General features: G+C 49.2%; 6 protein-coding genes and 1 pseudogene across 17 annotated transcripts; 3 read left to right on the top strand and 4 right to left on the bottom strand.

The window, feature by feature from the left end:
* The first annotated feature begins 21,915 nt into the window (after window positions 1–21,915).
* On the top strand, window positions 21,916–30,164 carry LOC136551969 (pentatricopeptide repeat-containing protein At5g15280, mitochondrial-like). 12 transcript variants are annotated; one of them, XM_066543577.1, is made up of 6 exons: window positions 21,916–22,119; window positions 22,199–23,070; window positions 23,155–26,555; window positions 28,371–28,542; window positions 28,638–28,797; window positions 29,364–30,164. In XM_066543577.1, exons 1-3 carry the CDS (start codon window positions 22,076–22,078, stop codon window positions 25,938–25,940), a joined length of 3,702 nt encoding a protein of 1,233 aa, XP_066399674.1. In that variant the 5' UTR covers window positions 21,916–22,075; the 3' UTR covers window positions 25,941–26,555; window positions 28,371–28,542; window positions 28,638–28,797; window positions 29,364–30,164. The 12 variants fall into 12 exon arrangements, with proteins under 12 accessions (XP_066399674.1, XP_066399635.1, XP_066399663.1 ...); XM_066543538.1 differs by having other exon boundaries at window positions 22,199–26,295; window positions 26,495–26,555; window positions 29,364–30,163; XM_066543566.1 differs by having other exon boundaries at window positions 22,199–26,295; window positions 26,495–26,555; window positions 28,357–28,542; window positions 29,364–30,163.
* On the bottom strand, window positions 27,153–29,784 carry LOC136468764 (thioredoxin-like 1-1, chloroplastic). Its single transcript, XM_066467218.1, has 7 exons — window positions 29,729–29,784; window positions 29,423–29,633; window positions 28,633–28,806; window positions 28,433–28,519; window positions 28,167–28,290; window positions 27,381–27,445; window positions 27,153–27,233 (listed from the first exon to the last, which is right to left on the bottom strand). The coding sequence occupies exons 1-7, from the start codon at window positions 29,782–29,784 to the stop codon at window positions 27,153–27,155; spliced, it is 798 nt and encodes a 265-aa protein (XP_066323315.1).
* A 112-nt stretch (window positions 30,165–30,276) lies between the features above and the next one.
* Window positions 30,277–32,201, bottom strand: LOC136552037 (pentatricopeptide repeat-containing protein At5g15300-like; annotated as a pseudogene).
* A 2,127-nt stretch (window positions 32,202–34,328) lies between these two features.
* Window positions 34,329–36,551, bottom strand: LOC136506669 (cytochrome P450 704B1-like). The gene is made up of 5 exons (XM_066501566.1): window positions 36,216–36,551; window positions 35,898–36,113; window positions 35,480–35,776; window positions 34,970–35,377; window positions 34,329–34,826 (listed from the first exon to the last, which is right to left on the bottom strand). The coding sequence occupies exons 1-5, from the start codon at window positions 36,546–36,548 to the stop codon at window positions 34,443–34,445; spliced, it is 1,638 nt and encodes a 545-aa protein (XP_066357663.1). The 5' UTR covers window positions 36,549–36,551; the 3' UTR covers window positions 34,329–34,442.
* A 624-nt stretch (window positions 36,552–37,175) lies between these two features.
* On the bottom strand, window positions 37,176–39,053 carry LOC136506661 (methyltransferase FGSG_00040). The gene has a single exon (XM_066501555.1). It carries the CDS (start codon window positions 39,022–39,024, stop codon window positions 37,393–37,395), a length of 1,632 nt encoding a protein of 543 aa, XP_066357652.1. The 5' UTR covers window positions 39,025–39,053; the 3' UTR covers window positions 37,176–37,392.
* Window positions 39,054–50,553: 11,500 nt separating this feature from the next.
* LOC136468750 (uncharacterized) lies at window positions 50,554–51,067 on the top strand. Its single transcript, XM_066467204.1, has 2 exons — window positions 50,554–50,731; window positions 50,877–51,067. The coding sequence occupies exons 1-2, from the start codon at window positions 50,554–50,556 to the stop codon at window positions 51,065–51,067; spliced, it is 369 nt and encodes a 122-aa protein (XP_066323301.1).
* A 9,978-nt stretch (window positions 51,068–61,045) lies between these two features.
* Window positions 61,046–67,554, top strand: LOC136551958 (ABC transporter C family member 3-like). The gene is made up of 10 exons (XM_066543487.1): window positions 61,046–63,655; window positions 63,759–63,845; window positions 63,931–64,578; window positions 64,677–64,841; window positions 64,928–65,222; window positions 65,339–65,553; window positions 65,674–65,979; window positions 66,087–66,150; window positions 66,319–66,558; window positions 66,659–67,554. The coding sequence occupies exons 1-10, from the start codon at window positions 61,046–61,048 to the stop codon at window positions 66,760–66,762; spliced, it is 4,734 nt and encodes a 1,577-aa protein (XP_066399584.1). The 3' UTR covers window positions 66,763–67,554.
* Window positions 67,555–68,733: the final 1,179 nt, after the last annotated feature.

Raw genomic sequence — 68,733 nt, 5'->3', positions numbered from 1 at the left:
CTAAGCGAATTTTTATTGAACAAAAATGCTATAGAACGTTTATGCGAACTTTAATAAAGTTTGTAGTATGAAGTTCATAGGCGATGATGAAATGCATATGGTCGAGGATGAGGTTCGCTAGCTAATATATCAAGAAGCTCGGAAAAGGAATTCGACGCGAAACCGTTCGAAGTTAAGTCAGTTCGCGTAAGTTTGAAAATGGGTCGACAAAGCCATGTTCGGCAATTTTTGTAGAGCGATCGGGTTAAGAAGTGGCGAGATGTTTTGGCACGGTTGGCTAGCCCTAGGTACCCTTTTGAGTGTGGAATAACGGGTTTGACTCTTGAATTGTTGGTTTTGAGTTTTTGAATGGCTTTAAAAAGCATGCACATCATAGGTTGGGCCATGCCAGCGTCTGGGGCGTGGTCACTACCCTGTTCGGCCTAGCACGGCTACGCTAGCCTGCCTGGCACGCTGCTGCACCGGCCGCGTTGCCAATGCTATGCTTGTGCAGGCACGCCACGCGTGGGGCGCCGCACTGGCCATCCCAGCCACTGTCCTCTCCCTACTGGTCACGTCGTGTTGTTGCCCTAGCATGCCACGTAAGCTCCCGCACCGGCCATCGTCGTACCTACGTGCGCACACACCGCGCGTTGGCCCTACGCTGCCAGCCAGGCTCCCCTGCTGCCTTGCTCTAGCACCCGGTGCACGCGCTAGGCCCAGCCAGGCCTGGCTGCTCTACCCTCCTCCAGCGCGTCCGCCCATGGCTACTGCTCGCGTCGTGTCACACGCGCTGCGTGCCGTCCGGCACTGCCGTCCAGTTAATGCTCCTATTGACATTAGATGTTCATGCGCGTGGGCTCGTCCTCACACTTGCGCTCGAGGCCACGCCAAAGGTGCTAGTCATGTCGCTAGAAGGTCATCGGCCGTCCAAGCCATGCCAAAGCCGAATCGATGCACTGGCCCTTTTCCTTTGTATCGTGCATGTGTGGTGGTCGAGTGGAAGGATGGTGTCGTGCCTAACCAGCCACTGTGGTGGTGGAACCAGGGAGGGGCGCCCAGTTGAAATTTTGCCATTGCTGGCCGCCATAAGTCCGTATGCGTCGCTCCTGCAATTAGCCTCACCCACTCCACCATTTTCCAATTAACTGTGCACACTAGGAGCTAGGATAGTTAGCTTTTGAGTGAAGTTGTCCCGGTGTTCGTTCGGCCTACAGGGAGGTGAGGCAGGGTGTTTCACTCATGATGGTTCGCCATGGCCGCTAGAGCGGGCGCATGGCTAGGGCGTTGTGTGGTGCTTCGCCATTTCAATTTGGTTGTGCCTTGCGTAATGGTTGACTTGGTGATCATGCTTGTGTAGTGGTTTCGTTGGTGGAGCCATGAGTCACCGGAGATGGTGTCGCCGTGCTCGCTGGGAAACAGAGTCACCCCATTTTTATGGCCGACCATCTTGCCGAGCCTCGTGCCTTCGCCCAGTCCATCCGTCACATCGCTGGTGGGGTCCTCTTGCTTCTAGAGTAGCTGGTGGATTCAATTAGGGCCAAGGCTCACCGAAGCGTGGGGGCGGCCACCGGTGAGCTGGCTTTGATGTTGCTCCTTTGGTCAGCTTACTTGGGTGCAGCAACTATTCCATTAGGGCTTCAAGGTGGTTACTTTTAGGCTGCTGATGGTCACCGAGTAGCAGTAGAGGTGTTTGGGTAGATGGTTTCGCCGACGTCGAGCTACCGTGGCTAGACCCCGCTGCGGCACGTGGCCACGCCTGTGTGGTGCACCGTTCTATGTATTTGTTACCTCAATCAGTCATGCATGGTACGTAGATGCTCATGGGGGTGTTGGTGTGTGCCAGAGGGGGGCTATGCCGCCGGCGTTTAGCCGGTGAGGCCATGGCCCTGTTTGTTTGGCTAGGGCCGCGAAAAATTTGAATTCAAAGAGGAGTAGGGGCCTTGATGCAAACTCTGTGACTCGGTGAAATAGTACTTGAGTGGGTTGTGCAAATAGGGTAAAGAACGGGGATGTTTTTGCTGAAAGGGCCAGCCACGTGACTCCACTGTGGGCCGGCGGAGTTGGGCCACGTCGCCCCCCGCGTGGGTCACGTTGCATGTGCGCATGTGTCGTGTCGTTGTGGGCCAAGCCAAAGCGCGTGGGCCGCGCGATAGAATTGCGTTTTCTAATTTCCAGTAAAATAGGAAGTGTTTATTCAATAAAGTTTTTAGCTAAACTTTGATAAATTGTAGTAAATTGTGTAGTTGTCCAAAAATAGTGAAACCAATTTTGTTAGGTTTACAAAAATACCATTTATTTGTTAGTATAGTTAGATTATAGTTAGCTACGATGATGGTAGGTTCATAAATTCAAACTAAAGAGCTTAGTATTATGTAGATTAATATTTGTAGGAATATTTATGGAAAATTGGTGATAGCTATAGATATAAAAAATTTACAGTAGACTCACTAGATTATTAGGTACTTGCTGTAAATTTCATAGCCCTAGAGTAAGTTGATAAGTAGAGTAGTTATTATCCTTGCTTTATCATATATAGCGTAAATAAGCACTTGGAGTAAGAATACATGTAGTTGCTATAATAATAAATGCCATACTTCGCACTATTATTGGTAACAATAGATAGCTTAGTATCATGGTTGGTAGCACTAGCTTAGTAGTTAAACAGATGTACTTTTATTTTAAGAGTTGCTGCTACTATATTACTAAGCATTGCATCATCATTTCATGCATGTAGATCACGAGCTGGTAGAATTCGTGCCCATCGACGAACAGGAGTACGACAAAGTCATTAAGGAGTATGAGGAAGAGATCCTCGTATAGGAGGGAGCCCTGGAGCCTTTTGGTACTGACCTTACTGACTCATCACCTACCCAAGGAAAGCCCTAGTGTATAACCTTATTTTTAATGATCACTGAATAGATATATGATGTGCATTTATGTTACAGACATTTTATGGAAACTACATGCATAAATATATCTACCTATGAGTCCTACTAGTTCAGGTCAAGTAGCTCCTATGCTCAGGATACCGGTAGCGTGAGTAACCTGTCGTTACTCGCAAATAGATGATAAATATGATCACTCATGATAAAATGGTGGAAAGGAAATGGTGATCGGGCAAGGATATGGTTGGGTACTGGTGGGTGTAAGGGGTTGTGTCCTACGGCCAATAGGGCATAGCACGGTTTCACTTTTTTCCTGTTTGTGTTGATTAAGGACCGGTCGTTGCAATGTACGCTAGGCAAGTCACAGATCTATTGTTATGAGCACATACTTGATATGGGCGCAGGGAAGACTTGTTGCTTTCTTGTCATGGATCTGGCTCTTTCCGGACCGATAGATTGGAGGCAGGGATGGCAGAGGTCCTTACACCGTACTAAGTCCGGAACTTAGGAGTGGGGGCTTGGAGTCCAAGTTTGGATGGAGACTTGGACACCCAGGACAGGAGGGTGATGGGTTAGTCCTGCTTATACCTAGGGTACAAGCGGGGCGTGTGTTTTCAAGACACCCAGCTAGGCATATTGGTTCGCGAATTACCGCTGAGTCGGTACGAATTGTCTTAACTCTAGCATTGTAGTAAGAACTGAAAGATGAGAGGTGATGAAAAGGAACTAATTTCTCAACTCTTGCTTGAAAGTAGAACATGTGCTTATATAGACTGGATAGCTAATAACTTAATGCAGCTAATAATAATAACATAAGGACTCACTATTAGTATTGCTTTCTGCCCAAAAGAAACCAGCAAACCATAAAGCTTATCATATTCCTTAGAGTCGAGAAATTCCCTCTAGTCGGATAAGTCTTGCGAGTATATTGTATACTTAGGGTTTATTTACCCCTGTTGCAGGTGATGCATGAGAAGTACCTTTATGTGGAGGATTCTTCTAGTGGGCACAGATAGATCCTTGTTCTTATCGCTAGATGTTATTTTAAATTTTGTTGTTCATTATTCTGCACTCTAACATTTGATAATGTAATAATGTACTATTTATGAAACTCTGATGTATGAAATGGACTAGTATTGTAACTCGTTCTCATTATTGGATCCTTGGGAAAAATGCGGATTTTTTGTATTCTCCCTTGGGGTGTGTCCGACGGATACCGCCTGTTGTAGCCTGCTTTCGGGGTGCTTAGTGTTTGGTGAAAGATGAGCATCTCCATAAGTGTGCTATTTCGGGTGGTTCTGCCACAGTTGGTACCAGAGCCAATAATGGTTATGAGTTTCATCACTCTTTTTCAAAAATTTAAAAATTTGACCAATAAAAGCTTTGTGAAAAGTAGGATGTGATTAAGTTAGTTAAATAAGTATAAGCCCTAACAATATGGTCTATCTAGGATAGCGGCACGGGTTTATCTAATTAGTTTTCTACAGGTACACTGACTTACGTTGCGTAAGAAATCGCTTAGGATTACGAAAAGTGAGTGTGCGATGTGCTAAAAATTTTATGAATGCTGCTATATTCTGGCTTGAATGAACGTATAGGCCGAAGCATGCATCATAATAATAGCATCTTACTTAAACCAAAATCCCCCTACACATATAATTGAATTAGTAAATTGATAGGACTAACTAAAGAAATGCTTTAATAAATGTGCTATCATTCCTCTAATTCCTCGCTTCTGATCATGAAGGTTATTCTAAATGGATGGTTCCTATCTCATACAGATGAATCTAAGGTCCAGACATGGGAGCACCAGTGCTAGGGCGGCTCATGGTCTTGGCGAGGGCCAAGGCGAGAGTGGCTAGGCCCATGAGCACAACGGGGAGAGCCATTTGGCTCCACTTTTGGCTCCTCCTCCTCCACCACCACCGCCTCCGATGACTCATGCTAAGATGATGGCAGAGCTATTGGCTGCTCACCGAGAGTCAGCTCGTGCCATGGAGAAATGGCACAAGCTGTCGTGGGTTTCGCCCGTGGAGGCCACGAGGGCAATGGTGGGAATGGGGGTGGTGCCCACCATCCTTAGGGACCCTCTTACTAGGACTTCCTCAAGACCCACCCACCCACCTTCACACTAATAGATGAGCCCCTGGATGTGGAGCACTGGCTACACATCCTGGAGCAGAAGTTTCTGTTGCTCAATGTGGCCGACAAGCAGAAAGTGCGCTTTGCAACACAACAACTATTAGGCTCCATAAGTGCATGGTGGGATACCTTCTATGCCATGCAGCAGCCTAATCATCCGGCAACCTAGCAGGAGTTTACCATAGCATTCAAAGAGTTCTATATCCCTGCTGGTGTCATCAACCGGAAGCTGACTGAGTTCCTGCAGCTACGTCAGGGGAGTATGACAGTGATGGATTATGTTAATAAGTTCAATTACCTATCCTAGTATGCTGGCATTCATGTGGACACTAATGACAAGAAGGACTGCTTCTTTCATGGCCTTTCTTCTATCCTTTAGGAGAAGCTATACATGGTGAACTATCAGACCTTCGAGGCACTAATGAACGCTGCCATCGCCATAGAGGGATTTCAGCGAGAGTCCTAGGTAGAGTGGAAGAGGAAGCGGGTGGCTATAGGGACTTCCAACCACCCTCACACTCAGAAGGTATAGGTTGTCTGATGGGGGCCCTATGAATCATCAGGCAGGCCTTCGTTTCGACAGCCCTAGCAAACTTCTTAGACTTCTTCCACACAGTACTATGCTCCCACCCAGCAGGTGCAACCCCAATAGCCTTAGGGATAGCAGGTCCCACCTCGCTAGGGATTTTGAAACAAGCTTGGTGCTTGCTTCAAGTGTGACAAAGATGGCCACTATGCCCAAGCTTGTAATCAGAACCAGGCAGCTTAGTCTACTCAACCATCGGTGAACTTCAATCTTGTTAGGAGGACCGTAATCAAGAAGAAAGTGCCTAGCAGATCTAGACAGGTGCATTTCACAGATGTGGAGCAGATATTGTAGCAGAAACCAGTGATGGCTGGTATATTTACCATCGATTCCCATCCAGCTTATGTGTTGTTCGATTCTGGTGCATCACATTCATTTATGAGCATGGGATTTGTAGACCGGCACAACTTACCACTTATGACTATATCGTATGCCTATAGAATCCATACTATGGGTTCACAAATATTCATCAATACCCGAACGAACACGGTAAGCTTCGTATTAGCCATCCTGTTGATGCAAAAGTGATCTGCAAACACAAAGGGCTAATACCCGAATCGATATCCAAAGCGTGCCAGTCGATTTGACCTGTTAATCGACAAGGATGAAGAAACGAACACTTTGGTCCTGACAACAGCGATACGCCCGGAAGCCATGGCCAAGAGGTGCTCACGCGGAACTCGAGAATCGCCGAAGATCGCGCTGAAGCGATGCAGCTCGCCGAATCAATGAGAACTCGTAAAAAGAAAAAATATGCAAATTGACGAAGTCGCCGAAAAGTAGATGCAAATAGGAGTAAAAGTTGGTTTTGATATTGATTGGTGTTTTATTACATTGCCCCTTACTCCATATTTATACCCTGATCTAAAGAGACACAACCAAACACAACTAGGACACCAATCCCATATCTAAGGAAATACGTGACTCTTACACGAATCATAACCTAACAAATACAGAAAAGGAAATCAACTCCTATCTATTTCCCTGTCCGCCTCAACCACGATGGAAATCTCACTGTCCTCCTTCCCATCGGCATACTCCCTATTTCATCGGCAGTAGGCTTCAAGTCTTCCTTCATCGGCATACTCCCTGTTTCATCGGCAGTAGTCTTCAAGACTTCCTTCATCGGCATACTCCCTGTTTCATCGGCAGTAGTCTTCAAGACTCCTTTCATCGGCATCGACAACAACTCCTCCAGCCTCATCGGCAACGCTCGAGTCCAAATCAACCTTTCCATCGATCATCACCAACTATCGGCAACCATTTTTACAAACTGGCTTTCATTGGCTATCAAAGTATTCAATAACTTTCCCCTTGCCGATTGGTCCACTCCGATTATTCTGACATGTGCAAAAAACGGTGTCAACACATCCACACTTACCGCCTATAGTTCATGGTAATGCCTGGGTAAGGCATTGATGCTATTCTTGAAATGAACTGGTTACGGGTTTTTGGGGTAGTCTTAGATTTGAAGTGGAGAAGTGTCGAGTTATGACTTCCTTCTTCTGAGGATAGGATGTCTCTTCTAGTACCCTTAGATCTAGTCTTATCTATTGTTGCCCATGCTGAAGCCTCTCCTGATCTTACCCCCATCCCTATGGTATGTGAGTTCCTAGATGTTTCTTGAAGATCTTCCTGGGTTGCCACCGAATAGAGAGGTAGAATTCTCCATTGAGCTAGAGCCTGGTACTACCCCTATCTCTAGATGCCCATACCGCATGGCTCTAAGGGAATTGGCTAAAATGAAGAAGCAGCTAGAAGAGTTGCTGAAAAAAGGTTTCATCCATCCTAGTTCTTCATTGTCGGGTTGCCCAACCATTTTTGTGAAGAAGAAGAATGGTACTCTATGGATGTGTGTGGATTACCACCCTGTTAATGTGGTAATACTTAAGAACAAGTATCCTTTGCCCCACATAGATACCTTGTTCGATCAGCTAGCGGGTGCCAAGGTGTTCTCAAAGATTGATCTCCGATTAGGCTATCATCAGATCAAGATCAGGCCACATGATATACCAAAGACAACTTTCTCTACTAGGTATGAGTTGTATGAGTACCTAGTGATGTCTTTTGGTCTCACCAATGCTCCTACCTTCTTCATGTACTTGATGAATTCAGTCTTTATGCCAGAGCTGGACAAGTTTATGGTAGTATTCATTGATGATATACTAATTTATTCTAAGAATGATGAAGAGCATGCCCAACACCTTTGGATAGTATTGTCTCGACCAAGGGAACACAAACTTTATGCCAAATTCAGCAAGTGTTAATTTTGGTTAGATTGAGTGCAGTTTTTGGGGCATGTGTTGACACCTGATGGTGTTTCAGTAGATCCCAGCAAGGTGCAAGATGTGTTGGATTGGAAGTCTCCCAAGTCTATGCACCAGATTTGTCAGTTCCTTGGTCTCACTGGGTACTATCAGCATTTCATTTTAGATTTCTCCAAGATAGCCCAGCTAATGACTAAGCTGCTCCAAAAAGAAGCTAAGTTTGATTGGAGTCTAGCCTGTGAAGAAGCATTTCAAGCTCTGAAGACATTTCTAACCACTGCTCCTGTGTTGGCCCAACTAGATATTGATCGACCCTTTGATGTATACTATGTGCCTCGAAGATAGGGCTGAGGTGTGTGCTAATGCAAGATGGGTGTGTGATAGCTTATGCTTCACGCCAACTGAAGAAGCACGAAGTAAATTACCCCACTCATGACTTAGAGCTGGCTACTGTGGTCCACGCTCTGAAGATTTGAAGGCACTATCTATTAGGCAACATAGTGTACATTTTTATAGATCATAAGAGTCTCAAGTATATTTTCACTCGGTCGGAGCTGAATATGAGGCAAATGAGATGGTTAAAATTGATAAAGGATTACAACTTGAAAGTCTATTATCATCCAAGAAAGGCTAATGTAGTAGCCTATGCTTTGAGCCAAAAATCACACCAGGTTGAGGAAACACCTTTGTCTCTCAACCATGCAGAGGTGTTGGCTCACATTGCATTGACCTCAGAATTACTGAAGTAGATTATTTGAGAGCAAAAGGAAGACCTCGAAGAAATTCTCCACATCAGAAAGTTGATTGCCAAAGGGCGTGGCCCTCACTTTAGTGTTGATGAGCATGGTGTAGTAAGATACAAGTATAGGCTGGTGGTTCCATTCCGTGAGGAGTTGAGAAGAAAGATTTTGAATGAAGCTCACCATTTGAAGCTATCTATTCATCCTGGCAGCAACAAGATGTATCATGATCTACGTCACTTGTACTGGTGGTCCAACATGAAGCAGAACATCACTTGGCATGTCGCGGAGTGCGACATTTGTGGTAGGGTTAAAGTAGATCATGCGCACCCCAGGATATTTGCAGACCTTGCCCATTTCCATTTAGAAGTGGGAAGATATTTTTATGGATTTCATTATGGGTTTATCCCGCACAACTAAGGGCTATAACTCTATCTGGGTCATTGTGGATCACCTCACCAAGTCCGCTCATTTTCTCCTAGTGAATTCTAAAAATTCTGCCAAACAGTATGCCGATTTGTACCTAGACCGAATTATGACTCTACACAGAGTTCCCCTCACTATCATCTCTGATAGGAGATCAGTTTTTGTCTCTCATTTCTAGGAGCAACTCTAGGAGTGTCTTGGAACTAGTCTCCTCCACAGTTTAGCCTATCACCCCCAGACTAATGGCCAAACCAAAAGGGTGAAAATCAAGTGCTTGAAGATATGTTGAGAGCTTGTGCCATTTCTTTTCCTAGGAAGTGGGATGGATGCCTGAAGTTAGCTGAATTTTCTTACAATAATAGCTACCAGGAAAGTATCCACATGGCACCATTTGAAGCTCTATATGGAAGAAAGTGTAGGACACCACTCAACTAGGTTGAAGTGGGAGACCATTGGTATTTTGGGCCAAAATTCATCAAGGAGGCTCATGAGCAAGTCATTCTTATTCAGAGTCATTTGAAGGTAGCCCAGAGTTGGTAGAAAGCCTATGCCGACAAGTGAAGAAGGCCTTTGGAGTTTAAAGTTGGGGATTATGTGTACCTTAAGGTGTCTCATATGAGAGGAGTGCATCAATTTGGTATCTATGGCAAGCTAGCTCCCCGATATACGGGCCCTTACAAAATCTTGAAGCAGTGTAGCCTAGTTGCTTACCGTCTATAGCTTTCGGATATTCTATCTACGGTACATGATGTGTTCCATGTATCACAACTGAAGAAATGTCTGTGGGTTCCTGATGAAGCTGTGGAAATTGAAGGACTTCCTCTCTAGCCAGATTTTGCTTATGTTGAGCACCCTATAAAAATCCTGGATGAAAAAGAAAGAGTAACTAGGAACAGTGTGGTAAAATTTTACAAAGTCCAGTGGCAAAACCATTCCGAGGATGAAGCCACCTAGGAACAAGAGAGTTACCTATTGTAGCATTACCCCCACCTCCTCGCCAGTTCTGATAGGTAGTTGCTGCACCAAAATGTATTTCCTATCTCTTTCTCACACTAGGCATATGAAATCTCGGGTCGAGATTTTATTTTAGGGGGTAGATTTGTAACACCCTCGGTGTTACATTTGTATAGTTTTTGCTAAAACACTGCATGAGTATCATACTTATGTGTAAATGTGTGTAACATAAAGTATAAATCAATGTACGACACTTGTAACGTTCATCCAAAACAAGAAACAAATGTTACGCTTCATGTCGCTTAATATCGTTTAGTATTCTAAGTGATTTTTTATCGAACAAAAATGCTATAGAACATTTATGTGAACTTTGATAAAGTTTGTAGTATGAACTTCATAGGCGACAATGAAATGTGTATGGTCGAGGACGAGGTTCGCTAGCAAATATATCAAGAAGCTCGGAAAAGGAATTCGACGCGAAACTATTCGAAGTTTAAGTCAGTTCGCGTAAGTTTGAAAATGGGTTGACAAAGCCATGTTCGGAAATTTTTGTGGAGCGATCGGGTTAAGAAGTGGCGAGATGTTTTGGCACAGTTGGCTAGCCCTAGGTACTCTTTTGAGTGTGGAATAGCGGGTTCGACTCTTGAATCGTTGGGTTTGAGTTTTTGAATGGCTTTAAAAAGCATGCACGTCATGGGTTGGGCCATGCCAGCGCCTGAGGCACGGTCATTGCCCTATTCGGCCTGGCATGGCTGTGCCAACCTGCCTAGCACGCTGCTACACCAGTCGCGTTGCCAATGCCACACTTGTGTGGGCACGCCATGCGTGGGCCGCCACACTAGTTGTCCCTGCCACTATCCTCGCCCTATTAGCCACACCATGTTGCTGCCCTAGCATGTCACGTACGCTCCCGCACCGGCCACCGTCGCACCTGCGTGCGCACACACCACATGTTGGCCCTATGCTACTGGCTAGGGTCCCCTGCTACCTTGCTCTAGCACCCGGTGCGTGTGCTGGGCCCAGCCAAGCCTAGCTGCTCTGCCCTCCTCCAGCGCGTCCGCCCATGGCTGCTGCTCGCGTCACGTCGCTCGCGCTGCATACCATCCAGTGCTGTCGTCTAGTTATTGCTCCCGTTGACATTGGCTATGCACGTGCATGGGCTCATCATGTTTGCCTCATCCTCATGCTTGCGCTCGAGGCCATGCCAAAGGTGCTAGTCATGTCACCTAGAAGGTCACCGGCTGGCCGAGCCATGCCAAAGCCGAATCGATGCGCTAGCCCTTTTCCTTTGTATTGTGCATGTGTGGTGGTCGGGTGGAAGGACGGTGTCATGCCTAATCAGCCACTATGGTGGTGGAACTAGGGAGGGGCGCCTAGTTGAAATTTTGCCATCGCCGGCCGCCATAAGTCCGTAGGCGTCACTCCTCAATTGGCCTCACCCACTCCACCGTTTTCCAATTAACTATGCACACTAGGAGCTAGGATAGTTAGCTTTCGAGTGAAGTCATCCCAGTGTTCGTTTGGCCTACAATGAGGTGAGGCGGGGTGTTTCCCTCACGGTGGTCTAGCATGGCCGCTAGAGTGGGCGCACGGCTAGGGCGTTGTGTGGTGCTTCACCATTTCAATTTGTCTATGCCTTGCGTAATGGTTGACTTGGTGATCATGCTCGTGCAGTGGTTTCACCAGTGGAGCCATGGGTCACCGGAGACACCGTCGCCGTGCTTGCTGGGAAATAGAGTCACCCCATTTTCAAGGCTGACCATCTTGCCGAGCCTTGTGCCTTCACCCAGTCTATCCATCACATCGCTGGTGAGGTCCTCTTGCTTCTAGAGTAGCTGGTGGACTCAATTAGGGCCAAGGCTCACTGGAGCATGGGGGCGACCGCTGGTGAGCTAGCTTTGATGCCGCTCCTATGGTCAGCTTAGTTAGGCGCAACAGCTATTCCATTAGGGCTTCAAGGTGGTTACTTTTAGGCTACTGATGGTCATCGAGTAGCAGTAGAGGTGTTCGGGTAGATGGTTTCACTAGCGTCGAGCTACCACAGCCAGACCCCACTGCGGCACGTGGCCACGCCTACGTGGTGCGCCATTCTATGTATTTGTTACCTCAATCAGTCGCGCATGGTACGTAGATGCTCATGGGGGTGCTGGTGTGTGCCGAAGAGGGGCTATGCCACTGGCATTTGGCCGGTGAGGCCGTGGCCCTATTTGTCTGGCTAGGGACCACAAAAAACGTGAATTCAAAGAGGAGTAGGAGCCTTTATGCAAACTCTATGACTCGATGAAATAGTACTCAAGTGGGTTGTGTGAATAGGGTAAAGAATGGGGGTGTTTTTGCTAAAAGGGCCAGCTGCATGACTCTGCTATGGGCCAGCGGAGTTGGGCCACGTCGCACCATTATGGGCCGAGCCGAAGCACGGGGTCACGTGATAGAATTGCATTTTCCAATTTCCAGTAAAATAGGAAGTGTTTATTCAATAAAGTTTTTAGCTGAACTTTGATAAATTATAGTAAATTATGTAGTTGTCCAAAAATAGTGAAACCAATTTTGTTAGGTTCACAAAAATACCATCTACTTGTTAGTCCAGTTATATTATAGTTAGCTACGATGATGGTAGGTTCATAAATTCAAACTAAAGAGCTTAGTATTATATAGATTAATATTTGTAGGAATATTTGTGAAAAATTGGTGATAGCTATAGATATAAAAATTTTACAGTAGGCTCACTAGATTATTAGGTACTTGCTGTAAATTTCGTAGCCCTAGAGTAAGTTGATAAGTAGAGTAGCTATTATCCTTGCTTTATCATATATAGCGTAAATCAGCAATTGGAGTAAAAATATATGTAGTTGCTATAATAATGAATGCCATACTTCGCACTATTATTGGTAACAATAGATAGCTTAGTACCATGGTCAGTAGCACTAGTTTAGTTGTTAAACAGATGTACTTTTATTTTAAGAGTTGCTGCTATTATATTACTAAGCATTACATCATCATTTTATGTATGTAGATCACGAGCTGGTAGAATTCGTGCCCATCGACGATCAGGAGTACAACAAAGTCATTGAGGAGTACAAGGAGGAGATCCTCATATAGGAGGGAGCCTTGGAGCCTTTTGGTGCTGACCTTACTGACCCGTTGCCTGCCCAAGGCAAGCCCCGGTGCATAACCTTATTTTTAATAATCACTGAATAGATATATATGTGCATTTATGTTACAGGCATTTTATGGAAACTACATGCATAAATATATCTGTTTATGAGTCCTACTAGTTCAGGTCGAGTAGCTGCTATGCTCAAGATACCGGTAGCATGAGTAACCTATCGTTACTCGCAAATAGGTGATAAATATGATCACTCATGATAAAATGGTGGAAAGGAAATGGTGACCAACAGGGATATGGTTGGGTACTAGTGGGTGTAAGGGGTTGTGTCCTATAGCCAATAGGGCATAGTTCGGTTATACTTTTTCCCTATCTATATCGATTAAGGATCAGTCGTTGTAATGGATGCTAGGCAAGTCATAGATCTATTGTCCCAAGCACATACTTGGGTATGGGCACAGGGAAGACTTATTGCTCTCTTGTCGTGGATTCGGCTCTTTCCGGACTGACTAATTGGAGGTAGGGATGGTGGAGGTCCTTGCACCACACTGAGTCCAAGACTCAGGAGTGAGGGCTTAGAGTCCAAATTTGGATAGGGACCTAGACACCTAGAACAGGAGGGTGATGGGTTAGTCTTGCTTGTGCTTGGGGTATAAGCGGGGCGTGTGTTTTCAGGGCACCCAGCTAGGCATATTGGTTCACAAATCGCTGCTGAGTTGATATGACGTGTCTTAACTCTAGCATCATAGTAAGAACTGAAAGATAGGAGGTGATGAAAAGGAACTGATTGCTCAACTCTTGCTTGAAAGTAGAACATGTTCTTATATAGACTAGATAGCTAATAACTTAATACGGCTAATAATAATAACATAAGTAAGAACTCACTATTAGTATTGCTTTCTGCCCAAATGAAACCAGCAAACTATAAAGCTTATCATATTCCTTGGAGTCAGGAAATTATTTCCTCTAGTCGGATAAGTCTTGTGAGTACATTGTGTACTCAGGGTTTATTTATCCCTATTGTAGGTGATGCATGAGAAGTACCTTTGTATGGAGGATTCTTCTGGTGGGCACAGATAGATTCTTGTTCTTATCGCTAGATGTTATTTTAAATTCCGCTGTTCATTATTCTGCACTCTGACATTTGATAATGTAATAATGTACTTTTTATGAAACTCTGATGTATGAAATGGACCAGTATTGTAACTCATTCTCATTGTTGGATCCTTAGAAAAAATGTGGATCTTTCGTGTTCTCCCTTAGGGTGTGCCCGACGGATACCGCCTGTTGTAGCCTGCTTTCGAGGTGCTTAGTGTCTGGTGGAAGATGAGCATCTTCATAAGTGTAATATTTTGGGCGATTCTGCCACACACACTAACCAAACTAATAAGCTCTCATGACTAGCTACACTAAAGAGCTTGACAACTAGTTTGCGGTAATGTAAAGAGAGACAACAAGATGGTTATACCGCCAAGTTGAGAAATAAACCAATCAATCATAAGAATGAATACCAATGAAGATCAATCACCTCAGAATCAAGTGATGACACAATCATTTTTTACCAAGGTTCACTTGCTTACCGGCAAGTTAGTCCTCGTTGTGGCAATTCACTCACTTGGAGGTTCACGCGCTAATTGGCATCACACTTGGAATAATGCTACCTATCTCACGATCACCTAGATGAACTAGGTTAGCACTTATAGTTTCATCAATTCACCAAAACCAAACTAGAGCTTTCAATCTCTCCCTTTTTGGTAATTGATGACAACCCTTACACAAAGATATGAATTAAAATTTAATTGAATCCATGTTGCTTGCCCATGCATATTTACCATGTGTAAAAGGATATGGACAAGTTTCATGAACCTCGAATGGCAGCAATTGCTCCTCCTACATATGTGCTAAGAATTTGGATTATAGCTTGCACATATGTTTATATAGGAAATATATGAGTCAATGTCTACCAAATGATGCTAAGGTATAAGAGACGGACCTTTGAAGCATGATACCAATTGGAGTGCACCAATATACCATCCTTAGCACCATGAGTAACTAGACGTCCATAAAAACTAGAATACCCTATGAGATCAACCATTAGAAGTAAGGGTCTAATTTTCATAATATGGGCATGAGTCTAGTTACTTAATATATGCATGCTAGTTTTTTATTTCATCATTCAAACCTACAATTAGCATATACCACACAAGCAGGGATATTAAAATTTAAAACTTGTGCCATGCAAGCAAATATATGAAATGTATATTCAAATGCAGCATACAAGTTCATAAGCTTGCTCTCCCTACTTGTGTGCTTAAAATTTTAATTGGTCCTATTCTTTTGTCATATCTCTCCCCCTATGTCAAATTCTTCCCCTATCATTTATATCTTTATTTCTCTCCCTCTTTGTTGTCTTTTCATAATCTTTGTATACTATTTCTCCTCCTTTGTCATCAATAACCATAAAGGTTCAAAAATGCAGATAGGTTGAGATTATCAATGTCAATTAATGGGGTGAGGACTGTTTTCCCAAATTTGGTTCAATCTAGAACATTTGCTAAAGATATTTAACTCAGTTTGATCCAAGGACAAGCTTCTTCACACCTTCAAATAAGAGTTATCTTGTACCATGTTGAGTTAAACACTTATAGCTCATTTTCTAGATTAAACACTAGGTTTACAAGCCCACAAACGTGCGCGCGGCATCAAACCAGGCCAACAATGTAGCATGGTGCAGCAGTTACAGCGTATAGGCATGGGTGTGACGATGATGCGATGGCAGCGATAGCGGCACAACATGAGGCAGCGGTGGTGGACGTGACGGTAGCACAGCGCGGGACAGGGCAAGCGGCAGCAGGAGCGGCTCCACGCGGCGGGTTAGCGGTAGCCGAGCCATGGCTAGGCTAGAGGCAGCCACGGCTGGCCGCATGCGGCAATGCGCACATGCACGACCATGTGCGCGGCATGGGGAGGCCACGCGATGACCGCGCACCCGACGCTAACCAACCTGAGACATGTGACGCGCACGAATTTTAAAGCACTCAACACGACCAAACGGTTGCTCCAGGAGCCAAACCAGCTTTACCATGCTCAAGATGGCATATGAGACTACCAAATCAAGCTATAACACTACGCCACCTTTTAACCCAATCTCTCACAATAAATTGCTAAACATAGTAATGTCTAGCTATTGGCAGACTTGAAAATTTCTAAGTTTTTGAGCTTAATTTGTTTTCAATTTTTGATTTCTAAGCTAGTGGAAATATCAGCTAGTAATATCATTTTTTGATCGTAAGTATTTCACTGTCATCTATAAAGTTTGCACTTCAAACTTTATTTAAGTATCATATACATGTTCTATAGCATTTTTGCTTAATAAAAATTGGTTTTAAACCCTACTTGATGAATGTACAAATCATGGAGCAACTTTCGTTTAGCGTTTTTGTTGATCATTTTGAGTTATAGAAATTGATCTATACACTTTATCACATGCATTAACACATAAACATGACGCTCATAACATGTTTTAGGAGATAATTTATAGTATAACACCAAGGGTGTTACAATATGTTTGGTCAGGGGAAGGAATGCTGAAGCCTTGAAGTGACCATGTCAATTGGATCGTGGTGAAGTCTACGAAAAAGACCTATGAGCCATTGATTTTAATGATGTTAGTTTTCTCAACAAACTAGGGTACATAAAGAAAAACCCTTCTCTATAGGGACACAAACCTAGACGGACATAAGAATATATATGAATCTGCATTGTTAAATACCCACACACACATCCCCATATACATCTAAATACATCTAAATAGATGTATATGGGGCCATATGCCCTAAACCAAAAAATGGCTTTAAGAGCACATGTCCTCATGTGTATCTATTGTTGGATACATATATAGCATCACTCTTATTTTATCATATCATAATTCCTATCTATCAGTCGCTTGATTTCTTTTAGCCCGTTGAGTCTAGGCGATGTCTCTATAAAGTGACATTGTACATTTTGTGTATGGAAACATATTGATTGCATTTGGTGCACTTCGATGTCTTTTTGCTCTGTTGTACTAGTGAGGTCCATCTTGACAACTATTTTTTTGAATCCATCTTGACAACTATTTGTTGCAAAGACATGGCAATTGAGTCCACAACACTTACCAACACAGATTTTACTCTGATGACTCATTTTTTCTACTTTTTTGTGTGATTATGTGATAAATAACTCAGACTCTTCCAGGGTTTTTTTTGACAAGTCACAGAGGGAGGGGGCGATAGTTCCCACCTGAATATATTTCCATAGATGCCGGCAAAGTCGAGAATGGAAGGTTATAAGATGGGGCGAACCCTAGAGGTACAATAGCAGGGGTGAGATAGGAACACCAACACAAACACCCATAGAGCAATACAATACAAGAAAACAGTCACAAACAAGATACATGAGGTGAAACAAGTTGTAGGCTTCAGCATAAACTCCCATGTCAAAGACATGTCGTTGATCGTTGGACATTGCACCACCAAGTGACAACTCTCCAAAGAACTCTAGTTTCCAAATGACTATAAGGCATAGAGTCAAGGTTGATAGACGACAGACATGATGAACATCATCTATGGAGCACATCTAGGATCCAATCGTCGTCTACCAATGAACCTTAAAGGGAGGAAGCCTTAATGTAGGGAGGATCGACGAATGGAGAATGCGGAGATCCAAGAGAGAGGACCATGGTCTTGCTAACCTGGCATAAGTTGAGATGAAGCAATCAAGGATCCTAGAGGACGTTAGAGCGATGAAACTGGCAGCAGACACCATTCAGCAAGCGACTTTGCGCCCACATAGGTAAAGATGGCAATTGGTAATTACCCACTGGGTATGTGCTGCACATACCCTTACCCACAAAAAAATATTTACCCACTAATTTACCCATACCCATGTACGGGCAAGAGTTCTTTCCCATACCCTTACCCATGAGGGTAATGGGTACCCGTGGGTTATCCTTACCCATGATTCCAAGAATGTTTGCAAATCAAAATTACGTCTATCAATATATCAGGCTCCCAGTTTCAGACAAAGCATCACAAATCAATAATAAATTCATCAATCAAACAAGCTACATGAACACCTAATCAAATAGTCTAATAGATAAATCCATCATTACTAACTACCAAGTGACTAATTTCACGAGTTTACATACAATAAAGCATACTTGCTAGGAATTACCAAGTCTCCACATGCATGACAACCACATAGCTACACCCATACATACTATTAAATTAGTGAGTTCATCACATATTACATGTTGGCCCATGATTTCAGACATATCGAATCATGTTTAATTTACCTATGGGTTAATGGGTATGGGCAATGCATTCCCATACTCTTACCCGCTGGGTAAGGCTTTTTTCCCATTAACTTACCCATGGGTATGGGCAGCAGATACCATTCAGCAAGCGACTTATGCGCCCACATAGGTAAAGATGGCAATTGGTAATTACCTGCTGGGTATGTGCTGCCCATACCCTTACCCACAAGAAAATATTTTACCCACTAATTTACCTATACCCATGTACGGGCAAGAGTTCTTTCCCATACCCTTACCCATGAGGGTAACGGGTACCCATGGGTTATCCTTACCCATGATTCCAAGAATGCTTGCAAATCAAAATTACATGTATCAATATATCAGGCTCCTAGTTTCAGACAAAGCATCACAAATCAATAATAAATTCATCAATCAAACAAGCTACATGAACACCTAATCAAATAGTCTAATAGATAAATCCATCGTTACTAAATACTAAGTGACTAATTTCACGAGTTTACATACAATAGAGCATACTAGCTAGGAATTACCAAGTCTCCACCACATGCATGACAGCCACATAGCTACACCCATACATACTACTAAATTAGTGAGTTCATCACATATTACATGTTGGCCCATGATTTTAGACATATTGAATCAGGTTTAATTTACCCATGGGTTAATGGGTATGGGCAATGCATTCCTGTACTCTTTCCCGCTTTACCCGTTGGGTAAGGCTTTTTTCCCATTAACTTACCCATGGGTAAAAAAGTTAGCCATACCTTTGCCCTAATAAAGTAATTACCCATCGGGTTTTGGGTAGAAATTGCCATCTTTACACATAGGGAAAGCTAGTAGTGAACCTTAAAGGGAGCGCTTGGCCAAATTTAAGCTGTACCTCCATGATGACGCCTACGAGTAGGATGTGTCGGTGCGAAAAGTGACCAACAAGTAAATATTTATAGTTTTGCCACGTATTTATAATCGGATGTGTCCTAACACTCAATGACACAAGATTTATACTAGTTTAGGCAACGTGCCCTACGTTTAGTTTCGGTCGATCAGTGACTTTATTCCTAAGCCCATGTGCTCAAAGTTTGTTGTGGGGTTACAAACAGGTATGGAATGAGAAGGGGGTGTTAGAGGCCCGGTCGGACTCTAAACCAAGTGGTTAAGAGTGATAGGTGCTCTAATCACACGCTAAATATTGGAGCGTATGCTCTGTGTAGCTATTGAGATCTAGAGTTATGGAGCTATTCAAATGCTTAGGTTCTCTTGAGCTAGATCCAGAGAGAGAATCCAGCCGACGAGAGTCTGAATGACCGTCCCTGCTGGGAGAGAGCATATCCCATTTTATAGGTGAAGGGGATGGCCTTACAAGTTAGAGAGAGAGAGAGAGTGTGTGTGTATATACGTGTGCTACCTAGTCTTGTTGCTCATGCCATTGGATACGAGACGATTGTCGACGCCTACAATACTGTTCATGCCCAGACGCGTCTGGCAGGTTTTACCGTGTTCTCTAGGTATGGTAAATGTCGGCACCCACAACACTGTTTGGGTTCTGACACATCCGGAAGGTTATATAGTATTCATCTGGCATGGCCTAGTGGCACTGTCCTATAGGTGTGCAGGGTATAGCAGGGTACGGTCCTCGGTATTACGGTTGACTTGAGCGCCTTACCTTATCTACTTTGCCTGATCCTTGGGTCCTCATCGAGCGGACGTCCCCGATCGACTCCGACTGTGTCGATCGAGGAAGAGCTATAAGCATAGGTCCGGCGTATTCCTAGTCAGAAAAGGAGGTCAGAGTATGATGATATCCCCTCTTTTGCTAGGCCTTTTGGTCGGAGATCAGATCGCTCTCCCGGCCTATCATTAGGTATTTGGGCCGGGCCAGGAGGCACGCGTTGTCGCTACGCCGTCTGCTGGGTCGAGTTTTCGCTAGGAAGCGGGCCCATTAGGGACCCCGAGTTTATGAACCCGACACGATGCGACGTCAACGTAGGAAGAACTAGAGCTAGGTTTTCACCTAGAGGTATCCTAGAGCTGCAAAGGTTAGGGGAGGCTACTACGACGCCTCCAAGGAGGTTAGCGACACCCAAAGGCGTCACCGTCGACAACAATGACATAGATGTGCATGGCTTTCGCCTATACTCCCCAAGACCCTAAGAAACCGCTAGAGCCTTTAACATCTTGTGCAAAATGGCCACAGCGCTGCACTAGCCCTCACCCACCATGCTGCGAGCCTCATGCCTTATGGAGCAAGAGGGGAGACACCCTACCTTGGATACCAGCAATCAGTGAGAAACAAGCCTTGGGCGCAACACTGCTTGAGCTCTTGATAGCTTACGCACGGTAGTGAAACACACCAACCACGCATGACACCACAGTTGTTGCTTCCAAGACGAGGCGCAGAATGGTCGGCTCCATGCTTGAAGATGGTGGGTGCCCTTGCTACGCCCAGTAAGGCCGCCACGACCGGTAAGCGATAGCATAGACACCATCACCACCAGATCTAGGGCGGACGATGTTGGATTCGTACCTAGAGGACACAGATCCAGCGTGTCAATGCTCTCCCGGCGGTGCCACACGACGCACCACCCGAGCGGCTACCGCCGCCTGAATGGCCATAGCTCCGCCTACAGCGAGCAGGAGCGGCACCTAAGGAGCCGGCCTACGATGGGGGACTATGGTTGCGATAGCGTGGTGTCGTGGAAGGAGGCTGCTTCGCAGCAAAGGGCGACTGGTGTCTCAAGCACTGCCACAAAAGCTAAAGCGGACGACCCGAGGAGAGCAGGCGAGAGGGCATGCAAATCTGGATGAAACCCACTAGGAACGAATAGATCTATACCCAGCCACCTCAGATCTGGCGAAGTACGTCGGCGCGACATTGCAGAGCTCGACCATTACTAGATGGAGAAGGGAGAGGGAGGGAGGAAGCTACGAGCGAGCGCTATTTTTGGCGCCGCTTTTTGGACTACAGTGACGACGCCCGAGGGAGGTGGCTAGTGGGGGCTTGTTTGGGAAGCGGCGGATCGCCCCTCCCGTCGCCCTGAGAGACGACGTGGAGGGGCCTCAACGGTCCCAAGGACTGGCCCTCTTGCGGTTTCTTAATTATCTTTATATGTTATATATAATATATCGAAATTTTGTTCTTATCTAACTACATAAACAATTATAAATTGTTAATAGTCTCTGTGCCAACATAAATCAAATTTTATCGAGTTTATTGTTTTGTCAAACATATTTTTTATTCTCAGATCTAAAAAATGCAAATTATGCCTAAATAATTATAAAGAACTCTAAAATTTTAACTTAAAATATATGTAATAACCGTCACCTGAATTTGAGCGAGTCCCCAAGTATTGAAAGACGTGCAGACTGAACGTTAAAAGAATTGAGACACATAAATTCAATGTTATTAACTTATATTATAATAATAATAAACATTGAAATTTCTCAACCAAACCCGTAAAAGGGCCACGAACCAAAACACGTGCGGGCCATCATCAGCAAGGCGGCCCAAAGTGCTTGGGAGCACCATCGTGTTCCTCGCGCCGCAATTTCTCGCTCGCCTCAGTTCCGCCTCCCCTGACTCGCCAGGACCGGGGATTCGCTGATCAGATGCGGTGTGCTGCGGGGCCTTGCTCAGCGGCGGGGCTGGGAGGTCCGAGCGGAGTAGACGTCGATGGCATGGCGGTTTCTCCGCACAATCCGTTTCCGGTATTTGAGGTAAACGAGCGAGGGCTTTCATCTCACCACCTACACTGATGTTTCTTTCGGTCTAATTGATTGATTCAATCAATTCCAGCCCGGGTGTCAGGCGAGAATCCAAGATTGGAGTCCGAGGGTTCACCAATAATTCCCCGGAGCTGAGTACCAACAAAGGGAGTTTGTTGCGAGGTCGCAGCAGCCGCGTCGGGGAGAAGCGGAATTCATTCTTTGCTTGCGCTCCAGAGGATGCTGGCTTCAATTTGGAGCAGAAAACAGGACAAACGTTCGAAGCCGATGCCCATTCTGCACTAAAATCGTGCTCTGGTATTGGGAGTCTAGTTATAGCCAAGTGCTCTCACATATTTGAGAGAAATGGGGACACCTTTGATGGGAAGTGCAGTTTGCAAGCTGTTCTTAAGCCTGGTTTATGGCTCTCACCGGAGACCCTCCGCCGGTTTTGGCGTGTCTCTGAGCTGAAGCCTAAGGATTTTCTTGACATTTTGATTGGTTTTGGACCTGGTGCAGCAGAAGTGAGAAATGTAAGATTTCTATGGAATTTGTACAGGTGGGCATCGCAGCAGAGCAAGGAGTTCCAACATCTGCCAAGGTCGAATGAGACGATGATATCCATACTTGCAGATGCTCATATGCTCAGTCAAGCTGAATCGCTACTGCTCTCATTGGTTGATCATATGGCTCTGGCTGTTTCAAGTGAACTATTCAGTCAGATTATCAAGGCGTATTCAGAGACACGCAATCATGAGAAATCAGTTGCACTTTATGATTATGCAAGGAGCAAGCATTTGATTCCTTCAGCTTCATGCTATCAAGTACTTCTTCATTTTCTAACCAGAAACAGAAAGGATGAATTGATTTTAAGAGTATATTTGGACATGCTTGAAGTTGGATTCGGTTCGTGCACCAAAGGAGATATTCTTGATTATGTTGTCACGGCTTTAATCAAGAAAGGTAAACTTTTGCAAGCTCTTGGTATTCTTCGGCAATTGAAGAGTTTGGGTCTTAAATTAAGCAAGGGAGCCTTGTCAAATGTAGTTGAAGAATTTAACAAGAAAAAGGATATTGGGGATATGATGAATTTCTTGGAAGAGTGGAGGTGTTTACCGGAGTTGCGTCTTTGCAACAGAATCCTTGCGTCTTCGTGCACAAATCTTGGTACTGATCAGGCATGGTTGGTCTTCCAAAGATTGGAGGCCTTAGGGTTTGCTCCAGATGCTACGACTTTTGGAATCTTCATCTTTCATAGCTGTAGAGAAATGAAACTGAAATCTGCACTTGTATATTTATCAGAGTCCTTTGCTAGGCATGTTAAACCTGGAGTGCGTGCTTATAATGCTATTTTAGGTGGTGTTTTCAGGGAGGGACTATATAGACATGCAAAGTATGTCTTCGAAGACATGGTTGAAAGAGAAGTAACACCCAATCTTTCAACATATAAGATAATTCTTGCAGGATTTTGCAGGTATAGGCAGTTTGATGATATTGAACAAGTCTTGAGGGATATGAAAACCAATGGTGTAAATGTTCTTCCCTCTGGAAACTGTGTGCTCTCTAAGGCCTTATCATTCTTGGGTCTAGATCACCTAGGGGTGAAAATCAAGAGAGATAATGCCACTGGTTTCCCAAAAGCTGAGTTTTTTGATTCAGTTGGCAATGGACTGTATTTGGACACTGATTCCAAAATGTTTGAGATTTCATTGACACAGATTCTGGATAGTGCACTTCACCCAGATATTAACTCAGAGCTAGTCAGGGCATCTCAGCAAGGCGACGTTGCAAGTGGTCTTCTTGTGAAAGATGAAGCTTTGCAATGGGGATATGACATTTCACCAGCTAGCTACTCTGAGCTATTCAAGGCCTTATGTGTGAGCCCTGCTTATGTAATAGATGCCATTGACCTTATGGAGGAGATGCCAGATATATTTTACAAACTTGATACTCAAACTTTAGATTTGGTTGCCCAAACATTGAGTAGGAATGGGATGTCTGCTCATGCAAAACTGGTTTTAGAAAAAATGTTGAGAGAAGACTTGTCAATCAGTCACAATACATATACTTATTTAATGATAGGCTTATGCGAAGAAAGGAACATAGCAGGGTTTTGGGAATGTTGGAATCTTGCAACAAAGTACAGATGGTCACCTGATAGCAAGGATATGATGGACCTCATCAGCTACTTGTGCAAATGGGGAGTGATTGAGGAAGCACTGAAACTTATGAACCCTTTATTTGACTGCTATCATGATCTGTTTTTCAGTGCATATTGTGCACTTCTCAAAGAGTTGTGCAGGACAGGTCATACCAGCATTGGATGTGCAATGTTGGAGGCTCTCAAAGAAAAGGGTGTGGCTGTGGATCAATCATTATTCTTTTATGTGATGGAGGGCTTCCTAAAGGAGCAGAAGACTGCTGAATCAATTGGAATGTATGACATGTGGCTTAGCAAAAGCAAAGAACTAGATGCATTTGCTTACCGATCCGTGTTGCCTTCATTACCATGGCTGGATGCAGATCGAGCCAAGAACTTGGTAGAATCTATGCTGACCGTGAAACTTACTGAATTCTCATATTGCGGTTGCATCGTGAAGGAATTAGTGCAAACAAGGAATATAAAGTGGGTTGTGCCAGTCTTGCAAGAATCAACTCCTGGGAAGTTCAGTGCCACTTTGTTAAATTCTTTACTTCAAGTCTATAGTTGGCTAAAAAATTGGCGAAAGTTAGATGCAGTTCTTTGCAAGATGCTTAAGATGCATGACACCCTTTCTATATCTAGCTACCGCTTTCTTGTGTGCAGAATGTGTGAGCAAAGTCGTTTTTCTAGTGCTTCAAGCCTTAGAGCACTGTTCCAACATGCTGACAAGTCAAGAGAACTAATTGCATGCAACATTCTAATATTTTATCTTTTTCAAAGAAGAAACAGCTCACAGGTTCATGATTTATTGAAGGACATGGAAGGTAATGGTATTTCTCTCGACAAAACCACCTATGACTTCCTTGTCTACGGGTTTCATAAATCCAGGGATATCAATGATTCAGTTAATGCACTTGATGCCTGTATTGCTCAGGGACTAAAACCAAGCAACCGCAGTCTCAGAATAGTGTTAAGTCATTACTGCAGGCTAGGAAACCTTGAGAAAGCACTAGCATTATTTTACTTGATTGAGTGTAATGGATGGAAGCATGGTTTAATCATTAAGACCACCCTCACTTCATGTCTCCTTTCATTAGGGAGACGATTGGAAGCAAAATCATGTCTGAACAACCTGAGCAAAAGTGAGTTTATCGGATGTTCAAGCAATTTTGATGATCTAATCAAGGAATTCTGCATACTAGGAGATTTGAAAATGTCTCTTTATCTGCTAAATACAATGCTAAAGAAAGGAAGACTTCCTAATGAAGCCAGTTACAGTTCTGTTATATATAAACTTTGTATATTGAAAGAGTTTGATCAGGCACTTGATTTTCTTGCTGAAATGCAGTTTGCAAGTCTAAAACCAAGTGAGATCTCCTGTGATGCACTTGTATGTGGCCTTTGTGCCATGGGAAGAACTTCTGATGCTAGGATGGTTTTGGAAATGCTAACCACCTTGGGATCTGCACCATCCTATGGCATGTATAAAGTTGTTTTTGATAACTATTGCAGAAGTAGCAATCTACAGAAAGCTGCGGTACTTCTGCATGACATGCAACAAGCAGGACAAGTGCCCAACTTTGAGATGCATTGGTCTATTATAAGCAATTTCAGCAGTACCAATGAGAAAACTGAAGGACATGGAGAGCCCATTTTGAAAAACCTTTTTCTTTCTGCAAATCCCCCATAAAGGTCATAAGGCGATATATGGTTTCCAGAAAATGGTGAACTGATGATTGTTGTCAAGTTGAACCCTAGTGGAACTGATAAAACTCAGTGAAACCAAGGTTATGTAACACTGGGACTAGAACTTTCTACTCTAGGATCGATCAACAACAACAACAACAACAAAGCCTTTAAGTCCCAAACAAGTTGGGGTAGGCTAGGATCGATGGTTCACTGAAATGTGGGAATACATAGGAAAAACTATGCACCTTTGATTTAAGTAGCAAAAGAGGGAGCTTGAAGTCATTACCTGAGCCATCACAACTTTGTTCCTGCAACTTGGCTACAGGTTGTGCCCCTGCTAAAGGGATCATGCAAAGGTAATAACATCATCTCTCTTAAGAACGAAAAGTTGGCTTTTCATTACTGGCATTGTGGACTACCGTTTTTGTGTTAAGAGACAGCAGTGATATTGTCACCCCAGCAAAGGTTTTTGCTCCTGCTTTTTGTTCCTTCAATATACGTATGCATAGTCAGTTGCAGCTGAGGTTTCTTTCCCTGTGGTGTTGTGGGCAGCAGGTTAGCAGCTGTGAGTGAGAGATAACCATGCCACCTCTTCATCACAATTGTGATTTGTGAGGTACTACTTCTCCTTTATAGCAAACTATTGGTGGTATCAAATGCAAGGATGACATTTTGTTTAACAATTCTGCTAGTGTTAGTACCAGTGCAACTTTTCTGGATTAACATCACCATTACAAGATTATGATCTGTCTTTCTGAATCCTGCATTGTATATAGTATATGGTGTGTGCTTAATTTTTTGGGGTTTATTATGTCGTTTGATGTTTTTTTCCCTCTAATGTCGTGTAAGGCCTTTGTATTTCCTTTTTAGAAAATTTTTTCTCCACTAAGTTACAAAATTAGACATGTAACATATAGGGATGTAATGCCTGTTCTGGTCTGTTTGCCGCAATAGGTGAGATTGCCTTGCTGGGTAATCAGGACTCAAAACATATATGGTGTGCTTGGATGAGGCGGATTGCTTTGAAATAGGCTCTAGTTAAAATTTGAACTGAATCATAAGAATTTGAATCCTAGACCCTCCCTGACTCCCTGTTCTAAGTGGATGTTACAGTAGAAATTGGCATGCTAAACTGTTTATGGTACATACACCGTTGGAGACACAGCCTGTCCAGCGAATACTCAGTGAGCTCGGCACACCAGACCTTCCATGGCTAGTCATCTTGAACCATTGCTGGACTGCTGACAGGCTGGCCAAGTGCAGCATGGATGCTGTACCTGGCAAGTTGCCAACTCTGCAACCAGGCTGACGAATATACATAAAGCATCTGCTGACCACCTATGTGTTTGCGTAAGAGGTCTAGCATCGCCTCTTCATCCGGTATGGCCTCCCAGCCCAAGCCTTAAATCGGACAGAAAGAGAGTTCGCAGAATGGTATTACAAGGCTGAACTTATCCTTAGCAAGGAAAAGTGCAAAGGGTTCAATTCGCTGGTCATTTTGGCTGCCTGGAACATTGAGAAGCACCAGAATGACTGTGTTCAACAACGTCTGTCCATCAGTTCAGCGCCTCTTGCAGTAGGTGATTCGGTGAATGACAGAGTATAGCAGTGGTGCCTTGCAAGCTGTTCTGGTAGGAAGTAGTGGGTAGTTCTAATGCTAAAGGTAGTTAATGATTTTTACAGGCACGAATGTAACTTATGAAAACTTAAAGTCAGCTTCAACAAACTCTATTTCCTAATCCATTGACATGCAGTTCTTTGTGTTTGAGAAAAAAACTGCATATGGTAACTGATAGCGTCATTTAAAATTCTTTGATATTTAGAAATCCATACCCATTTTATGCTTATTGGCCCTCAAATTTTTAAACATAGGGCCATTATAAGCACATATGGGCCATAATCTTTTGAATACTCAGCTTCCATGCACACACATCAAAACTAGAACTGGGCAGTCTGCAGCATACTGATTTAGTCATTGCTGGGTTCGAAGGGCGGTCCTGGTGCAAGCGGTAGAGTCTTACCGCCTATGACCGGAAGGTCCCGGGTTCGAGTCGCGGTCTCCTCGCATTGCACAGGCGAGGGTAAGGCTTGCCACTAACACCCTTCCCCACACCCCGCACAGAGCGGGAGCTCTCTGCACTGGGTACGCCTCTTTTTTTTTGTGTGTGTGTGGGGGGGGGGGGGGCGATGGGGCCATCATCTCTGTCCATTTTCGGTGAAGCATCACTTGCATTTGAGATATCAGTAGGTGGGTCAAAGCTCTTAAGTTCATATTCTTCCAACCCCTTTTCTGCTGCTGGACTCTCAATCTGAACCCCATGCCTTTTCAGAGCATCTTTGAACTTATGAATCTGAAACAGTATGAACTACTTAGTTTAAAAATAGTTTAACAGTGATTTGACCATCCAATCTTACAGTTGAAATTGTGCAGCTGAAGCTACAAATACGACCTTCGGTGCCTCTGTAAAAGCGGAACAATGGCAAGACACAGACATGGAGCCTCTTACAGATATCTGTTTGTTCATTATAGTTGACCATAAGAAATTCCAGTCCTGGATGCATCTCGGCAAACTGATGTACCTTTTTGGAAATTTGACAAAAAGGTATTATATATTATTTTATGGTAAGACATGTAATTGTTTTTCCTTTTGATAATTGTAAAATTGTTGAATCACATGCTTGTCTTCTTTTACCTTAGAGTGTAGGGCCTTGCAAGTTCCACAGCTAGGTGAAAAGAAGTGCACCACTGTGAATTTATCTCTGGCCATCAGAAGCTGTTCATCAAAATCGTCCTGTGATTTGATATTTATCATGTTGTCCTTCATGTCAATCTCCCACCGCTTTGTTGTCATACGGAGGTGAATGCCCTAATACCATGAGTAAATATCACTGCCATCTTTGTCATGCTTCAGAATGTGTTGTAATGAATGTCTGAGTTCTATCATTTTTTTTAACGTAACTATTAGATTTCTTTGTTTCAATACAAATTTTACAGTAAGCTTAGATAGTGAAGGTATTTTAAACCAACAATTTTGTAGAATTTACTTCTCATTTTGATTTACAATTTTCTCTCTCCCTGAATGGACAAATGATTATTTTTGTGGATGCTGTGTTAAGGAGCAAAGAACCATGTTGTTGTAATGGTACCCGGCCAATGAGATCGTTTGCTGTGTGAATTGGCCAACAACACATACGTTCGATGCCCCATAGCAAAATATGACAAAATAAAGAGGCAACATGATTTTCTCAAATTTTAGATCATTTGTCCTCTACTTGGAAATGCATTACTTGATACATTGATTTGGACTGCATAATCTATATTGCCATTATTCTAGCAGGAGAGCATTTATTGGCCCTTTTCTGTTTTTGTGATTCAATTATCTCCAAGCATTAAAGTCAACATTTTTTTTTCTATTTTTTAAAGGTAATATAAGGGCATAGGATCATATATAACAATTAGTTCCTTAGCTATAAGGAAATTACCTTCTTGGGATCTTTTGGTACAGCGCGGGCGATCTGCCAACCAGTCAAAGCAGCCTTTTCTCTGGGCAAGAACTGCTTCCCCTTGATCACATTGTGATTCCAAGTCAATACCTTGAAGCAATCATCAGATCTGCTGCTCGTGTATTCATGACAGGATGAACCGCCAACAACCCAATGGTTTGTCAAAGATGAAGCCATCGACATCATTGAACTAAAACAGAAAGGAACATTTAACAAGTCAGCATCTTCATGAAAAATGCTACAGAAAAGTGCGCATTTAAAAAGCACAACATGCCTCAAACTAACTGAACAGGCTCTACAAGATCTGGAATTGTTGTGATGGTGAAATGGGGATGGCCCATGCTGAGGTATTTATAGCTGAAGAAAATTTTCTTTCAGAAGGAAAGTATGCCTCATCATCCTTTCGTTTTGATGTTTATCATTCTAAAGAGTGGTTCTGTTGCTTGCCGAAATGCCCCTAGGTACAGTCAGAAGAAGTGTTGTTTCTGTGTGGTCATCTTTGGCTTTGTTAGGGGCTTTGTTTCTTCTGTTACCCACCTCATAGTTCTGTGGTTGAATTCATGCAGGATTGCAGCCACTCAGACCACCTAGAAAACAGTACAGGTTTGCAAATATATCACCATCACATTTGAGCTAGTTTAACTGGTTTTCTTGGTAGGGTGTACAATATTCTATAGATCATTGATTTCAGTTCATGGCTGCATAGGTTAAAGTGTGTTTTCCTTGCATGATTATTGTGGCTACATAGATCATGGATTTAATATTGAAAAACAAGGATAGCTGAATGCACATTGATAGCACAACCAGTGATACTGGCCATTTTTCTCTTCATTGACAGAAAAACAGGACGAGGTGTTCAATTTCTTGCCCTGTAGCTGGAAGCTTGATAGACAGATGATTTTTTTTTTTTAATACAGAATGCAGTTAGAACAGTCTAGAAGATTGTATTAGATCCTTCGAACTGCCATCTACAACTGCACGGCCTGCCTCCTTGTTGACACCACTGTCGTCCATCAACTTTCTCATATTCTCTGACCCCAGCCATTCTCCAACTGATGCATAAATGTTCGACAGAAGCACAAAATCCCCACTTGCATCACTCCTTGCCTTTAGAAGTTCCCGATTCGCATGTTCAGCCAGTTCGATCTCACCATGGATCCTACAAGCCCCAAGAAGGGTCCTCCATATGACAGGATTAGGCTCGATCTTCATTGTGCCGATGAACTCAAATGCTTCTTTGAGCAGCCCTGCACGACCCAGCATGTCAACCTTGCAACCGTAGTGTTTGACATTGGGCTCGATCTTGTATCTTTGTTGCATCAGGTTGAAGTACTCATGCCCCTTGTCAACCATTCCGCCATGGCTGCACGCAACAAGGACAGCAACAAAGGTGATCTCGTCTGGCTTGACATTCCCCTGCAGCATCTTCTGGAACACATCTATGGACTCTGTGACATGGCCATGCAATGCTAATCCTCCTATGATCGAGTTCCAAGTCGAGACATTCTTATCTTGCATCAACCAGAACACCTCTAGTGCACTCGTCATGCTTCCACACTTTGCGTACATGTCGATCAGTGCGTTTTCAAGAACAGTGCTAGGCCCAATTCTTGAAAACCTCCCTGACAGAAACCTGTACAGTCTGCGGCCAGCATCCAGATCACCAGAATCGGCAGACTGGCAATAAGCTGAGCATCGTGACAGTATCTGGCTTTTCTCCCATGGCCTGCATCTGCTCAAAGAGCTCCATTGCTTGCTTGTGCGAGCCGCACCTCACGTACCCAGAGATCATGGCGTTCCACGACACAACATCACGATCAGGAGCCCCGTCGAAGAGCTCCCTCGCCGGGGCCATATCACCCAGCTTTGCATATGCCGTGATCATCACGTTCCAAGACACGATGTCCTTCACAGGGCTCCCGTCGAACAGCTCCCGGGCGGCACCAATGTCCCCTCTCCTTGCGAAGCCGCAGATCATCGCCGACCACGCCACGGCGTCCTCGCGCGCTTCGCCGTCGAACAGCTCAGCCGCGACACCTAGGTCCCCACAGGTAGCGTGCATGCCGATGAGCGCGTTCCTGATGAAGGCGTCCGACTCGCACCTGGCCTTGATGATGTCCGCGTGGTCCTGCGCCCAGGTTTCGCCCGCGCCCATGGCGGCGCAGGCGTGGAGCACGAACGGGAAGGTGCGCTTGTCCGGCCTCACCATCACGCCGCCTCAGCCGGCGCTGTGCCGCGCCATGCGCGCGTAGATGGAGACGGCGTCCCGGGGCGCGTCACTGTGCGCGGCGCCGCGGATGAGGGTGTTGTACATGAACCGGTCGGGGTGCGGGATTCGGTCGAACACTAGGCGGGCGTGCGCGGTGCCGCCGCGGACGCCGACAGAGGAGGCGAAGATGAGCTCGCGGAGCGCCGAGGGGTCCGATAGGAAGCCCCGGAGGACCATGAGCGCGTGGACCTGCTTGATCTGCCGGAGGCTGCGGCACCGCCGCCACAACGCCGGCTGCCGGCGCTGGGTGCCCGACTTGCGCAGCATCGCTCGCAAATGGTTTCAGTGTCTCCAAAGATCCCTTCGCTCTCACTGCTTGTGGGCTTGTCGTCATCCCGAATGACGGCCCCGCCCTGATGAGTTGTTCCTCCCCTCTCTCATTGTCACGCGGCTGCGCCCGCTCGCCAAGTGTTCGACAAAACGCTGCAGGATGATGCAGTCTTCTACGCCAGTGTGTTTAGTACTTTAGTCCATACCTAAGGACTGTGATCTGGGAACAAATAATCAGACAGCCATAAGACAAGTCACAGCGTGGTTTCATGTCCCCGTTTTCAAGATTGTCATATGTTGAAAACAAGTTGGACAAATCTCATCCCTATAAAACATATTTAATCCCATAAAACTTTCATTATCTCTTTCGTCATTAGTACTATGATATGTCAGTTTATTTCCATGAAATCTCTATTGAGACTGACCTAAAAAGAATTGTGGATACTTTTCTTTCAACTAGAATTGCTGATACTTGGTGGAAGTGGTTTATTGCATATTTGCATACTACCACCATTTTTCTATAGAGAATGACAATGAAATGATGGTAGTGTAAGCTACAAAGAAGGTTAAAATGCTTTAGTGTTACATATACCTATTTAGTGTTTATTAGCCTGAATTTTTAATAAAAAGGGCCGTTATAAGAGTATATGAGTCCAACATTTTAAATTACCTATCTCGTAATATCACATCATAGAGTCAAGATTTTAACAATTTTATTGACAGCTACAAAACTGATGGGGAAGCACTTTCATGGCGGTAGCATCCATGACAAATCGTCATGGAAGACTTAGGTTTCCTGACAAATAGTCCCTAACAGCACAACCTTGATGAAAAAACGTTAGGAACGTCATCACTTGCTAAAGTAACCTGGCCGGAGCCTAGAGGAGTGGTTAGATGCTCACAATGGAGTTGTCATAACTACTACTCCATCATTCCAAATTATAAGATGTTTTAGTCTTTCTAAATATATAATGTTCGCTAGTAACAATCTTCACAAGGTTGGCTAGTTTTGAAGGACTCTGGTGTTTAATTAAAGGGTTTTAGTGTTTTACCAACGCAGACAACAAGAGTATAGGCTTCAGAAAATTATTCTGCTCCATGTAGGCATAGGTTGCGTGGAACTACTACTAGTTTTCCACCGCAAGCGCATACTTTCAACTCTACCACAGTGAAAGCATTTTTTCCCCTCACTCTCTCGTGGGCGATCGTCTCTCCCCCGAGGCCATAGCAACCTCTGCATGTCAGTATGTCACATTGACACCTATGGAGCACACAACTTTTGCACAGGCCAACATTCGAGCCTAGTTGGCCAGACAAAGCCACTAGTGAATCCACCACGTTGGCGCTGACATCAGGGCCGGCCCTGTGTTTTTAGGGGCCCAGGTGAAACCAAAATTTAGGGGCCCCTTATATACACATGAACTAAGCACTTATACGTATAAATTGTTAATGATAAAGGCTTAGTTACATATACAAAAGCGATATTAAGATAAAAAACAATTCATATATAATAAAATACCTTAAAATTTTATTCTGATGTTCTCGATGCGAAGTCATTAATTATGATAGATACTCTAGTTCCTCGACAACAACCAGTCAACCATCACCATCTTGTTTGGATCTCTACGCTTGAATTACTCTTATAAAAAAACTTACGTATAGATCTCTCCGTGATTGTATTAATTCATCTACTCATGCTCACTTTTTTCTTTTCTCTATTTGACGAGATTTTGTACAAAATATTTTTTAAAAATAAAGGAAGCATGTAAGCTTTACTGTATGTGTGCATGCATAATCATGTGCGCTTTGAAGAGGCAAGAAGATAGTGAAGGAAACTAGCAAATTGCTCTGGTTTTCATGTCTTGTTTAATAGGAGAAGATGAAGAAAGCTAGTTAGCATGGTTGCTCAGGGCCCACCAGATCGAGTTCGCAAAATAGCTCTCATGAGGATCATCAGGTTGTTGCAGAGCGGTGTACCTGCAGGCTAGCAACGGCGCAGACTATTCGCTGGCTCGCTGCTGAGCCTTAAATACGGTATTCCTGGATGGGGCCCCATGGGATCGGGGGCCCAGGGCGGCCGCCCTGATCGCCCGCCCTCAGGGCTGGCCCTGGCTGACATAAGTGGTTTGTAGAGGAGAATAATCAACGATGGTGAATTGGCGATACAAACAGACTGTACCATGATTTGGGCAAGCATCCGGTGAAGAAAGAAAATTTCTTAGTAGGCGTATTCTTAATTATATACGATGAACTTGTATGCATCTACCCACCATACACTTACCATGCTGGTTCCACACTTCCACTAAGAATGAAGTACAAAACACTGGCGGTGGTCGTTCTCATGCATGATCCGACGCAATTTTAAGACCAAGCCACCAATGAAACCCATCATTTTCCCCTTACATGCATGTAAATATGTAACATGAACATTATGTGGCGTGGATTAAGCGAGTCATGACATCAAACGGCCCTAGAGACGCGGACCTTGAGGCCGTGCGCCATGGAGAGGATTGTCATCATGCGGTACTGGACCGGGTGCCCCTCCAGCAGCTGGAAGCTGTAGAAGCGGAAGAGGATGGCCAGCGCCATCTTCATCTGCAGGTACGCCGAGTCCTTGCCCAGGCAGATCCTCGGCCCCGCCTGGAACGCCGTGAACTTGAACGGCGACGCATTGCGGAACGCGCCCTCCTCGTTGATCCACCGCTCCGGCCGGAAGCTCGCCGCGTCGGGGCCCCAGTTGTACTCCATCCGCCCCATCGAGTAGGGCACGTACGTCACCATCCCACCGGCCCTCACCTTCGTCCCGTCCGGCAGCACGTCGTCCTCCAGGATCCCCTTGGGGTCCTGCGTTCAAGTGCATTGCATTGCAGGTTTTCACTCAGTGCTGTGCCTGTGCGACCGGTCGGCCGGGGTACGGTGACCACCGGCAGCCACATCTGCATTGCATCGGACCGGAGCCCGGATTGGAGGTCGTGTCAAGCGCTCACCTGAGGCACGGCGGGGTACAGGCGGAGCGTCTCGGTGACGCAGGCGTGGAGGTAGACCAGCTTGCCGAGGCTGTCGTAGGTGAGGAGCCCCGCGAACTGAGCCACGCGGGCGGCGAACGCCTTGTCGTCGTCAGGGCCGCAGCAGGGCACGAGCACGACGCCCTCCTCGCGCGCGCGCTCCGACTCGAACGCGCACAGCTCGCGCCGCAGCTTCTCGGCCACGTCCGGGTGGGACATGGCCATGTGCGTGAACCACGACAGCGTCGTCGCCGTCGTGTCCCGCCCGGCGATCACGAAGTTGAGTACCACGTCCCGGAGGCTCTTGTCGTCCCCGAAGCCGCCGCCGCCGCTACCATCGTCGCCGGCCTCGCCCAGCTCGATGAACCGTGACAGGATGTTGTGCTTCATCTGCCCATTTAATTTGCCCTCACAAGTCACACACATATATAATCAATCAGGATCAGGTCCATCCCAACCAAGATGATGAATTGAAGAACGAAACAAGCTAACCTTCTCCTGTTTGCCGCTGGCCCGGGCCTCGACGATCTCGGCCTTCCTCCGGCGGATCACGCTGTAGGTGAACTCGTCCACGAGCTTGATGCTCTGCGCTAGGAGGGCCTCTGAGCCGAAGTGGAAGAACCTCTTGACGCGCCACAGCGGGTCGATGAACCGCAGCGTGACGATGATGTTGGCGGCATCGAACGCCTGGGCGAAGCTGTTCTCGGGGAGATCCGGCGACAGCGTGCCGATCTCAACCCCGAACCCAACCTTGCAGATCGAGTCCAGTGTCATCCTCATGTAAAGTTCCTGAGTCGCAAAATAGCTCTCGTGTTAATTAGGACGTTAGTTAGTCTCAGATTCACACTGGTTGTGAGTGCCCAAGAAAATGCTCATGCCGGCATTGGCCAGGAAGCAGTGATCAGTTCACCTGCATGTCCACAACTTTGCCTGCCTTGGATGCCTGGCTCAGTATGCCTGACAGCTTCAGGGAGTACTCTCTGAACACGATGGCGCTGAAATCCCTCAGGTTTTTGGAGGCGAACTCGAAACTCGCTGTCTTCCTCTGCTTCCTCCACAGCTCGCCGTCTGCGTTGAATATGCCGTCACCGAGGAGCACGTCCATGTAGGATCTGTACACGTCCCCCTGCACAGTGTTCAGGCATTAGAATCAGCTTTCAGTTCTGGTTTCTGAACCTTTAGCACAGCATCACAGAAGACTGAACATCGGTGAGTTCAGCTCATTTACCTTGGGGTAATTGGTGAAGTTAGTCTTGAGGACATGCTCGACATTCACTGGGTCAGCGATGTAGGTGTAGGACGTGAACGGCATGTCGACGGTCACTGTATTGTGCCGCGACAGGTACCCGACAAGCCAGTCGTGCATCCGGTGGTAGTTCCTCAGCTGCTCCACCGTTGCGCCGATGACCGGCCATGACCTCGGACCTTTCTGCTTCCTCAGGCTCCACCTGTGGACCAGGACACACGAGAGGACAACGAGGAGGATCGCGATGTACTTGTGGAGCCCTGCTAGTGGGAAGAATGGCGTTGCCGGCATGAGGTGAGCTTCCTCTTCCTCCATGGTGCTCTTGATGAAGGGTCCAGTCTCCAAGTGATGGATGTTATGTATGTAGCGTTGTCTGGGTTTGTTAGGTGATATATTGGGTATTGCTGTTACCAACCTTGAGAGAGACAATCTTGGTGTGACCGGAAATTAAGATTTCTTTCATTCATATAGTGTCCCTGACCTAACTCCCGGACAAGTTGGGGCTTAGCCTTTGTGTTCCTTTTTGTGATCTGCCAACCAAGAAAATGTGCCACTCTTATACTGTATTTGCAGGTTATTCATTTTTATTACAATTAGGAGTCGTAAGATTATGTTATCATACTTCGGATCCAGTATTGTGATCCATCAGCTTGGTACTGAAAGTCTGAAACTGCCGATCAAAAAAAAAAGTCTGAAACTGAACCTTACCAGAAATTGTCCACAATTCCTTAAAAATTTAGGCACAATGATACATTCGTAGTTCCTACATGACAGTTCAAGTGAAAAGTACATCCTGAACAAGAATTTGTGGACCCATTGTGAGTTATTTTCTTGCAAGAGAATGACTGATGAAATATAGCCATGCAGTTGCCAATCTACGGAAAAAAAGGATGGATATGAAATTTAACGAATCTAACTTAAAAAATTACATGGATCAAATTGATAAAATTCTTGTGAACACTGAAAGAATAATCTGAAACCAAAATCAAGAGAGCAAGAAAATACAGCTCTCATGGATGATCTTTGATTCGGATCACCTACTTATTATAAATGTCAAGCAAACAAGAATATTTACTGCATAAGTACTAATCATTCATTAACATGAACCTGTTGGAAGTTGCTCAACCAAGGAATAAATTAGGAGTGACAGTATCAAAATCTAAATGTTAATTTTGTTGGTGTCATCCATTGTAAGTCTGAAGAGATCTCTCATTGCGTGTCTCTTCACCAACTTGCCATAGGTTGCCCTCCCAATCCTCACCACCTTGTCCTCCACCTCTAGCCGGTTGCCGCAGCCATTGCCATCCCTGGAACCCCTCAACATTGCTTTCAGCACGCTCTCATTCCCGCCGACCGCATCAGCAACACTCTCTGCTACCAGGGCTTCGCTTGGAACTCGCCTTCCCCATTTCCTCACCAGCTTATCAGAATCATACAAGGAGGAGTATGCGCTCCAGAATGACGCACGCAAGAACGCCTTTTGCCTCTCCTTCAACACAGACTTCCTCATCTTCTCCTCCAGCCGCACCACCACTGCTCCTGTGTCTCCTCCACTGGCCAAATCGTTCTCTGACTTAAGGATTTCTTGCCTAAGAATGGAATCCTCGGCTTCAAACCTGCACCGATCACACTTGCATTCGAATCCCCAAGCTTTGGCTGCCTCCCTGCGCTTGCTCACTGGCACAAGCACATCAAAGTATGGAAATGTGATCTCCTCCCCGGCTTTGATGTCCCTGGACGCGTGGACAATGGCATGGTCCCCGATGTGAGTGCGCCGGGCATTGGGGTGGCAGGAATGGTTGATGAACGACGGCAAGACCCAGAGTCCCACGCCACAGTTGACGACACCATTGTTACCAAGCACATCGGCGGCTGGCGCGTCCTCAGTCAAGCAGTTCACGTCGAGCACCTTCAAGATCCTGTCCACATGAACAGCCTCCTGTGTCCCCATCGCCCTCGCCGCGCTGATACCATCACTGAGAATGTCAATCTCAGTTTCATTCCTGAAAATTGCCATGTCTGGGACGACAAGCTCGTCCTGCCGCTCCTCGCCGGTGGACAGAGTATAGATCAAAGCCGCCGTCTTCGGACATTTCTCTGCAGCTTCGAGCACCTTGCCGACAAAGTCCTTCCATACGAACATCTTCTCCTCGCTGTCGGCGGCATCAGGAATCACCCCTCTCCCGATCGCCGCCGCCTTGGCGATTATCAAAGTAGCCCCCGCCTCGACGTTCTTCACGGCGAAAAGCCCTCGGCCACCGTGCGGGGACCGGCGCACCTCCACGGACCCGACGTACTCCGCTAGATCCGGGAACTTCCCGGCGAACCCCGCGAGCACCCACTCGGACAGGTCCACCGCCCCGCTCCTCGCCTGCGCCTCCAGGCGCCTGCACTGCTCGGCGAGCTCCCGCGTCTCCTCCGCGGCGCCGCTGCCGCCTGAGGCGAGCGCTGCCGCGCGGAAGCAGTCGGCCGCGGCGGCGTACCGGCCGAGGCCGCGGAGGAGCGCGCCCTTCGAGAGCAGCGCGCCGGGGTGGGCCGGCTTGGCCGCAAGCGCGGCGTCGCAGTCGGCGAGCCCGCCGGCGGCATCCCCGAGCCGTGCGCGGGCGTCGGCGCGGTGCGCGAGCGTGGAGCAGAGCACGCGGCGGTCGTCGCCGGAGGAGGCGGCGTCGATGATGCGGGAGCAGACGGCGACGTACTCCCTCCAGTCCTCCTTGAACAGCAGCTCCGTCGCGCGGCTCCGCAGATGCTGCAGCGTGTCGTTGTCGAGGCCGCCGTCCTGGATTCCGGCCATATCTCCGGTGCCGGGGGTTGCGGGGTGGGGGCGTGGTGACTCGTGAGACTAATGCGCTTTGTTTGCTTTGTAGTTTGGGCTGGGCGCGGCGATGTCGGAATTCTGCTTCTGGTTGGGAAAATTTGAATGCGATGGACTGACTGGGCTACTGGAGCTGGAGTAACGGCTATTCGTTGTCAGTGTAGGACAGCTCAGTAATGGTGTTTTTTAATCTCGTGTTAAATACTCATTACTATTTATGGATCTAGAATGATTTGATTTGAAACCGCTGGTAGCAATTGATCACTACTTGTTTTTGCTACCAGCGGTTTATATAAAAGCTATTAATATGTTTTTTATATAAAATCTAGCAAACAATTTGCTCTTGATCAAACAGAGTGTCAAATCGATCCAAAAGCTAATTGTTTGCTAGATTTATATAAAAACATATTAATATCTTCAGTATAAAGTAAATCTATTATCAAGCCATATTTCACAAGAGAATTAATAAAATTATTTTAATGTTATAAATGTCTACTCTATTGTTTACGTCCTATTTAAAAGTGTGAGAAATTTAATTTAATATAAAACTCAAGCGACGTATGTTTAAACAATGGAGGAATTAGATGTCAATGCATTTTTTCAATGCCTTGGTCAAAGGGAACGAATTTTGATTTAAAACAATACTAAATAATTTAGAGCATATTCGTTAGTGCTTTTTATGGAAATACTTATCTGAGTATTTTACATGGAAAAATACTTCAATTAAAAAATCCTAAAATCTGATTTAATATTAGAAAATTCATAAAAAATGTTTTAGATTGGAGTTCTAAAACCCTGCTCTATTTTATGGTGTCTAGCTTGAAATTATTTGAATAGAAGCTCTCGTTATCTATTAAAATTATCATTTGGACTACGTAGAACTGCTAGTGGAATGTAGTTAGGACCATAGTGGGCGGTGCTAGTCTCCTAGCCTGGTTAATTTTTTAAAGTAATTATGTTAGCCTGCGTGGAGAGAATGCGGCGGCGGCGGTGGTGGATTTGGTGGCGGGGTAGGTGGTGGCGGTGGGCTAGCTGAGGCGATAGCGAAACGGGTCGGCAGGGTGGATGCTCGAGTTGCGACGGGAAGAAGATAACTGGCTCTGGTACCAAATGTGGCGACCCTAGCCGGAGAGGAGAGGATTGCTGGTGTATACGCGTGGTTGTGAGCACGCCGATGGTGCTGTCTCAAGCAAGCAGTGAGAGGAGGAAGATGATTTGGGAATTTGGTTTATTATTTTTGCTGTCCTCCCATCCACACACACAGCGAGTTCATAAGGTCACAGTAGTTGGGCCAAGCCCATTACAACCAAGCGGCCCATAAGCCGAACACCGGCCTGAATGTTCAAATGTAGAAAGATAATAACAGCAAGTCTAAAACATGTATAACACGGTATGTGACATCTGGGTACTCAAATTCATATATGTACATAAAGGAAAAAAAAAGCACTAGTTTGCTAGATAAGCAATAACCTAGGTGCTTGATTTTTTGTTGTTGATGTTAAGACAACATGTAATTTGTTGTTATTTTTTTTATAGAAAATATAAAATTTTCTCTTGTAGGTTGTCCTTGTAATTATACGATTTAGTTGTCTAGATTATTGCCTATAAATTCAAGCACCTAAAATATAGCAACCTCATTTTGTACAATGCGTGTATAAACATATCCTTGTTTTTGTACGTTTCTTTGTGTGTTTATAGATTAGTATATATAATAATGTATAGAGATTTTTTTTATGGAAGGAAGGGGGACGAAGAGTTCCCACCTGATATATTAACTACAGCCGGTCAATGACTAGTGGTGGAAGACCGAGGCCTGGCAGGATGAAGCCCGTTACAAATAGAACATATTCGTTGGTTGTTTTCTGATAAGTTTGACTGATGCTGGTTTGTTGTAAGAGAAAAATATTATTGGTTAACTTTTTTTTTCGCGAATGCACACGAGAGTGCGTATCTTTGCATTAGAAGAAGGAATGTTTATGTTACAAGAATGCCGTAGACGCCAGTGACAATTGTTTGGTGACTACATTATAATTAAGCACATCGAAGTTTCGATTAGAAGAGAGGCAGCTGTCATCTTTGCGCCAGGCAACGTAGGCCTTGAGCTCCCGCTTCGATCCAACGATCAGCTTCGATCTTGATCATATGGAGCGTCTGGGTGATGGAAGCTGTCAAGCTTCTGAAACACCGCGCGTTGCGTTCCTTCCACAGCTGCCAGGACACGAGGGCGAAGAGCGTGTCGAGACCTTTCCTTCGCTCACCGGGTGCTGCTACCCGAATTCGTCGCCACCAGCCCAAGGTGGTGACTGCGGCCTGAGGCGATTGGATTTCCAGGGCCCTGAGCACCAAGAACCATATCTCTCTGGTAAAGGAGCAAGTCGCCATGATATGATCGATAGTCTCGGGCTCTTGGTCGCAGAGGTAGCAGTTTTCCCGGGATTCAAGACCATGTCTTCTTCTCCTGTCGCCGGTCCAGTTCCGCCGACGCATGGCCAGCCATAGGAAGATCTTTACTTTTAGTGGTGCCCATGTTTTCCAAATGAGTTTGTGGCTGGAGAATGGAGATGAGCCGGCGTGCAGCATTGTATAGGCCGATTTAGCCATGTACTCGCTGCTCGCCGTCCAGCGCCACATCATGCGGTCTCGCTCTCTAGTCAGCTGGACGCCCTCCAGCAGTTGCCATAGGTGCAGGTAATCGATGATCGCCTGCATGGACATTCCACCGGTGAAGCTCTGTGCCCAGGTCCTGTTGTTCATGGCCATGCTCATTGTTTGTCGGCTACGGATTGCTTACGGTACCAGACTGAGAAGACATTGCGCGAACTCGCCCACCGACTCTCCGTTGAGCCATCTATCTTCCCAGAAGAACATCTGTTCCCCATTGCCGACGACCGAGTACGTGGACGCCTTGAAGAAAGCTTGCACCTGGGGGCATGTCTTGATCGGCAGTTGGCTCCAAGCTCTGTCCTGGTCGGCTTTTTGCAGCCATAGCCAGCGTGTTTGCAGGGCGTAACCCGTCAGCTTGATGTCCGTGATCCCCAGCCCCACCGAGCTCCGTTGGTCTGCAGCATGTGGGCCAATCTACCATGCACTTCCCTCGTACTGACTGGTCAGCACCAGCCCAGAAGAACCAGCGGCAGATAGCATCGATCCCCTTGCGCGCCCAGGCCGGCAAGCTTTTAGCCATCATCGCATAGATGGACACCGATCGGAGGACGAACTTGATCCAGATTAGTCTTCCGCTCCTGGCCATGAGTGCGCCGTGGCATGGAGGGAGCTTTGCCGCGACGTGCTCAACCAAGGCCTGGAAGCTTGCCTTTGGAATGGCCTTCGTGCTAAGTGGTAGTCCGAGGTACCTGATGGGGAAGGGCTGAACCTGGCAGCCGAGTATACCGATGATGTCGTCCAAAACCGCTTCACCACCAAAGATTGGGGTGATGGAGCACTTGGTCATATTTGTTTGGAGCCCGGAGACCTCGCCGAACAAGTTCAGAATGTGTTTTACCGCCAGCGCCTCTTGAACTGTTGGCCTGATGAACATGATAACGTCATCAGCGTATAGGCTGCATTGGTATTTGATTTCCGATGGCCACATCCGCTTGAGTACCCCGTCGCTCACCGCCTTGGCGAAAAGTCGATGTAGCATGTCCATGGCGATGATGAAAAGCATAGGGGACAGCGAATCTCCTTGACGCACGCCCCTCAAGTGTTGTATCAAAGGGCCCTGATGGCCGTTGAGCATGATCCGCGATGAGGCTGTGCACAGAAGTGCTTCCACCCAGCCACACCAAGATTCCCCGAACCCTCTGGCCTTGAGCACATCTAGTAGGAAAGGCCAAGACAGGGTGTCGAACGCCTTGGATATGTCAAGCTTGAGTAGTAGCATGGGTTGCTTCCTTGTCCTGATCAAGACGGCAGCATGTTGAATGAACTTGTAGTTGTCATGAATTGACTGGCCTTGGATGAAGGCGTTCTGGTTCTTGTCGACGATGTCTTTCAGTCTTGGTGCCAGCCGCATTACCAGAATTTTGGATAGCAGCTTGGCGAAACTATGGATCATGGTAATCGGGCGGAAGTCGGACCGGCGTGTTGGCTCCTACCCTCTTCGAAGCGAACATGCTCATAGAGAGAAGGTTAATGGGAGGTTACGTAGAGAACATTTCACTCCACATCAGAGAGGCAGAACGGAGGCGCGGTGGAAGCCAGCAGAAGCTCCAGCTCACTGCAGCTTCTTTATAGTTGGCTAGGAGACGTTGTAGGCAGTTTTTTTTCTTTTCTTTTTACATCATCAGTTGTAGGCAGGGTTGGTCATTGCGGAAGATCACTGCCGTTATGGTGCTTCCATAGTTCCCTGCAGCCAGTGGCTGAAGCTATAGCTCCAACGAGGGGGGTGCATAAGGGGTTTAGAAATTTAACCAAATTTTGTTGATTTTTGGTTCTACCGGTGACCTCTGATAAATTTACATACGAGTAATGCTGATTTCTTCTTTCTTTCTGACAATATTTTTTGGATTTTTTTAATTCTAGCCAAAATTTTATACCTTTTTATCGAACTTTCAGCGGTTTTCATGATTTTCCAGTCCCACCAATCCCTTCATGTTTGTGTTTCAACCGGTAAGTCAAACCCTAAGTGCAGCACTTCAATTCTACTTAGACCATATTTGGCATGGCTCTAAACAGTTGTGGCCCCTTGCTATAGAGTGCAGCAAATGAGCTAGAGTCGGTGAAGCAAAAAATATTGGCTTCGCCGGCTCCTAGTTCATTTATCTAAATATATTTTTACGATATAAATGAGACAATGCTAGTAAGTAGTAACCCAAATGACATACTACTATGGTCAACTAATTTTAAATACTAAACTCTTATAGAACCTTATAGTTTGACAAATCAAGCCTATATAACTAGAGCTCCTAATTACAAAATAATAAAAATGAGTCTCATTTAATTATCTAATATGTAATTGGTATCCGGCCTATCTATGTCTCACCTGAAAAAAAAATCTCCCAATACAAACGCGTACACTTATTCATATCCATTCCTATAACTGAGCCAATTAGTGTCGGTGTTTCGGACCGGGGGGTCCTCAACCAACCAGTAAATTAGAACTGCGTGCCCCTAATCCCGGATGGTGATGCAAAGAGACACAAGGTTTATATTGGTTCAGGCAATCGACGCCCTACGTCCAGTCTGAGAGACTGATCTTGTATTCCTTGCACCGAAGTGCTCGTAGTAGGGGGTTACAAGCTAGGAGAGAGAGGGAGCTAGTCCTAGGTCTCGGCAAGGTGTCGTGTGGGTCGTCTAAGACGTTGCTCTCAGGCGGCTGGGATGTGTGCGTGTGTGTGTGTTACAAGGTGCTCTTCTCCCTCTCCCCTCTAAGTGGCCTAAGTCCTCTCCTTTTATAGTTGAAGGGAGGACAAGGACAGTACATGTGTTAACTATGCGGCGTCGTGCCAACAGGGGCGGCATGTCCGAGCCCTGTGGCCTGTTCCTGCGGCGACGTGGCCGTCGGAGTGGTCCGTCCTTGGAGCACTGGGGCGGCGTGCTAGTCCCATCCGGTCCTGTGTGTCGTGAGGGCCCTGGGACTGCCTCAGAGTGGGTGCGGCAGTGGACGTGCAAGTCACTGTGGATGGACTGTGCGCGAGGCCGAGGCTTGGTCGGTGCCAAGGCTGCACCGCAGTGGGAGGTCTCAGCGGGCACAAACCCTGAGATAGCCGAGACCTTAGCGCACAGTGTCGAGGCCCTGAGTGGGCGGCTGATCTGGTGCGCCGGCTTGGAGGCGGTGATAACCTGGGGCAAGTTGTCCATGTCACGTTGTTTTCGAGGCGGGGATCGCGGGGCACAGTGTAGTGTGGGCGCTGATCGTGGGCACAGCGTCAGAACACAATGGCCGGTAATCCCCGTCGTGCCCTGTCCCGGCCGATATGGCGTTGATGCGACGTTGGGTCCCGTCGGCCATTCTGTGGCGTCGAACCATCGTCCGGCTGAGATTGCGGGAGTGGTTGAAATATTAATGAGACATGACGCGTTGTCAGGAGGGTCGGTCGAGGCGGGGGCGACGAACTATGGGTAAGCTGGTCTCGCGTGATACGAAGAATGAGGCCTTGCGCGAGATGGAGAGCGGAGCCTCGCACGATACGGAGAATGCATCCCCTGCCGAGGCCCTCTGTGGAGAGCCTCGCACGAGGCGGAGATTGTGTTCCCTGCCGAGGCCTCCCATGGAGAGCCTCACGCGGGGCGGAGATTGCGTCAGGACGCCGAGACCTCCCGTGCGAGGCTCGAGGCGAGGCGGAGGGCTCGGTGGGCCCGGTCGTGGAGGGTGAGGGGCCCACGGCTTACCTTCTAGCTTTGTTATCGATGGGACTTTAGCGACCCCTTTGATTGTTCGCTCGGGGTACCCCGTTCTAAGGTACCCGACAGTAGCCCCCAAGCCTCGGGGGGAGTGCGTGCACTCTCCCTCAGGGTTTGCCGATGCTTGGTTTATACCCGCTCCTGTAGGAATTGGGTTTTGTTTCTTGAGGTTCCGGTGGGTGCGCGCGAGCGCACCCGCCGGGTGTAGCCCCCGAGGCCCTAGAGGAGTGGAGTTACTCCTCCAGGGGCTTTTTTTGTTTTCGCGTTTAAGCGAGTAGTTTTTTATCGCATTTGCCGAGCCCATAAGCGCAAGTTTAGGTTGCAGGGGTCTCAGCGAGGCTGCAGGAAAAGCCCTCTAGCCTCTGCATGGAGCGAGAGGTCCGTCAGGGGCCCCCCTAACTTTGGTTACGTCCCTCACGCTTCCTTTTCGCTCGGAAGGAGGGGTGGAATGTGCCAGGCTACCCTCGATGGGCACGAGCGTGGACACTTCCGGTGAGCTATTATCGGGTGAGTCCGAGTGGAGGCCCGTACCCCGTTCGCTAGGGGACGGCTAGTGGTCCGAAGACGCACTCCAAGAGTACCAGAGGGCTTCTCTAGTGGGTGCCGAGGCCATTCGCTGGGCCTCGGTGGCTTGGTGCCTCCCTACGGTGGGATCCCATTCGGAGAATTCCCTGCCGGTCTCGAACACGACTTGGGATGCCCCGAGCGACTGTTCGCTCAGGCCTCGGCCATTCGTAGGCTTGCCCCAAAGCCATCCCTGACTCTGTTGCCCTGGGGCGGCTGTCAAAACCTCTTGGAAGCCCAGCCTTCGAACCCTTGGACCGTAACGGGCTCGGTGCCCTTTATCATGTTTTGTAATGAAACCTCTAGCGTGGGCTTGGACCATTTGTCTTGGTCTTGGGTGCAAGAGGAGCCCCCGAGCCTCCGCCTGGAGCAAGAGGGCGGTCGGGGGTCCCCTAACTTTTTCATCCGACCCTCACCTATCCTTTTCGTTCGGACGGTGGGTTTGTTTGCTGAGCCCCTTCCGGTCTCGACAAGGTTGCAGGAAGAGCCCCTAGCCTCTGCGTGGAGCGAGAGGGCCGTCGGGAGTTCCCCTGGCTTTTTATACGCCCCTCGCGCGTGAGGGTTTGTTTGCCGAGGCCCCTTTTTGGGCACGAGCCCGGGTTTGTGGGGTCTCGATGTATTTGTAGGAAGAGCCCCCTAGCCTCTGCACAGGGTGAGAGGGCCGTCAGGAGCTCCCCTGTCTTTTTGTATGACCCTCACGCTTCCTTTTCGCTCGGAAGGAGGGTTTGTTTTGCCGAGCCCCTTTGAGTGCAAGCCAGGGTCGCTGGGTCTCGGCAAGGTTGCAGGAAGAGCCCCCTAGCCTCTGCATAGAACAAGAAGGCCGTCGAGGGTTCCCCTGACTTTTTGTGCGACCCTCACGCTTCCTTTTCGCTCAGAAGGAGGGGTGGAATATGCCTCGCTACCCTCGATGGGCACGAGCGGTGGCACTTCCGGTGAGCTGTTATCGGGTAGTCCGAGTGGAGGCCTGAACCCCGTTCACTAGGGGATGGCTAGCGGTCTAGAGACACACTCCAAGAGTACCAGAGGATTTCTCTAGTGGGTGCCGAGGCCGTTCGCTGGGCCTCGGTGGCTCGGTGCCTCCCTATGGTGGGATCCCATTCAAAGACTTTCCTACCGGTCTTGGACACGACTTTGGGTGTCCCAAGCGTTTCGCTTGCTTGGGCCTCGGCCCCGTATAGGCTCGCTTGCGGTCGTCCCTGACTCTGCTATCCTGGGGCGGCTGTCGAAACCCTTTGGGGCCCAGCCTTCGAACCCCTGGATCGTAATAGGCTCAGAGCCTGGTTCCTTCATACGAAAGGAATAGGCCGCGGGGAATATCTTCCCTATTGGCTCGGCAACGGGTGGCGCGCCTTTTGAGGCGGTTTCATGGGGAGGCGAAACGACGCCTGCTGCCATAGTGGCCGAGCGTGACATGGTGGATGGGACATAACTGTCCTCGCATTTAATGCAGGAGACGTGGGCACGTGGGTCGGTGAAATCGGCTCGTGGTTAACTGCGCCGGACGGGGGAAAACCTTCCCGATTTCGTCGCCCGTTCATTTCCCCTCCTCCCTGCATAAATACCCAAAGAGTCTCACCCCTCCTCGTCTTACCTTGCCTGCATTAGCACCGCCTCCGTCGAGCCGTCGCTAGAGCAGCGGGTGCCGGGAAGAAGAGGAGAGAAAAGCGAGCCTAGGGAGAAAGTGAGAAAAAAGCGAGAGCGTGGGAGGGAGAGAAAAAACTCACCGCCACACCCGATTCCTCCATCGCACCCATGGCCAGTGACATCGTCGTTGTCGGGTCGGAATCCTGGGATCCGTCGGACGTCACTGAGGAGATGCTTTAGATGCTCGTCGATGGTGGACTCCTCCACCCGGTGACAGACCCTACCAGGCCAAAGTGGATTGCTCCGTACGGCGAGCCGGAGCCAAGGCCTCACGATGGCTACATCGTGAGCTTTGTCTCCTTTCACGAGCGCGGCCTCGGCATCCCGGCGGACCGGTTCATGCGGGCGCTCCCACACTACTACGGCGTGGAGCTCCACAACTTCAATCCCAACTCCATCGCTCAGGCGGCTATCTTTGTTGCTGTCTGCGAGGGGTATTTGGGGATTGCTCCCCATTGGGAGTTGTGGCTCCACCTATTCTGGGCGGGACATACTACCAAGCCGATGGGCACATCGGGTAAGAGGAAGGCGACGAGGGCCGGCGGCTGCACTCTCCCAGTGCGTCAGGACCGCCTGCACCTCTATATCCCGGCCCAACTCGCGTCCTCCAATCGCGGGTGGTACACGAGTTGGTTCTACCTCCGCAATGATGATGGAGGACTTCCCCCCTACACTGGGCGGATTGTGGAGAGTTGTCCAGAGAGATGGAAGTACAGCGTCCCGAAGGACGACCAGCCCAAGCTGCAACCGCTTCTGGAGGGGCTGGCGAGGCTACAGGGCCACAGTCTCACCGTGGCCGTGGTTGTGGCCACCTTCCACCACCGGAGGGTGCTGCCTCTTATGGCTCGGCGGCGGCGGCTGTTCGAGATGAAGCCGGGTGAGCCTATTGAGGGCACCCTGATGTCCTCCTCTGCCCTTTCCGATGAGGAAATTCTTCGTTGGGTGGGGGAGACGGTAGAGGCGAAGCTGAGGGGCGGCAATTTGACCCCTATCGCGATGCGATCGTCGCGGGGGTTCCTCTCGCTGGTAAGTCATGTGCCGCCGTAGCCTTCGAGCCTCCTCAATCTCCCCTTACCCCTTGTTTCCTTATGCGCATCCGTCGTTCCTATAGGGTATGAGGGACGTGCGCTCCTCTTCGCCGCCCGTCCCTAAGGACGCGAGGCGGCGGGCGATCAACCGCACGCATGCTGATGCGTAGAAAAGCAGAAAGACGCCAAGGCGGCGAAGCGCACGAAACAAATCCTCACGCGTGAGGAGCTGGATAAGCGCCGCCGCCAACAACGGAAGGATGGTCTCCCATTGGAGGAATCCCCGTCGACGTCGCTGTCGACGGAGGCCTCGGACGGGGATGACGAGGGCGAGATGGGGCGAGGTCCCCTAGACCACCTTCCTAACGTAGTGGAGGTGGCGCCTGGGGCGTCGGCGAGCAGCCCAGCACTCCCAGGAGGAGGAGGAGAAGCGGACCCAGGGCCAGTGATCGCCCGCTCCGGGGCCGAGGCTGACACGCCCGAGGCGCGGGCGTTGGGCAAACGCACCGTCAGCCCAATGGGCTCGGTGGCCGTGGTGGAGCGAGTGGCGATGGAGACGACGCCACCGCCCCCGCAGAGGACTGAAGGGGCGCTAGGGTCCATTGAGGACCGACCGACGCCGATGGATACGGAGGCGACGCCTTTGCTGCCGCCTCCGCCATTGCGGACGAGGTTTGCCGTGGCGAAGCGGTTGCCGCCTCGTTCAAGGTAAGTGTATTTTTGGCAGGGTCATAGTACATTCTGTTTGCCTTTTTGGTCTCGCGCTGACCCTGTAGGTTATTTTTCCTTAGTCGAAAGCAGCCTGTGGACGAGCTCCCCTTGGCGCCCCTTAAGGCGCTTAAGGCGAGCCCCGGCTCCTCCGCCCACTGTGTGGCGGAGGCACAAGCTGCTATCCAACATGGCGCGGCGTCAGCGAGGGTCAACCCGAAGGAGCCGGCCGCCCAAGGAGGGGCTGCCGAGGCGGCCCCTACACAGACGAGGGAGGGAGCGCTTCCGTCCCGCGGGGACGAGGCTCATGAGTCGGATGGGGCCGGCGTGCCCTTGGTTGCCGAGGCCCCCGGGGTCTCCGAGGCTGAGGTGACGGAGGACAGGGCGCCCAAGACCGCCGAGACCGCAGTGGCTGCGGCCGGTGTTTCCGCGTCCTCCGAGGCCACGATGGCGGAGGCTGGAGCCCCCGAGGCCATCGAGGCCATAATTGCGGAGGCCGGAGCCCCCGAGATCACCAAGGCCATCGCAATGGCGGCGGGGCCATCCGTTCAGGAGGCGGAGATGAAGGCGGCAGAGGCCTCGGTGTCGCCCTTAGTTCAGGGGTCGCCGTTGTTGCGAGAGAGCGCCCGGGAGGTAGAGGTCTATCCGATCTCCTCCGACGATACTTCCCGGGCGCGGGAGGTGGCCGACGCCGAGGATGCCGGTGTCGTGGAACAGCCGGCACCGGTCTTGGACGAGGGAAACTCGGCCCTCGTGCGGGCGCAGCTCGAGCCTCATGGGTGGGATCACCCGCGGGTACTGTGGCGGAGCTGGGACGACCCTGAGGGGGAGCCTCTATTCGCCCTTGAGGACGCAGCCGAGGGTGGGCGCTGGGGCACCTTTGAGCAATACCGCCAGCTAGCGGAGCGGTCGCTACGGACAACCCTGTCCGTGGTGGCCGATGAACTGCCCGGAGTCGCCCAGGTTCGTGTTTTCCTTTCTCGCGCGATGTTGTCCTTTTCTGGTTTTGTTGCATTCAATGACCCTCGTTCTGCTTCCCCAGGAGCTCAAGACCCGGTTACTTGGGAAGTCGGTCTTTCTCCGATGGGAGAAGGGCGTCTGGGACCAGCTTCAGCGGTAGAAGGGCCTTCTTGCCGGCGCCAACGAGCTCCTATCGGCGTGGAGCGCGGAGGTAGAGGACCTCCACCTTCGTTGTGCCAACGCGAAGGTCGAGGCGACCATGGCCCAGATGCAGCTCACCCCTTTGGTGGCGCGGGTGAAGGAGTTGGAGGAGGAGCTCACCCGTGCGGTCAGAGATCAGGATGCCTTCAGGGGCCAAGTCGTTGAAGCTATGGCCTCGGCCGTGGATCTCACGGGGCAGCTGGGGGCGGAACAGAGGGCGCACCAGCTGACGAAAGGTGCCTTGGATGAGGCCCTTGCTGCAGCTGAGGCCTCATGGACCGAGGCTGTGGTTTGGAGGGGGACGGTCGAGGGTGAGTTTTAGTCCCCTCATTTTGTTTTCTTTTTCTTATGTTCGCTCCCTAACTCCCTTGTGTGACGCAGAGCTGGGGAGTGAAGCTTCTAGGGCAGCCGAGGCTTCTCGGGTCGAGGCCCAGCACTTGAAAGAGGAGGCCGAGGCTTCTAGGGCCGAGGCCCTGCGCTGGAAGGAGAAAACCGAGGCCTGTCAGGCTGAGACCCGACGCTGGGAGCAGAGGGCCAAGGGTGAGTTCCGCGGGTTTCGGCTCCTAACTTAGGTTGTTTTCTCCCTCGCTCGACCTTATTCCATTTTCTGTGGTGCAGAGTCAGAGGCGGAGGTTACTCGGGCCACCGAGGCTTCCAGCGCGGTGCAGACGGTGCTCGAGACCGAGATCGGGGAGCACGAGGCGCTGAAGCGTGCTGCCCTTTCCGCCTGCGAGGCGCTGGAGGTTGAAGGGGTTTAGTCAGGCAGCTCCCTAGGGAGCCGCTTGACCGCACTGAGCAACCAGATGCGCGAGCGACTCCGAGGAGCGCTGCACATGGGTGTCAAGCGCGCGCTGGCCATCATCTCTTCTCACTATGTCGGCGTCAACCTCCCGGCCATCAGTGATGGGTATGTCTTGCCTGATGATGACGAGGAGGCTGACGCGGTGGTCACGAAGCTGATGGAGGCGGCGGAAGGCCCTGGCACGGCGCTGGTGACGCTCTTTGAAGAGGAGGTGGTTCCTCCCCTACCACCCGCCGGTGTTGAAGGCCCTGAGCCTTGATCTGGGCCCCAGGGGCTTATGTAAAAATAGAGCAGGAGTTATTTTTGTATCATAACGTTTGTGGCTGTCGAGGCCTCTATTTCTGAAGTATTTGTGTTTCTTAGTTGTTTTTCTTATGTTTCTGAGCCTCTGCCCTCTGTTGCTTCTGATCAGATTTCGTTTGCAAAACACCCCTTTGGGGCCTAAGCCGTCCCTTGGGCGAGAGGTAGTGAGGGAGTGCCGTAGCCTAGAGGCATAGGCCGTCTCGCAGCTCTACCGGCCTCTTGCCTAGGAAACAAACCTTGGTCCGAGGGGTTTTTACAACTGATTTGTCAGAGCCTGCTAGAGTCTTGGCGTAGGAATGTTTGTGAAAAACAACTAAAGAATGGTGCGTGGGACCTAGGGGGGAGTCCCCCATCTAGCCCCCAAGGGAGGCTTAGTTCTGCCAAGGCAGAGCCGAGTCTCCCTTGTCGTGTTACTGTACTGCCGAGACCTACGATGGGCTCGGGGGGTTTCTCGAAAAATTAGACCAACTAAAGAACGCTTTTTAATTGTATTTTGAGAAATGACATATACAATGCTTGGAAGTTTAGGGATAAAAGCGACGTAGCTGTTCTATGTTCCAAGCGTTGGTGAAGACTTCGCCCTTCTCGTTGGCCAGCTTGTAGGTCCCGGGCTTCAGTACTTGGGCGATGATGTACGGTCCTTCCCATGGCGGGGTCAGCTTGTGGCGACCCTTGTTGCTCTATGCTGGCCTCAACACCAGGTCACCTACCTTCAAGTCTCAACCTCGGATGCGTCGGGCCTGATAGCGCCGTAGGCTCTGCTGGTATTTGGCCGAGTGTAGTAGCGTGACGTCTCGGGCTTCCTCTAGTTGATCAAGGGCGTCCTCTCGGGTGGTGCAGTTACTTTGTTCGTTATAGGCTTGTAGCCTCAGGGAACCATATTCCAAGTCGGTGGGGAGGATGGCCTCGGCCCCATAGACCAGGAAAAAAGGCGTGAACCCCGTGGGTCGGCTTGGAGTGTTCCTTAGGCTCCAGATGACCGACGGGAGTTCGGCGAGCCATTTCTTGCCAAACTTTTTCAACCAGTTGTGAATCTTTGGCTTGAGGCCTTGTAGGATCATGCCGTTGGCACGCTCTACTTGCCCGTTGGTCCTTGGGTGTCCTATGGCCAACCAGGCCACACGGATGTGGTGGTCGTCGCAAAACATCAGGAACTTTTTGCCGGTGAACTGCATCCCATTGTCGGTGATGATGGTGTTGGGGACCCCAAACCTATGGATAATGTTAGTGAAGAACAGCACCGCCTGCTCGGATTTGATTCGATTGATTGGACGAGCCTCGATCCATTTGGAGAACTTGTCGATTGACACCAGTAGATGGGTGTAGCCCCCGGGGGCCTTTTGTAGAGGCCCGACCATGTCGAGCCCCCACACGGCGAACGGCCATGTGATGGGGATGGTTTGCATGGGCTAGGGCCGGGAGATGTGTCTATCGAGCATAGTACTAGCATCCTTCACAGGAGCGTACTAGCTTGGTAGCGTCGGCGACCACCATCGGCCAGTAGAACCCTTGGTGGAAAGCATTCCCTACGAGCGTCTGAGGCGCCGCATGGTGCCCGCAGGCGCCTGCGTGTAAGTCCCAAAGCAGGGCTTGGCCCGCCTCGGTAGTGATACATCGTTGGAGGACACCTGAGGGACTTCGCCTGTACAATTCGTCATTATAGAGGGCATAGGTCTTGGATCGGCGCGCAAGCCGTCGTGCTTCAGTTCTATCGCCAGGAAGGTCCCCCCGATCGAGCCAATCGAGGAACGGGATTCGCCAATCTGCGTCATGATCAGTCTACGGAGGCTCGGTGTTGACTTTCATGACGTCGGGCTCGGTCGAGGGGGTCTCGGTAGCAGAGGGGGCGTCGAGCTTTGCCATGGGTTCCATAGGTGGGCCCTCCTCTGTTGTGTAGCTAATGGAAGGTTTGTGGAGGTCTCTGGCGAAGACGTTCGGGGGGACCGAGGCCCGTGCCGAGGCCATCTTTGCTAGCTCGTCGGCGGCCTCGTTGTACTTCTGCGCGACATGATTTAGTTCGAGACCATCGAACTTGTCTTCTAGGCGTCGTACCAACTTGCAGTAAGCCTCCATTTTGGGGTCGAGGCAATTCGACTCCTTCATCACTTGATCTATGACGAGCCGCGAGTCGCCTCAGACGTCGAGGCACCGTGCCCCAAGTTCGATGGTGACTTGTAAGCCATTGATGAGGGCCTCGTACTCTGCCATGTTGTTGGAGGCGGCGAAGTGGAGCCGCACCATGTAGCGCATGTGTACTCCGAGGGGCGAGATGAACAGCAGACCCGTGCCTGCCCCGGTTTTCATCAGGGATCCGTCGAAGTACAGGGTCTAGCACTCCGTCTGAGTTTGAGCCAGTGGCAATTGGGTGTCTGTCCATTCAGCCACGAAATTGACCAAGACCTGAGACTTGATCGCTTTTCGAGGTGCAAAGGTCAAGGTTTCCCCCATAAGCTCGATGGCCCACTTGGCTATCCTGCCCGAGGCCTCCCAGTTATGAACTATCTCGCCCAGGGGGAAAGATGATACCACAGTCATTGGGTGTGACTCAAAGTAGTGACGCAATTTGCGCTGGGCTAGGACCACGGCGTAGATTAGCTTCTGGATGTGAGGGTAGCGTGCTTTGGTCTCGGAGAGCACCTCGCTGATGAAATAAACAGGACGTTGGGTGGGTAGAGCATGCCCCTCTTTTTGCCTCTTGACCACTACGACAGCGCTGACCACTTGGGTCGTTGCGGCGATGTAGAGTAAGAGGGCCTCGTCCCTGACCGTGGGTACTAGGACGGGAGGATTTGTGAGCAGCCTCTTGAGTCTGTCGAGGGCCTCTTCGGCCTCGGGGGTCCAAGAAAAATGCTTAGATTTTCTCAAGAGTTGGTACAGAGGCAAACCTTTTTCACCGAGGCGCGAGATGAAGTGGCTCAGGGCCGCAAGGCATCCCATGACCCTCTATACTCCCTTGAGGTCTCTGATTGGTCCCATGCCGGTTATGGCTGAGACCTTCTCCGGGTTGGCTTCGATGCCGCGTTCCGAGACTATGAACCCCAAGAGCATGCCTCGGGGGACCCCGAATACACACTTCTCGGGATTGAGCTTGATGCCCTTCTCTCTAAGGCATTTGAAGGTTATCCTCAAGTTGTCAATGAGATCCTCAGCCTTTCTGGTCTTGACCACAATGTCGTCCACATAGGCCTCGACGGTCCGCCCAATGTTGTCGCCAAAGACCTGGGTCATGCACCGCTGGTACATGGCACCTGCGTTTCTGAGGCCGAAGGGCATCGTTACGTAGCAGTACATGCCAAATGGTGTGATGAAAGAAGTCGCGAGCTGGTCGGACTCTTTCATCTTGATTTGATGGTAACCAGAATACGCATCAAGGAAAGACAGGGTCTCGCACCCTGCAGTGGAATCAACGATTTGATCGATTCGGGGTAATGGGAAGGGGACCTTTGGACAGGCTTTGTTCAAACCGGTGTAGTCTACACACATCCTCCATTTCCTATTTTTCTTCTTGACTAACACAGGGTTAGCCAACCACTCTGGGTGGGACACTTCCTTGATGAACCCGGCCGCCAAGAGTTTCTGTACCTCCTCTCCGATGACCCTGAGCTTTTCCTCGTCGAAGCGGCGCAGGCGTTACCTCGCCGGTCTAGACCCGGCCCGGATGTCTAGGGCGTGCTCGGTGACCTCCCTCGGTATGCCCGGCATGTCCGAGGGACTCCATGCGAATATGTTGGCATTCACATGGAGGAAGTCGATGAGCATAGCTTCCTATTTGATGTCGAGGGTGGCGCTGATCCTCAGCGCTCGGTCGTCGGGGCAGGCGGGGTCGACTGGGATGAGTTTGATGGCCTTCGCGGGCTCAAATGTCCCTGTGCGACGCTTGGAGTCAGGCGCCTCGCCACTGAGTTGGTCGAGGTGGGCTATGAGGGTCTCGGCCTCCGCAAGAGCCTCAGCGTACTTGATGCACTCGACGTCGTAGTCGTATGCATGTTCGTACGTGGACTCAATCGTGATGATACCACCGGGGCCTGGCATCTTGAGCTTGAGGTAGGTATAGTTGGGGACTGCCATGAACTTGGCGTAGCACGGCCGCCCCAGGATGGCGTGGTAGGCTCCCCCGAATCCGACTACCTCGAAGGTAAGGACTTCCTTGCGGTAGTTCGAGGGAGTGCCGAAACAGACGGGAAGGTCGATGCGTCCGATGGGTCGCGTGCGCTTCCTTGGCATGATGCCGTGGAAGGGGGCGACGTCGCCTTGGAGCCTCGACCGGTCGATCTCCAAGAGCTCCAGGGTATTGACGTAGAGGATGTTGAGGCCGCTGCCTCCGTCCATCAACACCTTGGAGAGTCAGGTGTTGCCGATGATCGGGACGATAACCAGTGGGTACTGCTCGGGATTCGGTACATGGTCAAGGTGGTCGTCTCGATCGAAGGTGATCGCCTCCCGAGACCAGTCGAGGTACTAGGGGGTGGCCACCTTGATCGAGAAGACTTCTCGGCGCTCCCTCTTGCGCTGCTGCGCCGTAAGGCATGCTGAGGGTCCGCCGAAGATCATGAAGGCGTTGCGTACCTCGGGGAAACCGTCGTCCTTGTCCTCATCTCGATCGCTGGCGCCCTTTTGCTTGACATCGTCGTCGGGGAGCCCAAGCCTAGCGTAGTAGCGCCGCAGCATGGAGCAATCCTCGAGAGCGTGCTTGACCGAGCCCTGGTGGTAAGGGCAGGGTTTCTTGAGCAAGTCGTCGAAAGGCCTAGGGCCTTTGAAGCCTCGGGGGTTCTTGCGTTCTGCGGCTGTGACCAGATCAGCCTCCAGGACCTCCTGCTTCCCCAGGCGCCCCTTTTTCTTTCTCTTAGGGAGGTGGGAGGCTGAGGCCTCGGGGGCCTCGTCCCTTCGCTTACCCTTGGTGTCGCTGTCGGGGAAGATGGCTCCAACAGCCTCTTCACCCAAGGCGAAGCTAGTGGCGATGTCGAGGAGCGCGGCAGCAGAGCGCGGTACGTTCTGCCCTAACTCTCGAACCAGGTCTCGGCAGGTAGTGCCGGAGAGGAAAGCCTAGACGATCTTCGAGTCGCCGACGCTGGGCAACTCGGTGCACTGTTTGGAGAAGCGCCGGATGAAGTCTCGGAGAGACTCGTCCGGCTTCTAGCGGCAGCTCTTAAGATCCTAGGAGTTCCCAGGGCGTACGTATGTGCCCTAGAAGTTCCCGATGAAGATCCTAACCAAGTCACGCCAGTCGTGGATTTGTGAGGGAGGAAGGTGCTCGAGCTAGGCTCGCGCTGAGTCCGACAAGAGCAAGGGGAGGTTGCGGATGATGAGCAGGTCATCGTTCGCGCCACCTAGCTGGCAGGCCAGGCAGTAATCGGCAAGCCAGAGTTCAGGGTTGGTCTCGCCGCTGTACTTCGTGAGATTGGCTAGTTGCCAAAACCGGGCGGGGAAAAGAGCAGCGCGGATGGCCCTGCTGAAGACCCGAGAGCCTGGCGGTTCAGGGAAAGGACTACGGTCCTCCCCGCTGTCGTAGCGACCGCCTCGGTGTGGGTGGTAGCCCCGAGCGGGCCCCTCGTTGTTGTGGCATCGTCGCCTGCTGACCACCTCATGGTCTCCCTATACCTCGCGTCGATTGCCGAGGCGGTCCAGCAGCACGGGGACCCTGTGGGCTATCGACGCTCGGTCGGGCTCGGGACGAGCCGGGGCTTCCCTGTCCTGCCGAGGCGGTGCCGTGGGCAGGTTCGAGGCGCCCCCGTGCCGTCAGGAGGCGAAACTCTCGGCCTGCTGAACCGCGGCGGTCTCTAGGAGATCCCGGAGCTCGCCGCGGACCCGCCGCCCCTCTGTGGTAGAAGGCTCGGGCATTGCGCAGACCAGCATTGCCGCAGCCACGATGTTTTGGCTAGCGCGATTGAAGACTGGGGGTTGCTCACTCCCTTTGTCGTCGTGGATGCGGTGATGCACATCGCGGGCCCTCCGTCGGGCTCCCCCGCCTTCGCCGTGACCTCGCTGTTCCTGTTCGAGAGAGTCTCGAAGCTGCTGCAGAAGGAGTTGGTCTTGTTCGACCTTGGCCTGGAGCTCACGGAGCTATTCTAGGTCTGAGCGCTGAGGTCACGCAAGGGCGACGCTCTCATTTCGTGCGGCCGGCAGGACAATGCGTGGAGGTGTGGCGGCGCCCGCACCTGGGCGAAGCGGGGAACGGCTACCTGCCCCCTCGTCCTCCTCGCCCGCCCTTGGCATCCCAAGCCTGATGTGGAAACACTCGTGAGTGGGGTCGTAAGCACCTTCATCGTCGGAGTCAGAGTAGCCAAAGTAGTAGTCGCTTGCGGTCAAGAAGCGGCGCATGGTTTCAGGGTCACGGAGTCCAGAGAAATCCGCCCCAGCCCATGCCTCATCCTCCTCCGAGGGATCGGCGTAGGCGTGGGTCGACTCGGTGGTGTCGAAGTCGAGGGCGAAGCGCTGGCGGTGTTCCGAGGGATCCTCGTGAGCGGCAGTGTAAGCGTAGGCGTGAGAGGCGATGGCATTTCTCAACCCAAAGGGGTATGGGGATGGTGCCGTCGCCTGACTCTGCTCCGCCGGGATCGGCTCCTCAGGGAGTGGTGGAGCGGATCTTGACGACTGGGTATCACCGCGTGCCACCGGTGATTTTCCTTTGTCCAAGCTCAGGCTAGATAGGTCCCCAACCAGGGACCCTGCGCCAACAGCTGGTCATAGGATATCGGCGGGGAGCGGCGTGCCACCCCAGATTCGCGTAGCGTCGGGGTGGTCTTGCTCGCGTCGTGCCTGGCGAGCGCGGCGAGAGCGGCTACTCGGGTGCCGCCTGCGCCTGGGCTGATGGTGCGTGACTTCATCGTTGGTTGGTGGGGCTTGAGGAGTGAGGAGTACCATGTCGTACTCATGCCCTAGGGACATGAACTCTAGGCTCCCAAACCAAACCACCGTGCCGAGACACAATGGTCGTACGGGGTCTGCCATCCGAGACCTGCTGGGATGATGAAACCGACACGCAGAGCCCCCTACCTGGCACGCCAACTGTCGGTGTTTCGGACTGGGGGGTCCTCAACCAACCAGTAAATTAGAACTGCGTGCCCCTAATCCCGGATGGTGATGCAAAGAGACACAAGGTTTATACTGGTTCAGGCAATCGACGCCCTACGTCCAGTCTGAGAGTCCGATCTTGTATTCCTTGCACCGAAGTGCTCGTAGTAGGGGGTTACAAGCTAGGAGAGAGAGGGAGCTAGTCCCAGGTCTCGGCAATGTGTCGTGTGGGTCGTCTGAGACGTTGCTCTCAGGCGGCTAGGATGTGTGCGTGTGCGTGTGCGTGTGTGTGTTACATGGTGCTCTTCTCCCTCTCCCCTCTAAGTGGCTCAAGTCCTCTCCTTTTATAGCTGAAGGGAGGACAAGGACAGTACATGTGTTAACTATGCGGCGTCGTGCCAACAGGGGCGGCATGTCCGAGCCCTGTGGCCTTTTCCTGTGGCGACATGGCCGTCGGAGTGGTCCGTCCTTGGAGCACTAGGGCGGCGTGCCAGTCCCATCCGGTCCTGTGCGTCGTGAGAGTCCTAGGACTGCCTCGGAGTGGGTGCGGCGGTGGACGTGCAAGCCGCTGTGGACGGACTCTGCGCGAGGCCGAGGCTTGGTCGGTGCCGAGGCTGCACCACAGTGGGGGGTCTCGGCGGGCACAAACCCCGAGATAGCCGAGACCTTGGCGCACAGTGCCGAGGCCCCGAGTGGGCGGCTGATCTGGTGTGCCGGCTTGGAGGCGGTGATAACCTGGGGCAAGTTGTCCATGTCGCGTTGTTTTCGAGGTGGGGATCGCGGGGCATAGTGCAGTGTGGGCGCTGATCGTGGGCACAGCGTCAGAACACAGTGGCCGGTAATCCCCGCCGTGCCCTGTCCCGGCCGGTATGGCGTTGATGCGATGTTTGGTCCCGTCGGCCATTCTGTGGCGTCGAACCATCGTCCGGCTGAGATTGCGGGAGTGGTTGAAATATTAATGAGACATGGCGCGCTGTCGGGAGGGTCGGTCGAGGCGGGGGCGACGGACTATGGGTAAGCTGGTCTCGCGCGATACGGAGAATGAGGCCTTGCGCGAGACGGAGAGCGGAGCCTCGCGCGATACGGAGAATGCATCCCCTGCCGAGGCCCTCCGTGGAGAGCCTCGCGCGAGGCGGAGATTGTGTTCCCTGCCGAGGCCTCCCGTGGAGAGCCTCGCGCGGGGCAGAGATTGCGTCAGGACGCCGAAACCTCCCGTGCGAGGCTCGAGGCGAGGCGGAGGGCTCAGTGGGCCCGGTCGTGACGGGTGAGGGGCCCACGGCTTACCTTCTAGCTTTGTTATCGATGGGACTTTAGCGACCCCTTTGATTGTTCGCTCGGGGTACCCTGTTCTAAGGTACCCGACAATTAGCAAGCGAGCAGTAATTGTAAACTTATATGCCACGGCTTTGAAATGGCATTGGTCTACTAAAACTCTTTCACGACACGTTGGGCAGTGGGGGGTGCATGAACCTTGACTGAGGGGGGTGCACGTGTGGTAATTTGAGATTGTTAGCACTTAATTTTGCTTTTGCCGTGGGTGCATTGGAACCCCCCATAGCATAGGCAGCTTCGCCCCTGCCTGCAGCGAAGGATCAGGAAGGTGCTAGCAGTCTGTGCTGATAGGGACGGAGGGAAGGTCGATGTCCACAGCTCCTTGCCCGGGGCGATGGGAAGTCGTGAACCGAGGTGCCACCGATACGAGTCCAAAAAGGCAGCAGCAAATATTTTGGGACAATATCTTTGAAGTTTGAGGTTCTGTTCGTTTTCTAATAATCCGTAATTTTTAGTTTGTTTTTTCAGTCGAAACAGTGTTTTTTTCTCACAACAAATCAGTCAGAACAATGTTTCGGCTTGTTTTTTCAGCGAAGTGAACGGGACCTGAATTGTACAAGTCGAAGATTCAAAGAAAGGTGGGCAGTTGCATTGGGCACAAGTAGTGATAGTTATTACTCCATCTATTTTAAATTATAAGTTGATTTAACTTTTTTGATACAACTGTTTACCATGCATCTAGATATAATATTATATCTATATGCATAGTAAAATGAATGAACAAAAGAATCAAAGCGATTTATAATTTGAAAAGGAGGACACCTTTCGTTTTATTTGCGTTCATTGCTGGGAAAAGTCAAGCGACCTTCAAAGATCATTCTGAGATTAAAGCTCTTATTGTCAAAACTCAAATGATCTTTGATGGGAAAAATGATCATTGAAGAGTACGTGCCATCTTTTTTTTTTCTCCACCGGTTCAATTCCTTGGTCCCTAATCCTCAGTCAGTCAGTCAGTCGCTCTCGGATAGCTGGAAATGTGACGAGACCAAGAGAGTCAGTCTAGCACGGCGACGGAAGAACGATGGATCCATGTATGGTCCCAAGTCACTCACAGCAATTCTTTAGTATTTCAGCATGTCGTCGTGTGGTATGCCGTAAGCGTATGGTAGTCCGGTGGTCCACTAGTCCTGGCTCCTGGGGCAAAGAAGGAACCGGGCACCCGCGAGGCCACGATCCCTTTGATCGCCATGGCCGCGTCGCTGTCACGACGACCGACGCCAAGATGCGCCAGCGCCACCGCGCTTGTCGCCTGTATAAGTCCTCAGCTATCCAGCCATCACTGACCTCCGCGACAGCGATGGCGGCAACACTGCACTGGGACTGGGAGGAATCCCTCATTTTCTTCCTCCACGACGTGAGCGCCGCGGCCCACCTTATCCTCGCGCTCGTCGTTGCGGGGCGCTTGCTCTTTCGCCGCCTCTCCGCCGACCGAACCAAGGAAGGGGAGGTGACCGGAGGAGATGCTAGCCGCGGCGTTGGCCGGTTCCGGTACTGCTACGGGGTCTCTGTCTGCACCACGTGGGCTCTGGCGGCGTTCGAGGTCCTCCTCGCCGCCTACTCCTGGTACGCGGATAGCGGCGCCGGGTGGTCGCGCGACGCGGTCGCCGAACGGGTGGACGCGGCCGCGCGCGCGGTGTCGTGGCTGCTGCTCGCCGCGTACCTGCAGTTCGATTTCGGGCGGCGTCAGCGGCGCCAGGAGCGGTTCCCCGCGCCGCTCAGGCTTTGGTGGGCGCTCTTCACGCTGCTCTCCGTCGTCGCAGTCGGCGTTCACGCGGCGACGAGTCTGGACGGGTTCCTCGTGCCCGCTCGGTCGTGGGCGCTCGACGCAGTCTCTGTTACTGCAGCAGTGGTTCTACTATCAGCTGGGTACTTCCTCGGAAGGAAGGAGGGAGAAGGACGCGGCCATGCTTCCGAGGAGCAGGAGCCTCTGCTTAACGGCGCACACGAGGCGGCCGATGACGTCGACGACAACAGCAGCAGCGCGGCCGACGCATCCTTGTTCACTGGCGCCGGCTTTCTTAGCGTGCTCACCTTCTCTTGGATGGGGCCCCTGCTCGGCGTGGGCCACAGGAAGACCCTGGTCCTGGAGGATGTCCCGGGCCTCGAACCAGGCGACAGCGTTGCTGGCGTCCTCCCGCCCTTCAAGGCCAACCTTGAGGCGCTCACTCGCGACGTCAACGGAGACGGCGGCAGGTCGAGCCGGAAGGTCGTCACCGCGTTCAAGCTCACCAAGGCCCTGCTGCGCACCATATGGTGGAACGTCGCGGTGACCGCGTTCTACACGCTGGTCTACTGCGTCGCCGCCTACGTCGGGCCGTACCTCATAGACTCCCTGGTGCAGTACCTGTACCTCAGCGGCGACGAGAGGTACGCGGGCAAGGGGCAGCTTCTCGTACTCGCCTTCGTCGTGGCCAAGGTGCTCGAGTGCCTGTCGCAGCGGCACTTGTTCTTCCGGCTGCAGCAGGCCGGGATACGCGCGCGGTCGGCGCTCGTCGCCGTCGTGTACCAGAAGAGCCTCGCGCTCTCTAGCCAGTCGAGGCGGAGCCGCACGAGCGGAGAGATGATCAACATCGTCAGCGTCGACGCCGACCGCGTCGGCATCTTCTCGTGGTACCTGCACGAGGTCTGGCAAGTACCGCTGCAAACAGGCATGGCGATGTTCATCCTGTACTCCACCCTCGGGCTCGCCTCGCTCGCCGCGCTCGGTGCCACCGTGGCCATCAGCCTCGCCACCGTGCCCCTGGGAAGAATGCAGGAGAGGTTCCAGGAGAAGCTGATGGACAGCAAGGACGCGAGGATGAAGGCGACGTCAGAGAGCCTTTACAGCATGAGGATCCTGAAGCTGCAGGGGTGGGAGATGAGATTCCTGTCCAAGGTCATCGAGCTGAGGAAGACAGAGGCGAACTGGCTAAAGAGATACCTCTACACGTCGGCCACCATGACCTTCGTCTTCTGGGGCACCCCGACCTTCGTCTCCGTGGTGACCTTCGGAGCGTGCATGCTCATGGGGATCCCCTTGGAGACAGGGAAGCTGCTGTCTGCACTGGCAACGTTCCGCGTGCTGCAGGAACCTATATACGAACTCCCTGGCACTATCGCGATGGTGATCAAGACCAAGGTGTCTCTTGACAGGATAGCATCGTTCCTGTGCCTGGACGAGCTGCCCAGTGATGCTGTGCAGAGGCTTCCACGTGGCAGCTCTGCTGACTTTGCCGTCAGCGTCAGCAACGGGTGCTTCTCATGGGAAGCCTCGCCTGAAGTTCCAACACTGAAGGACCTCAACTTCCAAGCTAGGCCAGGCATGCGCGTTGCGGTCTGTGGGACGGTTGGCTCCGGCAAATCCAGCTTGCTATCCTGCATTCTCGGTGAGATTCCAAAGTTATCGGGAGAGGTCCGGACCTGTGGGACAACAGCGTATGTCAGCCAGTCGGCTTGGATACAGAGCGGCAAAATTCAGGAGAACATACTGTTTGGCAAGGAGATGGACAGAGAGAAGTACGACAGGGTCCTCGAGTCATGCGCGCTGAAGAAAGACTTGGAGATCCTGCCGTTTGGTGACCAGACAGTCATTGGCGAGCGAGGCATCAACCTTAGTGGCGGCCAGAAGCAGAGGATTCAGATAGCGCGCGCTCTGTATCAGGATGCCGACATCTACTTGTTCGATGATCCTTTCAGTGCAGTCGATGCACATACCGGATCCCACCTTTTTAAGGTACATGATTGTTCAAATGGTTATGCTTCATCACTTATGTTTGTTCAAAGAAGTTTTTGATGACATAACATATTGCTAGATACTTACGATTTTTGTTTTGAAGGAATGCTTGCTTGCGGATTTGGCTTCAAAAACAGTGGTTTATGTCACTCATCAGATTGAATTCCTACCTGCCGCCGATCTCATTCTTGTGAGAATTTCTTGGTAAAGATTTAATGTATGATTGTTACCATAAAAACTTATGACTCTTCTTATAAATATAGCTTGTGATGTAGGTCATGAAAGATGGGAGAGTAGCACAAGCAGGAAAATACGACGAAATACTGGGTTCAGGTGAAGAGTTCATGGAGCTAGTTGGTGCCCACAAGGAGTCTCTAACAACATTGGATGTGATCGACGCCATGAATGGAGGCAATGTATCCTCCTCCTCTCCCAGTGGCAGAGAGAAGCCGAATCTGTCCAGATCACTGTCATTAGCTGAGAAGAATCATGAAGCCAACGAGGATGAAGGAAATGGTGCTCGGAGTGGGCAGCTGGTGCAGGAGGAAGAAAGGGAGAAAGGCAGGGTGGGGTTCTGGGTCTACTGGAAGTACCTCACGCTAGCTTACAAGGGTGCTCTTGTACCCTTGGTGTTGCTAGCACAGATACTTTTTCAAGTAATTCAGATTGCGAGCAATTACTGGATGGCTTGGGCTGCTCCGGTGTCAGAGGATGTTGAGCCTCCGGTGAGCATGCCGACGCTGCTCAGTGTCTATGTGTCGCTGGCTCTTGGAAGCTCGTTGTGCATCCTCGTAAGATCACTGCTCCTTGCAACAGCTGGGTACAAGACAGCGACTTTGTTGTTCAACAAGATGCATTTCTCCATATTCAGAGCTCCTATGTCTTTCTTCGATTCCACTCCGAGCGGGCGCATCTTGAATAGGGCAAGTCATCTTCGTCGGACTCGGATCAAATGTTGTTAGTTCAATTTCATTTGCTTGTACTATGCTAATTCATGTATTCAAAAAAAAAAAACTTGCAGGCTTCAACTGATCAAAGTGAAGTGGACACCAACATTGCTGATCAGATGGGCACTGTTGCATTTTCCATCATTCAGCTTGTCGGAATTATTGTGGTGATGTCTCAGGTTGCATGGCAGGTCTTTGTGGTTTTCATCCCTGTATTTGCTGCCTGTGTCTGGTATCAGGTACTTTTTTTTTACCTATCTTATCGTCCTCCATGTTAAATAAACTGCAGGATCACCCACATGTCATCTTACTTAACTTGTTGCAGCGATACTACATTGACACGGCTAGGGAGCTGCAAAGGCTAGTAGGAGTTTGTTATGCTCCTATCATACAACACTTTGCAGAATCAGTAGCAGGGTCAAGTACCATTAGAAGCTTCCGCAAGGAAAATCAGTTTGTGTCAATAAACAGTCGTCTAACAGATGCTTACTCTCGACCCAAATTCTACAACGCTGGAGCAAGGGAGTGGCTTTGCTTTCGTCTGGATGTGCTGTCATCTCTTGTATTTGCCTTCTCTTTGATCTTTTTGATCAATCTACCGACCGGTCTCATCGATCCAGGTATATATCATGCTAATTTTGAACAATGTTTCTAGTTCTACTGGTACTGGATGGATGGCAGTAAACTGGATAGGATTTGATGTGGGTTCTTAAGCAACATTACGAGCGACTTTCAGGTATTGCTGGTCTTGCTATCACATACGGGCTTAGTCTGAACACGTTGCAAGCACAGGTTGTCTGGAGTATGTGCACTTTGGAGAACAAGATTATATCAGTGGAGATAATTCTACAGTACATAAGCATTCCTACAGAACCCCCGCTTGTCATGTCAGAAAATAAGTTGGCTCATAACTGGCCATCTAATGGAGAAATTCAGCTTCATAATCTCCATGTAAATCCCTCATCCTTTTACCCTCATGTTCTATCCTTTTTTTCTCTGTACTAGAATAGTGTTCTAAGAAATTAGTGTGATGCAAAGCAATACTAGATTTTTTTTTTTGGTTTGTTGCAGGTGAAATATGCACCGCAGTTGCCGTTTGTTCTGAAGGGCCTTACAGTTACTTTTCCGGGTGGCATGAAGACCGGTATAGTTGGAAGAACAGGAAGTGGCAAATCAACCCTCATTCAGTCCCTCTTCCGTATTGTGGACCCTACTGTCGGTCAGATACTAATAGATGGCGTCGACATCTGCACAATTGGACTGCATGATCTGAGATCCAGACTGAGCATCATTCCACAAGAGCCGACGATGTTCGACGGAACTGTCAGAAGCAACCTTGACCCCCTAGGGGAGTACTCTGATGATAAAATCTGGGAGGTAGTTTCACCTCCCAAATTTTACCTAAGTTGCTATGACATTCTATTTTATTGTCTCAAAAGGAAAGAAAATAGTTGAAATGTCAATGTTTTACTCTTGATTTCCAGGCTTTGGATTGCTGTCAGCTGGGGGATGAAGTTAGGAAGCAGGAGCTGAAGCTTGACTCACCAGGTCTGAATCTGATATATCCTTACATCAAGTCATGCAGTTCAGAGTTACTACTTTCTTTCTTTCTTCTCATCACCTTGTATCTTTCACATGTTTTTCGATCGTAGTGCTGGTTTTGCCAAAATGAAAGAATGGAGGCACACGGTACTGATATTCTTGGTTGGATTGCAGTGATAGAGAATGGCGAGAACTGGAGCGTGGGCCAGCGCCAGCTCGTGTGTCTTGGTAGGGTAATTCTGAAGCGGAGCAACGTTCTTGTTCTGGACGAAGCCACCGCTTCAGTGGATACTGCAACCGACAACTTGATCCAGAGAACACTGAGGCAGCAGTTTAAAGAGACGACCGTCATCACGATAGCGCACAGGATCTCGTCCGTTCTTGACAGCGACATGGTGCTGCTCCTTGACAATGGTTAGTGCCACAGACAGCAGTTAGTACTTACCGAGTAATTTGATGCCTTGGGTCTTATGTTGTGAATTGTGATGACGCTGTGCTGTTGCTTGCATTACAGGCCTGGCCGTCGAGCACGACAGGCCCAACAAATTGCTGGAGGATAAGTCGTCTCTGTTCTCAAAGCTCGTGGCAGAATACACCATGCGGGCGGCGCATACATAACATAGCAGACGATTGAGGCAGACCGAGTCATCCAAAATGACTAAAATTTACTATTACCAGATTGCGCTAGTCCAAGCACAACCATGGCGATCTTCTCAAAAGAAAAACCCAACTACAAGCAGCGAGAGGGATTACAGAGCAGATGGGTAGAAGTTGTCACATTAAAAATAAAACTCATAAATACAGATACTTGGCAAATTATTTTTTATTTTAACAGAAAAATTAATATTTTAATAAAAGTACATGTCAGGTTACATTTTCAGAAACTATGCCTTTTCATCACGTCACATGTAGGGGCAATGACTAAATGAATACTAGTAATTGGCACACTAGTCATGAACTAATCAACATATTAGCACTTAACAAAACTAATTTTGCATCGGAATAACTAAGTAATAATATAACATACTAATAAGAGCCTAAATGTATTTACTAATAACTAAGATCAAAAAAATGTGGATGAGCTCATTATGTTAAGTGGGGAATATTCCCTTTTGGTGGTCACTTCTATCTAAGTCACCCGCGAAACAAATACTATTCATCCATACATCGTTATCTTTCATCCAGGGGCGTCCAGCGAACCAAACACACCTCTAGTTCGCCCATCAACAAAAAAAAGAGCAAGAATTGATGGTGTATAAGCACAAGAAAAAAAGAGCAATTCATTGAGCAGGAGGATGGTGGTAGCATGGTGACGACCTCACCAACTCCACAAAGAGGTTTAGGTTGAGGCAATGCCACCACGCAATAGATCTAGAAGCATACAAGAGACAGAGTAGGCTATGCCAACATAGCCATTCACAAGAACTTCAATTCTTTTTTTATTTAAGAACTTCAATTATTGAGAGAGAACTGCTAGGGTACTCATCTTTTCTAAAATTGCACGCATCTTAAAGCGGTCCATCTAGTTATCCGATTAATCATGTTCTTAATTATTATGGGTCTGCAGTTTCCAGCCTCTGCCTAGCCCAAGCCCATCCACATCGCCGGTCCCCTTTGTTCGCACGTTTGGTTTGTGTGTTTGCGGCGGCAAGGAGCGGACTTGACGGCTCATCCACAACGGCACTTGCATCCCCTCTGAATCCCTTTTTGTTCAATTTCGTCCATTTCTCATAACTAATTTATCTTTCTTTTCCTCGAACATGCTTAATATGTGCTTCATTAAAAGGAAAACTAATTTATCAAGCATATCTCTTTATCGGCATCACCACCTTTGTTGCAAAAGCCACCAAACTTGATTTTTTGTTGCAAACGCCACCAAACTTGTTAGAAAATCAGATGGTTGAGCAAACACAAATACCCACAGAACTGAGATAGTGGCAAGATAGCCAACAAAAAAAGTTGCAGATTAGCAAAAGGAGCGAAGAAAATACCAGGGAAGAACTCAATACGACTAGCACAAGAAGAGATTGAGAAAAGGCCGGCATGTTTGGAACACAGGAATTTCACAGGAATTACGTAGGAATTTCACAGGAATCAGTTTATTTTCACATAAAAATGCAGGAACAGGAAATAATTACCGTGGTCCAAACAGGGCCTGAGATCTATCTTCGTCAATTGATGCTTCAAGGTCAGACGAGTTTAACTGCTTAGCACAACAATTCGATCATTTGCTAACCAACCACAAGATGAAAGCCCTAGTGGCCCCAATCGAGCATAGGCAACCCATAAGGCCTTAGTTCGTTTCTACCCCAAGCAAGGCCGGGATGAGGATGACATAGTTTGAAGTTTCTTTCTCGGACAGGCATTATCCAACTTGCCTTTCAACCTGTTAATGATCTTTTGATGGTGTCAGCCTTCTTTTTGGTTCTGGCTTCAGCAAACAAAACACAACAAAATTCATTTTTTTTTCGAAAGATCCGTTACCGGCTTTCATTGATAAGATTAGAGAATAATTACAGTAAAAGTTCAGGCACAAGCTGCGCTAGCACCCATTTATGCTCGGAGCTCAGCTAAGTGAGGTCCCAGCCA

This window comes from Miscanthus floridulus, chromosome 1, assembly GCF_019320115.1.
Source record: "Miscanthus floridulus cultivar M001 chromosome 1, ASM1932011v1, whole genome shotgun sequence".
In the NCBI taxonomy this organism is placed as follows: Eukaryota; Viridiplantae; Streptophyta; class Magnoliopsida; order Poales; family Poaceae; genus Miscanthus; species Miscanthus floridulus.
This window is presented reverse-complemented; position numbering and strand designations above follow the sequence as displayed.

What these genes read in the sequence shown, in the direction of transcription:
- LOC136551969 (XM_066543538.1), top strand. Translation starts at nt 22,076, where the DNA reads ATGGCATGGCGGTTTCTCCGCACAATCCGTTTCCGGTATTTGAG. An exon ending in ATCCGTTTCCGGTATTTGAG is followed by an intron (nt 22,120 to 22,198) that starts GTAAACGAGCGA and finishes AATCAATTCCAG; the next exon opens with CCCGGGTGTCAGGCGAGAAT.
- LOC136468764 (XM_066467218.1), bottom strand. Translation starts at nt 29,784, where the DNA reads ATGGGCCATCCCCATTTCACCATCACAACAATTCCAGATCTTGTAGAG. An exon ending in GATCTTGTAGAGCCTGTTCA is followed by an intron (nt 29,634 to 29,728) that starts GTTAGTTTGAGG and finishes TTTCTGTTTTAG; the next exon opens with TTCAATGATGTCGATGGCTT. An exon ending in ATATCTGTAAGAGGCTCCAT is followed by an intron (nt 28,291 to 28,432) that starts GTCTGTGTCTTG and finishes ATACTGTTTCAG; the next exon opens with ATTCATAAGTTCAAAGATGC.
- LOC136506669 (XM_066501566.1), bottom strand. Translation starts at nt 36,548, where the DNA reads ATGGAGGAAGAGGAAGCTCACCTCATGCCGGCAACGCCATTCTTCCCA. An exon ending in CCAGCGGCAAACAGGAGAAG is followed by an intron (nt 35,378 to 35,479) that starts GTTAGCTTGTTT and finishes TTAAATGGGCAG; the next exon opens with ATGAAGCACAACATCCTGTC. An exon ending in TGTACCCCGCCGTGCCTCAG is followed by an intron (nt 34,827 to 34,969) that starts GTGAGCGCTTGA and finishes ACTTGAACGCAG; the next exon opens with GACCCCAAGGGGATCCTGGA.
- LOC136506661 (XM_066501555.1), bottom strand. Translation starts at nt 39,024, where the DNA reads ATGGCCGGAATCCAGGACGGCGGCCTCGACAACGACACGCTGCAGCAT.
- LOC136468750 (XM_066467204.1), top strand. Translation starts at nt 50,554, where the DNA reads ATGGCCCAGATGCAGCTCACCCCTTTGGTGGCGCGGGTGAAGGAGTTG. An exon ending in GGCGCACCAGCTGACGAAAG is followed by an intron (nt 50,732 to 50,876) that starts GTGCCTTGGATG and finishes TGTGTGACGCAG; the next exon opens with AGCTGGGGAGTGAAGCTTCT.
- LOC136551958 (XM_066543487.1), top strand. Translation starts at nt 61,046, where the DNA reads ATGGTAGTCCGGTGGTCCACTAGTCCTGGCTCCTGGGGCAAAGAAGGA. An exon ending in CTGCCTGTGTCTGGTATCAG is followed by an intron (nt 64,842 to 64,927) that starts GTACTTTTTTTT and finishes AACTTGTTGCAG; the next exon opens with CGATACTACATTGACACGGC. An exon ending in GGTGCTGCTCCTTGACAATG is followed by an intron (nt 66,559 to 66,658) that starts GTTAGTGCCACA and finishes CTTGCATTACAG; the next exon opens with GCCTGGCCGTCGAGCACGAC.